The 72,089-nt window shown below is 41.8% G+C and overlaps 1 long non-coding RNA gene across 1 annotated transcript; it reads right to left on the bottom strand.

Moving 5' to 3' along the window:
- Positions 1-22,170: 22,170 nt before the first annotated feature.
- LOC309366864 lies at positions 22,171-56,169 on the bottom strand. Its single transcript, XR_014166895.1, has 3 exons — positions 55,840-56,169; positions 55,056-55,132; positions 22,171-22,420 (listed from the first exon to the last, which is right to left on the bottom strand). It is a non-coding gene; the product is annotated as an uncharacterized lncRNA (long non-coding RNA).
- Positions 56,170-72,089: the final 15,920 nt, after the last annotated feature.

Here is a 72,089-nt window from a genome sequence, read left to right as displayed (position 1 = left end):
AAAACTAGGTGCGTCTTGTGGTCTGGTGCGTCCTATAGAGCGAAAAATACGGTAAATAATCAGGCAGTCTATAAGGTATCCTAGACCCAAGTTGTTAAGAACTTTGAACCTGGCTTGATAATAATATACGAGTCTGGTAACATATGTAGTGGTACCTCGGGTTATATACGCTTCAGGTTACATATGCTTTAGGTTACAGACTCTGCTAATCCAGAAATAGAACCTCAGGTTAAGAACTTTGCTTCAGGATGAGAACAGAAATCGTGCTTCGGCGGCGTGGCAGCAGCAGGAGGCCCCATTAGGTATAATAATAATAATAATAGTAATAATAATAATTTATTTATACCCCGCCCATCTGGCTGAGTTTCCCCAGCCACTCTGGGCGGCTCCCAATCAAGTGCTAAAAACAGTACAGCGTTACATATTAAAAACTTCCCTGAACAGGGCTGCCTTAAGATGTCTTCTGAATGTCAGGTAGTTGTTTATCTCTTTGACATCTGATGGGAGGGCGGGTGCCACTACCGAGAAGGTCCTCTGTCTGGTTCCCTGTAGCCTCACTTCTCGCAATGAGGGAACTGCCAGAAGGCCCTCGGCGCTGGATCTCTGTCCGGGCTGAACGATGGGGGTGGAGACGCTCCTTCAGGTATACAGGACCGAGGCCGTTTAGGGCTTTAAAGGTGAGCACCAACACTTTGAATCGTGCTCGGAAACGTACTGGGAGCGAATGCAGATCTCTCAGAGCCGGTGTTATGTGGTCCCAGCGGCCACTCCAAGTCACCAGTCTAGCTGCCGCATTCTCGATTAATTGCAGTTTCCAGGTCACCTTCAAAGGTAGCCCCACATAGAGCGCGTTGCAGTAGTCCAAGCGGGAGATAACGAGAGCATGCACCACTCTGGCGAGACAGTCCGCGGGGAGGTAGGATATTAGCTAAAGTGGTACTTCAGGCTAAGAACAGTTTCAGGTTAAGAACGGACCTCTGGAATGAATTAAGTACTTAACCTGAGGTACCACTGTACTGTGTAACACTTTATTTTTTCTAAGAGGGGTACAATGAGGTTGCAAGCTTGTTTTTCAACCTCTGGTTTTATTGATATTTTTAATGTATACTTTATATTGTTTTATGTAAACCACTTAGAGGCCTTGATGATTAAGTTGTATAAAAATCCTGCTAAATAAATAAAGAAAAGATATACAAAAGATAAAAATCGGTTAGAGTTAAACATAAAGTCACATGCACATTAATCAGTTACAGCTCTGTTGGCTGCACTCTTGGCCCTTGTTACAGCTTTTCAAGAGTATGGCATGATGAGAAACAATGCTTAAGTCCACGTATTCAGCCATGGTGGTGTTGTACTGTTATGTACTAAGCTTGGATCAATAGGCAAGTAGGATCCTAGAATGCAACAACTGATTGGCCTGCAGGAAAAGACCAATCAGGCTCCAGGAGGGAAGCAGAATCAGCCAATCAGACAGAACTCATTGTGAAAATAATGTATATAAAAGCCTGAGGTTGGGGGGCAATTAAATCACTGTTTTGCAAGCTGCAATAAAGAGCATGAAATCACTACAGGACTCCGAGTATATTTCATGTACGATGGTTGAAGCTAAAGTCCTCCCCTTCACCAGGCAGCCACCATTGAAAGCCAGGCTCTCCACATGAGTTCTTGGTTATGTAGAATTCCATCCATCACATGATGAATTATCTCTCAAGAAATTGGGAGAAGAGGGGCCACAGTTCAGTGGTAGAGCACATGCTGTGCATCCAGAAGTACACAGGTTCTGTCCCCAACCTCTCCAGATAGCTGGCAGTAGAAAATATCTCTGCCTTTCACCATGCTTCCCCCATATCACCATGTTCTGCCTCCACAGTTGGATAAAGCATGCCTCTGAATGTCAGTTGCTGTACTCAGGTCCAGTTTGCTTTCTTATCACTACCCGAAGGAGTCTCAAAGCGGCTAACATTCTCCTTTCCCTTCCTCCCCCACAACAAACACTCTGTGAGGTGAGTGGGGCTGAGAGACTTCAGAGAAGTGTGACTAGCCCAAGGTCACCCAGCAGCTGCATCTGGAGGAGCAGAGACGCGAACCCAGTTCACCAGATTACGAGTCTACAGCTCTTAACCACTACACCACACTGGCTCTCCAGTCTTGAAGGTAAGGGTCTCTGACAACTGGGTGAGGTTCTACCCAGTTTGGGGCAATCCCTTCCTTCCCAAGCAGCCTTCCACACCTGATCCCATCTTGTTCATGGGGCCCCCCTTAACCTGCTAGAAGAGCTTTTGGGGAGACATAGGAGGGTGCAGGGAGGGGAGGAGGGTGAAACCATTGATCCATGTATTCCCTTCTGTTCTCTTAGGATCCAGCTGTTGTCTGTAACAGCTTAACATTTAGGGTGCTGCATGGAAGTGTGCAGTTGTCGCTTTTATTGACCTTGAACTGAACTGAAACTGGAAAATGAGCCGATATAATGTTTGCATTCTCGTTAAAAGCACAAATTTAATTAGCACTGCAACTAAAAGACAAAGGAAGAGGATCCAAAAAAGATCCTTAGCCAAGTTGTTTTGGTTCTTCACGGCACTCACTAGGGTTATTAACAAAGTTGCAACATTCATTGGCCCTGTAGAATGACAGATGATTCCCTTGTCCTTTGCAACATTTAGCCCATCTGCTAATTATTCGGGCAGTGTGCGTGTCAGATTAAAATCAAGTTGCTTATTTCACATAATAAGAACATACGAAAATTCATCCATGGAAATCACTGAGCCATTCAGTGGTACAAAGTAAGATAGCAATTTCGGATGCCATTTACATTCCAGAATATTGAGGACAGCCACAACAAAGGACAGAGGGTTGAATCCAAATAAGTCATACTCTGAGTAGACCCATTGAAATAAGCAGATATAATTAACTGAAGTCTATTGATTTCAGTGGGTCTCCTCTAAGTATGGCTTATTTGAATTCAACCCAGAAAATGATTGAAATGAAAGTTATGAATCAGTTGGACAAAACCCATAAAACAAGGAAATAACTGTGAATAAACAAACCAGAAACTTGGATATAAAATAAATTACTAATCTAATAGCAAGCTCCCCTGTTCACTAATAAGGTTTTAAATCTCTGGGATGGTACTTGTCAAGTGAGTATATCCTATGTTATTGATCCCTTGCAATATGATTGCTGTGTTTACACATGTATGCTTACCCACAAGTCCGATATTATCAAGTAGAAACTGCTCCCAGGATCTGCTTGGCATGGAGGTAAAGAGATCCTTAATATACCATACTCAGAATGAAAGTGGGAAGAAAGGGTTGCCCTGATATAAGCCAACTTTTACTAGTAAATGATGGTTTTAAAGGCAAAAATTGGTATTTTGGCTACCCAGAATGTGGACACTCTTAGATTATGGCCATTCTTCTGTGCACAGGCACTGTGAACATGCATGAAGAAGGTTTGTGCCCTTGCTATTTCTTGTGATGTAAAGGTAAAATAGCAGAAATCTTTCTGCTAAATTAGGTGGACTTGCTTCAGACAGACTTGGGACTTGTCCAAGCCAAAGCAGAATCTCTCCTACGTACCCTGAAGCAAGGCACTTCCAAGATTTGGAGATTTTGCTGGTAAAAAAACCCCCAAAAACCCTCTGCAAACAGGGTGTCTGCAAGAAATAAAACCTTTCTCCTTACATTTGCCATATAAGAAAATGCCTGGGGGAGGAGAGAGGGGGAGGAAGAGTTCTTTTGTGACTGACAGTCTAGTTTCTAATCAAAGAGAATGATTTTTCCCCAGGCTCTCCAATCGCAGTGCTTTGGGGAAGAGATACTGAAGGAATGTATCGGCTTGTTCTTGTCTTTGCTGCGCTCTTTGCTGGTTCCATTAGTGCTGCTTGTTCCAGTCCTTCTGCCTCTGTGCCACATGCCCACCCAGCCTCACCTGTCAAATCAGTTTTGCACATAGTTTCTGTGACTTTTCATGCCAACTGAGCAGAACACAAGCCTGAAGCTGGTTCTTTTTTTTAAACAACAACAACAAATCACCATAACTCTTCATTCCCAGCCCCCAAGCTTCTAAAAACCTGCAGTTTACTTTCTTAAGAAAACCTCTACAATGTCATTTTCATTTTTTAAAAAGTCATTTCCCACAAAACCACAGAGAGGGAAGCAATTTCCATTTACTTGTCGCACCCCAAAATTAACTAACACAAAAAACTCAAACTGATTTGTCTGTAATTTGGCAAGTTTCTTTGTCCAGGGGCACCTCGCTCATGTATGGTATATCATACAGATTGCCCACAAAATAACAGGAAATGGTAAGTGAATACTTCTTTAACCACCTCAAAACTGAAAAGACTGCCCTTGCAGGAGAACTTCTATAGCTTTCCTTCTGGCATTTGGCAGGATTCATCCTCTCAGAAGGGGAAAAACATTAGGTCCTTCAGGAAAAACGTTTAATGTGCTCAGCACAAAAAGACCTAGACATATTAGTCTATGAGTCATAATGACCGCTCCCCGCTTAAAACGGGGGACGCCCTTTGCATGCAGCCCCTAGATCTGGAGCGGCTCCGACAGCATAGGCTTGGCTTTGCCTTCCCTCAGGTGGGATACCTGGAGGTCTCCGCCTACCTCAGTCAGTTGTCCAATCCCACCTGGGGGAAGCGTTGTCAAGGAGATCAGGCCAGGTAGGGGAGGGATTACCTGCCCACACAATAGAGGGAGGATCTTACCTGGGAATCCTCACTTGGCTCCAGAGCTTCTCCTGGAAGGACGTCGCAGGGAGCTACTACACCTGCAAATTTCATCCACTTCTTTGAATTAGCTTCTTAAAATGCATATCCTCATAATAGGAAATGGGAATGGTATGAGGCTTCATCTTTCTAAATCAAGAATTAGGCCTGAAGCAAATTGGCTGAAATTGGGTTGTTTTCTGGATCTGAACTGAATATTGTGTTTGGTCCACACCGCAAAGAAGTATGATCATTTACTGGTAAAATGGTGCAAATGAGTTGTGCCCATTTAATGCAGGCATTTAATTGGCCTTGAGATAACTAGCATGTCAGAAAATGTCCATTACATTCCCAAAATGAAATTGTGTTAATAGTAGATTATGGTCATTAGTGGAGGGGAGAGGAAGTGGGCAAGGGGGAATTGTGGTGCACATGCACCAGCAGGAGCACCAGACTGGCTCAACTGGTGCATTTGCACTGCACCAACCTTATTGCCACCTTGCCCAATAAGGTTGGTGCAGTGCAGAATTATATCTATTTAAATAAGTTTGTATACAGATGGATATCATAGTACGTAAGAGGTGTACAGGAGCGATTCAGAATGCACCATAAAATCAGTTACAAAGAAGAGAAAAACCTCACTTAAAATGTCTCTGAAATTACAAAAAGTCTTCACCAAGACACCAGAACATCATCAGGCCTGATATCAGCTGGGAGGGAAGTCCAAAGACGGAGTTTTGTATGTACAAGGTTTTGAAAAGAATGGAGTGTTTGTGCTTGATACAGGTCAAGAAAGAGCGAATGTGGTCAAGAAGAATTCAAGTGCAACCTGTGTTTATCTGTGGCACAAAAGGCTTGGACAGAGAGACTTCAGGGTTATAGCAGACCTGCCAAAGAAAGGTTTGGTGAGAGGAACAGAAATTAAACCTTGTAAAGTTGACCTGTTTAGTGAAATATGTGAAAGTTGGGGCCCCAGGTGGGGCTTGCTAGCTTGGGGAGTAGGTGTGTGATTCCTCAGCTGGAGTAAACTCAGGTGAGGGTCAGATGCCTCATCAAGCCCAGACGGTATAACAGGCCTGCGACTTGGCCAGGCCTCCAGTGTTGCATGTCTGCTGATCGTCCCACCATAAAGGAAAGGAACAAAGGCAAGCGGATAGGCTGGGTGGTCTATGGCTGGGATTGATGGCGGGATATGGAGTTATTGTGGTGGCTGGGATTGGTTATGACTTTTGAACAATGGTAATGGATTAGTGCAGGTAATTAATTGAAATAGAATTGATTTTGGATCTGCATAGGGAATTAACTAAGTAAAAATTAATTAAAAAGAACTGCTTATCTGGAGTGATTTGGTGGTCTGATAAAATTAAGAGAAAATCATTGGGGGGAATTATTTGGATGGGAAGTTAATTGGCCTTCCATTTTTAAATAAATTCTAGTCAGTATTTTTAAATCTTCAAGTATAGATAGAAATTGGCATATGCAAATGTGTGCCAACTTTCATCCATTTTTTTTGGGTGGAGGGTAGTTTCTTTTTTGGCAATGAATACATGTCACCCACATAAAGGACAAGTTGGATCATTAGAGTGTCACACAATTTGTATGGAGCTGACTGAAATGAAATTTACTCTGGTGAAAATGGAAATACTGTATTGCTGCCTCTTTGAGAGTTTCTTTTCCAATGTTTTGGAACCTACTGATTTCCTTCTCTCTTTTTTGCCCTGGAAATGCCAATTCTTGACATCCTGTGCTCAGTAATACCCATGTTATTACCTGGGGAAATGTGGAATTGAGGTTTAAGCACATACCTTTGGCTTGGCTCACATGTGAGTTCACATACCACATTCATCCCAAAGGTAAGGGTTGTTTTCCTTAACTATTCCTGTTAGTCCCTTCATAGGTTTCTATAATGATTTCCCCGGGCGATTAAAAACCACAAGGATGAATATAAACAACAACTGCCATTTTTGGTTCCACTTTTCACTTTGTTTGCCTTTGTTACTGGAGTTAAAATGAAATGCAATTCACCACTACTCACTTCAGTCATGGCATGTAGTTCTTTCTCACTTCCCTCTTCAGAGTTCATTTGTCAGTTACCCCAACAGCTTTTACTTCAATAAAATTTTCCCCTGGCTTCTCCTGGGGCCCAGCTTTTAGTTTTCCAGGAGCACCATAATCCTTACAGCCATTGTGAAGACTTAGGCACCAATTGCTCCTCACTTCAAGAGACAAGGACTATGACCATAAGCGATGGTGGCACAGCCACAGTCTATGGAAACTATTCTATTGTTGCACGCAATCCGAATCTCTAAGTGGTGCGAGATTCCAGGAATTCCAGGCAGTTACCCATTGTTTGGTTTCCTTGAATGAGGGACAGCAGAGACTGTGGTGTCTTTATGATATATGGTTTATTTACACATATATACAATCTGAGCCTACGATGGAGGGGCTCACATCATTAACACTCCAAGAAGATCTTGCTTCTCCCACAGCCTTGGATTCAGGCAGAAATCAAGCATGGCTTTGTCTCTCTGGCATCTGCCTGCTTCTAGCTCACACATTCCCTGATCAAATCTGATTTCCCACTGGTACACTTGGAGTCCCCTTCATCTTCTTTCGTCTTTCTGCCCCTGGACCAGTCCACTCCACCCCCTGCCCCAAATTGCAAAACAAAATTATGCCACAAGTCTTTATCAAGGGGCACCTTCTTCTAGATAAGTTAACCCAGTCCACCCAAAATAGTGGCCCTCTCTGCTTACTCTCAAACAATTTAATGGGCCCAAACAAAGGCAAGTAACCTTTCCAGTGGTTTTTGTCCCCAAAGCTCATGGGACTGTGGGTGACCCTGGCTGCTGGGGACTACTTAAGGGCAGCACCCTGTACAATGATTGGTCCCCACCCTGCAAAGCCATCTTGGAGCACCCAAGGGGTAAAGTCATTGGAGAGTTTTATCTCACTCAATTCAGCAGGTGCTGCTGGTCCATGCACACAGGTCTCCAACTTTTCCTGCATGTTTTCTTCCACTGTCATTTCCTCAGGTGCTGGCTCCTCCTCCTGCACATTCACACACACCTCCAATTCCTATGTGTGCACCACTGGCACACATAGAGTGAAGAGATCTATAAGGAACGGCTCTTCACCTCCATCTCTGAGTTCACTCTCCTCTGAGGTACTTTCTTGCTGCATCCTCTCTTCTACAACAGGCTCCCAGGGAGTGCAGAAATACAAAAATGACTATTTTGGAAAACAAAAGTAATTCCTTTCTGGCATTAGTGTGCAACACACACAAGCAGCAAAAGCATACCAATTTGTTCTTGGACAACTGAGGGGAAAATTATTTTCCTTATGCCATGCAACAGGAACAAGTATTTGTTTGTTTTTAAATCAATTTATTTCTTATGAAATAAAATGGCGAATCTTCCAATTGTTCAGAAACCATATAAGACCACCTCTTGAAAAGCCAGAAAAAAATAAGCAGGTAATAAACCAGGTAGAAGGAGCTCTTAAAGGGGTGGAAGAACAGGGAAACTTTTATCCTAAGTTGTGGAACTTACTCTGCATTGGGGTATGTGTGGAATCTTCATTAAATGCCTTTCTGCAAATGCTGAAGATATATCCTTTTACCTTGGCTTTTGACACTTGAGCTGTATTTTTAGGGTCCACTTTATTTCTGTGCTTATTAGTTGTTTTTACCTGTTTTTACTATTGTGTTGTAACCTGTCCTGGGACTTTAGGGTGTAGGCTGGGTAATAAATAAATTAAGTGGTGACAGGACTGCAAAAAATGAAACTGAGAGCCAATGTGGTCTTTGGACCACAGATTGTCCACCTGTAACCAGCCCAATACTAGCAATATCTCAGCAGGGGAACTCCTATTCCTTGAAATCCTTTGTTGAGACTGAAGCTGGGTTTTTTTTCCCTTCCACATAAAAGGCATGTGTGTTACTATCTATGTCTGGTCCCTTCTAAATTTTAAGGAAACATTTCTGTTTTGACAGGAACTTAGGGGTTAAGTCTGATATCTGATGCTGTGTATATGGTGATTAGGGGACTAATGGCAGGCCTTGTGGTTTTAATATTAGACTTGTTGCCTAGTTGCTTCTGTCTCATTTGTTTGATGATAGATTTTATTGCTGCTGGTTTGTTTTTAATGACTGTGCATCACTTTCTTTGCCTGCTTATGGAAGAGCAGTATATTAGGGTAGTTGAGCTTTGTTTTAGGCAGACCCCAAAATTGTTGAACCTTTTTAAAGGAAACCACCAAAATTGTTGACAACCCTCCCCCCCAAAAAAAAAAACGTACAGGAAAATCGAAAGTCAGGCACCCCCAAACTCAGCCCTCCAGATAGCTTTGGGACTACAGTTCCCATCATCCCTGACCACTGGTCCTGTTAGCTAGGGATGATGGGAGTTGTAGTCCCCAAACATCTGGAGGGCTGAGTTTGGGGGTGCCTGTCTTAAGTATATGTATATTAAAAATATAGGTGCTGACCCGTAGCCTCCTCTCACAACAAAACAGAGCTGGGCCTCAAAGCCACAGGAGCTGCTAAGGAAGGGAAATGGGGTCACTTTGCATGCACAAGGTCCCAGGTTCAATTCCAGACATGCACAAGTAGGATTGGAAAGATTTCCTGCCTAAAACCCTGAAGAGCTGCTGCTGGTTGATGTTGACAATAGTGGTCCCCACTCTGCCTGGTGCCTGCTCAAATAAATGCTGCAGTGAGGCAGCAGTGATGCCAGAGTATGTCAAGTCACCAGAGCACTGCATGGTGCATGTATGGTGCCTGCTGGAATGCATAACCTGGCCTGACTGCCTCTCTGACTGCTTGTTCCAGCAGAGACCCTTCCAAGCTGTCCTGCTGTGAGGAGAAGGCACCGGGAGGAACAGTCTAAGCCCGAAGAAGGAAGCACCACTGCCTCTGAGTCACCAGCTCAGGAGAATACAAATAGCTAGTAGGCTCAAGACAACCACTCATGGTTGGCATCGTGGGGTTGGTATCTCAGGTGTAGCACTAGCATGAGGTTCACTGCCAACCTTCAGATCAGATGGCCCTGCTGTTCTCACTTCCTGTTTACCTGCAGGAGTTGCAGGAGCAAGGAAAAAGAGGAGGAGCTTCCATTAGGCTTTTCTTCTGAACAGAGAAGAAGAAGGTGAATGGGCATAGTTACTAGGGTGGCCAGAAGCCCTATCTTAGACTGGGTAGTCCTCTTTTGAGGGACCAGCCCCATGTCTTTACTTGTCCTCTACAAATTTGTTATTCTGGGTGCTGTGTGGTTTTGATTTTTCCCCTTAAGCCCCTTGTTCGGTTCTGCTAAGCTGCTGGGCCATGGCAGTGTGGCCAGCTTTGTTCCTGGTGGCAGCAGCTGGAGGGGAGGAAGAAGAGAAATGGGTGTAGGAAGAGTGAGCCAGTGGGTACTTCTTGGCACACACAGCAAGCTTCGAAAGAGCAAGAGAATAGGGCATTGTCTCGGAGTGAGATGTGGCTGCTTTAGCCAACATTTATTCTCTCTGGCGCACACAACACAGCAGCAGCCCCTTCCCTTGCCAGGCTTTCTTGCTTCTGTGCTACAAGATCCAAATCGGCACAAAGAAAGGCACCAGTTGGTGTGACTGCTGAAAGTGAGCCCTAATTAGTCTGCCAGTGGCATGGGGGAATCTTAAGAGCAAAGGATGGCTCCTTGACTGAATACACCCTCCCTTGGTTGCTTCTGCTGCCGCCCTGTTTGTATTTCTCACTGGAAAGCCACAGAGGGCAGCTGTGGCACATGACACTGAGGGTCATCATTATTCAGGATGGCTGGATTTGTCCATTACACCTCCTGTCAGTTTTTCCCTTTTTCCAATCTCAAGTTCAGTTTTCACTTCACATTTGCACATCAGTTTTTAAAAGAAGTCTTCATGAAAATTCATAGGCATGCAGGTCATGTAGTCACAGCCTTCCCCACAACCGCGAGTTGTATTGTGCAATTTTATTTACTATAGTTTCATACTGTATTGTGCTATTTTAATTATAGTAATTATTCCTAACTTTGCATCTATAAATATAAATTAACAAGCAAGTTTTATGCAAATTGGCATCCTCGTGGGTTCTCTCTTTTTGCGAGGCATATCCTATCAGTTTGTTTTTGGCAACATATAAACGGCTACCCTACCAGCAACAGGAGTGAAGAGAAAGGGGTCTCACTAGAGCCTGGCCTCAGTACTTTAGGTAACATTGTTGTTATTTAGTCATGTCTGACTCTTCATGACCCCATGGACCAGAGCACGCCAGACACTCCTGTCTTCCACTGCCTCCTGCAGTTTCGTCAAACTCATGTTGATAGCTTCGAGAACATTGTCCAACCATCTCATCCTCTGTTGTCCTCTTCTCCTTGTGCCCTCCATCTTTCCCAACATCAGGGTCTTTTCCAGGGAGTCTTCTCTTCTCATGAGGTGGCCAGTATTGGAGCCTCAGCTTCAGGATCTGTCCTTCCAGTGAGCACTCAGGGCTGGTTTCCTTAAGAATGGATAGGTTTGATCTTCTTGCAGTCCATGGGACTCTCAAGAGTCTCCTCCAGCACCAAACCCTAGTTTGCCCCTAAATGTTCACTCAGTAGAGATCGACACCAAAGCTCAGTATCTTGCCAAGGCTCTTCATACAATCAGGTGTGTTGTGTACAAATGGCATATTAGAGAAGGAAGGGCTTGGCAGTGTATTCCTACTTCTGCTCACATTTTTCTTTACCTGAAAGGAGACTGAATGCCTATTGTTTATGTGTATATGTAAAGTACCTGAATAAAGCTGTTAGGGGTTTGATAAAGTCCTCACTGGGTCCACCAATCCTCACAACTCCCCTGTGGACAGGTGGAGGTTGAGTCGTTCTATGGGATAACGCCTGTATCATGTATGGACAGCAGGGATTAAGTGTGTCCTAATGCAGCTACTCCCCCAGAATAAGTCAAGCACAGACATGCCATTAGGATACATAGAAACAGTAACAATAATGCATTCTGAATGGTTAGCTGCTGCAAGAACCAGAGCATCTGCTTGGGGCCTGATTATCCCCCACGCAGGACAAACTTTATACAAACACTTCTGCGGATCTAATTGTAAAGTAAATTTTGAAATACTTTTTCACGGAACTCTCCACCCCCGTTCTGTCCACACCAAACCATAGGGGGAAAGCAAAATGGTGAAGAAATCACTTTTGTGTGTGCAATGTTTATTGAACTAAGAGAGGCAAGTTGTCCAGTGTGATGAGAAACAAATGTAAAAATCCCTGGCTTCGTAGCACACAGAGGGTTTAACTAGCAAGCAGCGCTTTCTATTTCCAAAGAAGCGAAACTTTGGTGGGTTGCTAGCACTTCCTAGAACAAAGGCCTGCAAATAATTAAAAAGAGGAAATGCAAGGGAGAGAAGGACTCTAAGAGTTGCCTACAGAGGCAGCTTTGGGGTTGAAGAGTTGCTTGTTTGTTGTTTGTATCTTTGCTTAGTGATTTGCGCTTAATTGTCTGAAGGAGCTGAAAATAAGGAAAACGAAACATGAAAGGCATTTGGGAGTGATCCTGGCATGCCCTCCAACAGTTCTCTGATGAAAATAGGGATGTCTTATTCCATAATAATAAAAATAATTTTATTATTTATACCCCGCTCATCTGACTGGGCTGATAAAAACACACTAAAACATTAAACATAAAAAACTTCTGTATGCAGGGCTGCCTTCAGATGTCTTCTTAAGGTTGTACAGTTACTTGTCTCTTTGGCTCAGGGGTTGTATAACTCCCTATCCTCCAACATTTCTCTGATGAAAATAGGAACATCCTACCACATGCTCCAATGCAGAACATTCCGGGACCAAAGCAGAAACTGGTGTGGCTTTTGTAAATCTGGGACATCCCTGGAAAATAGGGACACTTGATAGGTCTGTCCTGGATTGATATAATTTTGAGAAACATCATGCAAATAACCAATGCAATGTTAGTCATGCTCAGATGTTGAAATTAGTGGCTGTAGGGTTGCCATATGTTCGGAATTTCCCAGACATATATGGAAAATCCGGATGTATGACAAGCCATATTGATAGTGTCATTTTTGCTAAATTTTATATAAAAATAGCTCTAATTAGCTCTAAAGCAACAAATTTGTCTGGTGGTTTTGCAGAAAACGTTCAACTTTGGTCAAAAAGTGTGTGGGGGGGAACCATCTCAACAACTTTTGTGTCTAGATTTTCACTTTTTGAAATATGGCAACCCTATACTAAATTAGGTCCATAAGTTTCAATGAGTCTATTCTAAGTAGCACTAAGTTGTATGTAGCCCAAAGAGTGAGATCCCAATTTCCTCATCTCATGGCAACTCTAAAATATGTTCCTGGCAAAACTGGTATTTTCACTGGAGAAAGGGTGACAATTTTGTCATCACTTTCCTTCTTCTTTTTAAATGGGAAAATATTATTATTTCATTGTTTTAAAAAATGCAAGGAAACCAGTACAGTGGTACCTCAGGTTACATACACTTCAGGTTACATACACTTCAGGTTACAGACTCCGCTAACCCAGAAATAGTGCTTCAGGTTAAAAACTTTGAACCTGGCTTGATAACAATATACGAGTCTGGTAACATATACAGTGGTACCTCAGGTTACATACGCTTCAGGTTACAGACTCTGCTAACCCAGAAATAGAACCTCAGGTGCTTCAGGATGAGAACAGAAATCGTGCTCTGGCGGCGCAGCGGCAGCAGGAGGCCCCCATTAGCTAAAGTGGTGCTTCATGTTAAGAACAGTTTCAGGTTAAGAATGGACTTCCGGAACAAATTAAGTACTTAACCTGAGGTACCACTGTAATTACAGTCACTCCATGCTGCAGGAACGGCAACTGACACTTGGGCAATTAAAGGTGCTGGTGGTGAGAGGGGATTCATTCATTACTTGTCCCCCAGCTGTAATCAACAGGTAGTAATAAAATAGGCAAGGCATGCAAACAGGAAACTCTTAATTAACATAGGAGAAGAACTTTGATGAACTGAACCTACTTGTTAGAAACACAGTAAAAGTATATTGGCTTTGGAGAAGGCATCCCTTTCTTATATTGCACTATATTAAATATGTTGTGTGAAATCTGTTTTAATACGACTTCCTGCTATTATGGAAAAGCAATGCATCAGCGGCGCAAAGGCTCTGGTGTGGAAGCAATGACTGTGTTTATGCAAAGAGTGCCTACGATGTTACCACTGTGCTTCTGGATCCAATCATGAAGAAATCAGAAACTGTACCACATATGCAATGCATCAATTAATCCCAACATCCGCTTATCAGCCATTCTTCTGTCTGAATAAATATCATCTTATCTTTGAGCAAAAATAATGGTGGCTTGAGTATGCTCAAGTGTTAGCAGATACAGATCCATCTGTTTTAATGACTTATATCTGCTCATGCAGCAAATGGGCTTGAATTTCCTATCCCGATTCAAATCCAAGTTTAATCATAATGATGTAATAATTGCTATGTGATCACTGCAATCACACTTTCCATTCTAAAACACTCCACCCTTTCCGCTCAAAATGCAGGTTTCAATGCAAAAAGGTGCAAACAAAAACACCTCCTTTCTTTTTCTTTTCTCTTTTCCGCTATTCTGATGTGCGCACAAAGTCTGCAGCCTCATTGATGCCACACTGCTGCACAAAAATGCTCTTGGTCACAAGCCAGCGCTCAGCGTGGAATCACATCATGCTTTTAGAATCAATTGTTGCTTGACTGTGTTTTCAGTGTGGGAAAGGAACATTTTCAAAGTTATCTTTTATTTACAACAAATGACATCTTAGAAATGCTTTTAGAGTCCCGAAAATAAAAACAAAGCACTTTTTTCAAGCGACATTTCACTGTGGCTGCAGTTATTTTTCAAATCCAATTTCCTTTGTCTACACATTTCAGTGCGGATGACATGCCGCTCACATCAACGTGAACATATCCTGCTATGAAATCTTCTTTTATTTATTGTGGTGTAACACTTATCCAAGTAATACAATGATTTCCATTCATAGGGGAGTTGTGTGCAGATCACTCCCGTCATAAAATTGAGAATGTGGGAAGAATTTATGCCTATCTTCCACTTCCAAGTCAGACATGGATATTGCAAGCCACTCCCAGTTTTGGCATTCCTGTCTATAGTGGCCCCAGCCAACGTTATCTTTAATCACATGGGAGCTATTTCTGGGATGAGTCCAGAGAACACCACTCAGTAATGGCAGAAGTTTGAAATAACATGGAACAAACTCACAAGAAAGCTTCTTTCTCTGCTATTACAATGTGCCTCAAATCACACTTCTCTCCCACACTTCCAGGGGAAGGGATTTTCTGCTCAAGTCTTCAGGCTATATTCAGCCCACCCTTTACGAAAGCAGTATCGGCATGCCTATTAAAGGCAGATGTGCCTTCCTTTAGTGGATTACTGTAGCAACCCACCCTCCCATCTATATTTTAAGCAGCAAAGGTTTGTCCAGTGGCCCTAGGGATCCACTAGAAATAGTTGGACTCCTATTCCTATCAGAATGGATGGGCGCTTTCCCCACTTACTCTGTGTTGTGAGATTGTCAGGTTTGTTGTTGTTTAGTCGTTTAGTCGTGTCTGACTCTTTGTGACCCCTGGACCAGAGCACGCCAGGCACTCCTGTCTTCCACTGCCTCCCGCAGTTTGGTCAGACTCATGTTGGTAGCTTCGAGAACACTATCCAACCATCTCATCCTCTGTTGTCCCCTTCTCCTTGTGTCCTCCATCTTTCCCAACATCAGGGTCTTTTCCAGGGAGTCTTCTCTTCTCATGAGGTGGCCAAAGTATTGGAGCCTCAGTTTCAGGAACTGTCCTTCCAGTGAGCACTCAGGGCTGATTTCCTGAAGAATGGATAGGTTTAATCTTCTTGCAGTCCATGGGACTCTCAAGAGTCTCCTCCAGCACCATAATTCAAAAGCATCAATTCTTCGGCGATCAGCCTTCTTTATGGTCCAGCTCTCAAGTTTAATTGGCCAAGGCTGGAGAGAAGGAGGGACATGAGGGGCAGTGGCTGTCCTTCCAGGGTTCCCTACCCTTGCATTAGAACAACCAGAGCTGTTTCAGTCCCAAATATAGGCTGGGAACCAGCATGGAATGTAGGGGTAGCCAACAAGAACCATGTACACCACCTTGAACTCAGTGGAAGATAAAGGTGGTATATAAATTTAATAAATAAAATGAAATAAACAACCTGCCCTCAAAATGTTTTGAACTACAGTTCCCATCATCCCCAGACTGCAGGACCAAGAATAAGGGAGTTATAGTCCATAACAACTGGAGGACACCATGTTGTTCACCCCTGGACTAGATAATCGATGCCATACAAAAGTGATAGCACAGATTGAACTACCAAATACCAAATTCAGATTGAAAAGCAGCCCATGTCTTCAGCGATACAAAACAGCAAACAGGGTTCTGGCTGCTCAGGCAGCAATTCCTCCCATGCACATGCCATGGCCGTCATCATTAAAAGCCTGGTTAATAGCTTCATTTCCTTCATTCCTGTAATTTTTGTATTTTTTCATGTTGTAAGCTGCCTTGAGCACAATTTTAACTATAGAAAGGCAGCATACAATAAAATTATGTCTGTCTGCCTGTCTGTCTGTCTGGACTCACTGGTCCCTGGATATAGTCTGAAGGCATATGAGGGCACTGCCTTGCTTAAGCTGAAGCAGCTCTGGGCCTGGGAATCACATGTACATTGCTTGGGATCCATGATGGAAGAAAGGTGGAGAAAATAAATAAGAAAATAAATAAATAAATCTGAGAAATGTATCTCATATGATTTCCCTGTGTTACATAACGGAGGCAGTAAAACCTTGTGAATCAGGCTCTTTCTGATTTGGAGTTAAAATGATTCTGTTGCCATTGTTCATTGGCATTCAAGCAAATGCCACAACATGATATTCAAATCTCCATGTGTTTATTTCACTCAGCACTAATTGCCTTGCTGACAGCCGCAACACTACCTCTGCAAAGAGCAGTGTGCATTGTTGTGGACACCCTGCATACTCAGCACTCCTGCCTGCTCTGGGTACTCTAACCTTCCCGGCAGAACAACAAATCTTTTGATTTTCTTTTTTTCCTTTTTAACCAGCTTTGCTTGAATATAAAAAACAATTCACTCAACACTTCCCTACATGATTAAAAGAACACAATTTAGTCCTTTCAACAGAATGTGGTGTGTGGAGTCCCCCGAATGCTTCAAAGTCCCTTGACGCATGACTCACCACATCCTGATTCAGCCCAAGATACACGTCAAACCATTCACAATATCATTTAAAAGCACACCAGCTTAATAAAGAAGGCAGTTTGTGTTTGTTTCACTGCATGGCTCTTTGAATTGGCACCAACGTTGCCCCTTCAACGTTGGTGTTATGTACTGAAGTTCTCACCCTGGGCCAGCAGGGGGATACTGTAGTTTTCACTCAGGTCCACATATGCAAATAAGGGATTGAAAGTGATGTTCAGTGATTGGATAGTTACAGAAAATAGTTACTGTTGCGTTCTAGTGGAGCTCTATATAAGCAGGCTGGCTGAACCCTTCAGTTCAGTTCTTTTCTGGCCTGTGAATAAACAAGAGCTGTTTGAAGAATCACTGTGTCGTCTGATATGTTCACCCACAACCTAACAGTTGGTGCCCCAACTGCACCCATTTGGAGGAAGATCAGAACTTGCCGTGGTGACACAAGTCTTGAGTGCATTAAGATGGGCTAATGCAATGAGCTCTACATGGCGCTGCCTTTGAAGAGTCTCCAGAAAATCCACTTGGTTCAGAATCTAGCAATGGTGCTCTCAGGAACATTGATACATAGCATATTATGCCAGGTTTAGAACAGCTGCATTGTTTACCAATATGTTTCCAGGCCCAATACAAGGTACTGGTTATACAGTAAAGCCCTAAGAGGCTTGACTTCTGGGTTCCTAAAGAGCTGTGTCCTCTCATACCATCCTGCCCACAACCTAATATCTGGTGGAGAGACGCATCTCTACTTCCTAACACAGGCTATGGCAATCCTGGTCAGGCAGCATGAGGGGTTCATTGGCTGCACCACAGGTGTGGAATTCTCTTCATGCATCATTTCCTTTGTGATTACTACTGCCTGGTTCAGATGGGTTTGCTTAGCTTAATGTGGCTGGTCTTTCATACTTTCTACATTCTCTGTTAGCTTATACAGTGGTACCTCGGGTTACATACACTTCAGGTTACATATGCTTCAGGTTACAGACTCCGCTAACCCAGAAATAGTGCTTCAGGTTAAGAACTTTGCTTCAGGATGAGAACAGAAATTGTGCTCCAGCAGCGCAACAGCAGCAGGAGGCCCCATTAGCTAAAGTGGTGCTTCAGGTTAAGAACAGTTTCAGGCTAAGAACGGACCTCTGGAACGAATTAAGTACTTAACCTGAGGTACCACTGTATAGAGAATCTGGTTTTCAACATGTAGCACTGTCTCTTTTATAGCTTTCCTGATTTTATGTTGCTCTTTGTATTTTTAATTGTGTGGTTTTTTTCTAGGAATGGAACTGTTAGCCATCTTTGTATCTCTATCTCTCCATACTAAAATGTGGTGCGCACTGTATCTTAAATGACTGGATTGTATCTGAGCATTTCTGGCGAAAGCACTTTGCCTTTGGCTCTTGGCCCTCTTGTGTGTATTTATGAGTCTGCACCCTGATGACTTGTGTGTGCCCCATAGGTACCCCATAGCAGGCAGTATACTGCCACTGGCAAAGGCAGAGAAAGCACACAGCACCATAACTTCACAATTCAACAGTGCTTTCCCCCCTAAAATAAATATGTTTAGGGGTACTATCATCCTCAGTGTTGTTTTCATGGGATTGTTCCATTCTGCATTTTAATTTTGGGTGTTTTTAGTTAAATGTTTCTGTAACTGGTTTCTACACCTTGTAAACCTATTTTGGCAATAAGTAGTATATAAAGTCAACTAAAGACATCTTACCATGCCCTGCCCCACAACCTCTCTCACGGCCAAGGAAAAGCAATAAATGAATAGAAGAAGAAGAAGAAGAAGAAGAAGAAGAAGAAGAAGAAGAAGAAGAAGAAGAAGAAGAAGAAGAAGAGGAGTTTGGATTTGATATCCCGCCTTTCACTCCCTTTAAGGAGTCTCAAAGCGGCTAACAATCTCCTTTCCCTTCCTCCCCCACAACAAACACTCTGTGAGGTGAGTGGGGCTGAGAGACTTCAAAGAAGTGTGACTGGCCCAAGGTCACCCAGCAGCTGCATGTGGAGGAGTGGAGACGCGAACCCGGTTCCCCAGATTACAAGACTACCGCTCTTAACCACTACACCACACTGGCTCTCTTGTGATGAATAGAAAGGTAACCTACCCAAGTGATGCTGACACAAAACCCCTACACATACACTATGTAAAAGAATTTTATCACCCCCACCCCTTGCCCTTCCCTTCCCTTCCCTTCCAACCTTATACTGTATACAATATAAATGTCTCACACTAAACGTAACAGATCAGTAGAAATGATTCTATGACCTGAAAAAGAGATAACGCACGTACTTTTGTAATCCCCCCAAAATCCTTAATAATTATTATTTTTAAAAGAATCTCCCATGTGATTATTTGTCAAAAAAGGAAAGGAAGGAAGAAGTTTGTTCCATTTTCCAAGAACAGCTATCAGAGCTGTACCCCACTCTCCATATTGGTCCTGAATGATATTACATTTTATATCCCAACCTTCTTCTACAAAGGATTTCAAGACACTATACCCACAGGGCTATACCTAGGAATTTTCCCTTCCAAGCACCGACAATGTACAGACACAGTTGTGGCTTCAAGTTCTTCTAGACAATGCATGCACGAACGCTTCTACTAGTAAGATTGAGATCAATTGAAGAAAATCACTCCAATTGGTCAAAAGGGCAGTGACTGTACAAGATAGGACTGTACACCTGTACAATTCCTCCTACCAATAGCGCCTTGAATGTATTTCAGCAGAACCTGATGCTACACTGGTAGTGGTTCACAGGGCAGTAGCTTCAAATGTAAACGACAGCCTGAGACTATGGATGTCCCATTTCCTGCTTTGTATCTCATAAACCTGCCTGGGTGATTTAGTGAAGCTTTGCTGGTATAAATGGTTATTAATAACCCATGCACAACAGTGACAGCTGGTTGTAGTTGCCAAACCAGACAAAAGCAAGCAAGATTTGTGGTCAGCATTCCTCAAACATTTAATGAGAGACAGCTTCCATCCCATAGAGTTTGGCTGCAAGCTGACTCACCCAAAGCTGACTCTCGAGTTTCATCTCTTTCCAAGGGACTCCAATCCCAGTCCCTTAATTTATGATGGGCTTCAGTCTAAGAGCAAAAGTGGTGGCAATATGTAAAAGGAGACAGGAAAGGGGGGGGAGTATTTTTACTCTCCATACTCCATGGTTGTTGTTTTTTTTTAAAATGAATTTCCTGTTGCTCCATGTGGGTCCATTAACATTTCAGTTAGGAAGCAATGGAATGGCTTATTTGAAAAAGATGTATTTATTTTCCTTCACCACCTGGGGATTTCCAATGTGGAAATGCAGTGCAATTCATGACAGCTGTCATTCCGTTTCACTTCCACTTTTCCTTTTGCTCATTTTGCTTATGTGAGCTACAAATAAAAGGTTTTAAAAACAAAACAACTAGTTGCCTGTAAATGTCTGGGGTGTGTGTGTGTGTGTGTGTGTGTGTGTCTGTGTGGAGGAAATTCCAGACTTGCTTGGACATAGTTTCTCACAGAAATTTCCTTGAAATGCAAAATTTTCTAATACTGAGGCCCATCAGCAAGACGCAGTCCCAGAGCCAACTCTACAAGAAGGAAGAGCAACCACAACACTGTGGCACTTTAAAAGCTTAAGGTTGTTGGCTGTGACATTTCAGAGATTGTCACAAATGGTTACTAAGGATCTATTTTACTCTAAAAGTGTCATGTCTGAATATTGTGAATGAAACATCCGAATGGAGAGGTGGGGCATCTATTTTGAAATTGATTGTACATTTTTTATAAATGTGGCTTTTGCATTTGAACCCAACATCACTTGTGTCACTGGTGTTAGCATCTCGCTTGTGATGAACAGCCTTCAATGCTTAAGGGTGGCTGACTGAAATGTATCAGTGAAAATGCAAGAAGAGCCCTGCTGGATCAGGCCAATGGCTCATCTACTGCAGCATCCTGTTCTCACAGTGGCCAACCAGATGCCTATGTGATACCTGCAAGCAGGACCCAAGCCCAAGGGAAAACCATCCAGAGCAAGGTGCGCTGGAGAGATGTAAGCATGGCCAAAGAGAACTGCCTGAGCATCAAGTTAGGCCGTAGCCATAATGTGTTTTCTACAAAGTCAGAGAGTTAATCCATCTAGCTCAGTATTGGCTACACTGACAGGTAGCAGTTCTTTAGACAGGAGACTTTTCCAGGTCTTCACGGTAAGGGGCGGAGCAGTAAAATTCTGGACTGTACCATTCAGATTGCAGGTGAATTCTCTCCATGCAAAAAGCTCCTTTCATATGGTTAGCTAGCTGTATATGTGGGGTGGTGGTGGGGGTTTCCTATATGGTTAACTATCACATCATAGAAAAAGGCTTAGCCTTCTCCATAATATGTTTGTGTAACTGCATGAAATGTGCATTTTAGGTAGATAAATCTTACAAAATAAGAGGCCCTTAGCCTCATAGTCTAATGTGGCACAGTCAAGAATTCAATTGCTTCAGTCCAACCTATTTTGTATAAAATATAGATCAACTCTGAGTGTTATGGTCCCCACAGGGTGGGCTCTGCAGCTGATTGCAACCCCCCCACCCCCCACCTTTCCTCTTGCCCGAACTCCATTCATATCCATATAGATCATTTCAAAGTATGGCCATTTCAAGTCCTATAAAAACTCAGTGTGAATGCGAATGCACCGTTTGACAGCAAATTGAGTGGTCATCAGAACTTTCCCGCAATGTCTTAAATATTCATAGAGCATGAGGAAGTGCTGTGCAGTCATAAACTCCTTTTGATGTTTACATAAGAGATTGTGAAAGAACTATATATCTCACAGTCACATAGCAAATACCACAGTGCCCAAAGGGCTTCAGGCAAGCTGCTTTTCCTTGAATCTAAAGAAAAGTCTGCTAGGACCCAAGAGAAGCAAAAACCCTCACAAATGCTTGCACAGGAAGTTCATCCTAACTTGTACAGAGAGACCCCCAGCAAACTCTTCACAAAGGAGCATGAAAACATTCCCACAGACTAAGTAGCAGTGCAACTCTATACATGACTACTCAGAGGGACGTCCCGCTGAGTTCAATGGTGCATGCTTCCGGGTCAGTGTGTTTCTGGGATGTGCATATAGGATGTCAGTCTTAGTCAAAGGCTCTGCCTTTCCATATACATAGCCTGAGATTTCTATTATGAACAATGAAGACAGATAACAGCATTTAGAACAGTCACAGTAGATTTTTTCAGCCTCTTCTGCCTTCATGAGTTAGGAAGGCTATTTCATGGTACACATATGTTCATTTATGTAAATGTTTGTTCATCACTTTAACAATATGTGGGTGTGTGTCGCACACACACACATATATAACTGTTCCAGGCATTGTAGAAGAGGAGTTGGTAATGTCACAGACACTAGCCAGTCCGCACCTGCCACAGCTGGATTTGCTTCATTCAAACTGTATCTAAATCTGTGGGAGACAGAGAGAGAGAGAGAGAGAGAGAGAGAGAGAGAGAGAGAATGGATAATGTAGTGAGAGATGTTAGGTAAATGAGGAAAGAAGAGTACTTGCATACAATCACTTTAACTCCCAATTTGCTGCAGCTCCCTCCTGTGGTTGGCCTGCTTTGGGTGTCCTGCATGGCAAGAACCCAGGAGGCAGTGGCTATCTGCCTTGCTGGCCTGGCCTCAAAAGATTCCCTGGGCATTCCCCAACTATAAAAGGTGGTCCTGGCAGCAAGGCCAGGCTTGCTTGGAACATGGCTTCCCCACCCACCCTTTCTCAAGATGAGGTCCTCTGTTGAGAACATGGGTTGCTGTTGCCTGACAGAGCCAGAAACAATTTTAGCTCACACCTAATTGGCCCTTGTTGGTGAGGATTTTGCCTTCCACCCAAGAAAAGCTGTTTGCATTGTTAGGCATATTTACCGGTAATACATATTTCTGTCACAGCTCCAGTGGGAAAAGGCACTAGGCAAGATCTGGACCTTAAGTGAGAGCCTCACATGGGGTCTTGGGGACAATGTGTTAGTCCTTGGTCTTTGCCCTGGTTTGGGTGGGGGGCTTTTGCCTCACAGCCCACATTTCCAGCTGGAACCATGATGCATGGCCTGCACCACAGTAGGGTTAGGCTGGCAACACCCAGCAAACAGGTTGAGGGTAGGATCAGACAGTAGGCTGCACAACCATTGAGCCTTGCCCCATGCTGAGCTAACCCCATGTACTTCTGAAATCAATGCAACCGTGGCCTATTTTTGTCTATATTTGGTCTGATTTACTCTCATTCTGCTCCTGGAGGCAAGGCATCCGTGCATATGGTGCACAGTAGTAAGTATTCACAACATACTATTCAAGAACTGGATATGATTTCCTATTTACTATGGGTGCACTCAAAGAGCCCCTGAATATTATGGTCCTGTTCACTGGCTGCAAATTTGGGGGCCCATTTCTCTGACTTGCAGGAGGGTGGAATGTGCTCTTGCCTTTAGCAATGATGGCATGTGTGGCTTCTTCTACTTTTATCTTAACTTTATTTCGCTATCAGGACCTTCAGGTACCCATTGGCTCATGCCATGTTTGTGCTGCTGTGTCCTGGATGACAGGCAGGCGATGGGAGAGGAAGAAGAGCTCTCTCTATAAAGTGCTTCTACCACTGCTGAAGTTTTCAAACAAGGAAATAAATTCTGTCTTCGCTTACCTGACCTGACTATTTCTCTTTTCAGCTTCATGGCAAGCTACAGAAGAATCATGGTGGCACGATAAGACTGGACCATGATCCTCACTTGCACATTTTTCTGTAATTCTCCCCTCACCATGGTGGCTATTGCTCATTGGGAGTGGTAGAATAGAAGGGAGAGGAGCCAACAATACGTGGAGACAGAGTCAATGCCAAGTGGAGCCAATTTATTTTAGTTTTGCTCCCTTTGTCCTCCTTGTTGAGTCCTACCAAGGCAATGCTGAGATGGAGGAGGAATAAGCTGACAACTAGCCCCAGTGCCTGGAGTGGACATAAGTAAGGAGACAGGTGGGTGGGGACTCTGAAGACATACTGAGGTTGGTGGAACAGTGCTCCATTTGCCGTACTGGACCAGCCTCCACTATCCCCGCAGGGGTTGGATGCTGGAGGAAGAAGGCCAACATTTGCCGAGTGATGCTCTGAATGCTCTGAAGAACTGGCCAAGCTGTTCCATCTTGGCTGGCTACTCAAGTGTATTATTAAAGGATACTGGGATATGTTCTCTGGCACACACTTTCAATTTTCTAGGGGAGCTGGCCAAGGGAGGAGTGGATTTGCCAGTCCCCTGAGCACATTGATATTGTAGCATTAACAACATCTAGTTTGAGAAAGGAGGAGTGGAAGAAGGATAAGTCTCTCAAATCTTGTTTCACCCCAGGGGCTTTTGGTCACTGATTGTTTCATTTTATAACTGAATAAAATAAAAAGTGAAACTTCCTTCCATAGTAGAGAGAACCTGGCTTGCTTCAATCTATAACAAAAGTAAATAAAATGCATTACAAGAGGTTGGTATGCTAATACTTTATTGACGGGCATGCCAGTTAGTTTGAGCTAAAAAAAACCCCCACCCCTGTTCCTAATAAGAAGTTACAGCAGTTTCCCCCACTGGGTTAAAACAGCTAAAACCTTCAGGATTTCCCTTGTGTTTTGAAGCAATTTACTTCTTGAAAACAAATCCCTCACTTCCTCTTCTAGCAAGGGAAAAATGTTTTATTGCTGCACTGCTTGGTTTTGCAATGGCATGCTGCCACACACACACACACACACACACACACACACACACACAAAGTTTCAATAAACACAAAACAAACTGTCAGCATGGTCATATCTGTAAAGTTAAAATGAAAAGCAGAACTTTAGCAGTGACCATTAGCTTTCACCAAGACAGTTTTTTCAAGATCTTTGATCATGTTGAGACCACCACTGGTTCTTCACACTAGTCTTTATGGTGAATCTTCACCCATTTAGATTTTCAATTAAACAACAAACCGTTTGGGGGCAAAATATTGCCTGGAGTATTTGTGGAATGCCTTAGTGGGTCATCTTTCCCCACTCTCTCCACTACTGTGTGTTTGCAGTGCTTCCTCCTCCTTTTTTCTGGTTAGGGTTTCTTTCTCCTTCCCTAGAGTAATCCTTGCCATTCTGAGTCTACACAGTGAAGTGGCGACATCAGGTTTGGCCATATGATGATGTCACTAAGGGGGACTGATGCAAATTTAAATGGAAAGCAATGTTTCCAGAACCGGTCACAAAGATGTTTCCAGACAACTGGATTGCAGATTTTCTTCATTTTGAATAAATGAACAAATTTGTTTTCTTTCACTGTAGTCTCTGAAAAATCCCTGAAAGGTGGTTGTCTGAAAATATCCCCATTCAGCAAGCAGCAGTGATTCACCTGCCAGGCAGTCAGGTAAACACCTCTGCCCCAACATGATGTCTACAACTATCTTTTAGTCTGTAATTCTCTGTTAAACTTTTGTTCTTATTTGTTTATTTTTATTTTTATTTATACAATTTATACACTTACTTAGTTATATCTAAGCCGTGTACAAAAAACTCAACACAATGAAAAGAAAAACCAGTTAAAATTATAAAATTAGAATTCAGTTAAAATCCCTGCTAGAATAATAATAATAATAATAAAGCCTTCAGTAGATGCCTGTTGTTAAATGAAAGGGGGGCTTTTTGAGCTCAGCTGGAAGAGAGTTCCATAAAACTGGGCCACATGGCTCCTGGTGGATACAAACCATACATCTGAGCTATGGGGGACCAGTGACAGTCACACTGCCCCCAGATACCTCCGTGATCAAGCAGGGGATGGATGGTATTCTGGACCAAGTCGTTATAACGGTAAAGGGACCCCTGACCATTAGCCTTATGAGGAATGGCTAAGGGAGCTGGGCATGTTTAGCCTGGAGAAGAGGGGTGATATGATAGCCATGTTCAAATATATAAAAGGATGTCACATAGAGGAGGGAGAAAGGTTGTTTTCTGCTGCTCCAGAGAAGCGGACACGGAGCAATGGATCCAAACTACAAGAAAGAAGATTCCACCTAAACATTAGGAAGAACTTCCTGACAGTAAGAGCTGTTCGACAGTGGAATTTGCTGCCAAGAAGTATGGTGGAGTCTCCTTCTTTGGAGGTCTTTAAGCAGAGGCTTGACAACCATATGTCAGGAGTGCTCTGATGGTGTTTCCTGCTTGGCAGGGGGTTGGACTCGATGGCCCTTGTGGTCTCTTCCAACTCTATGATTCTATGATTCTAGGTCCAGTCATGGCTGACTCTGGGGTTGCGGGACACTCATCTCACTTTATTGGCCGAGGGAGCTGGCGTACAGCTTCTGGGTTATGTGGCCAGCATGACTAAGCCACTTCTGGCAAACCAGAACAGTGCACGGAAATGCCGTTTACCTTCCCACTGGAGTGGTACCTATTTATCTACTTGCACTTTGAGGTGCTTTCGAACTGCTAGGTTGGCAGGAGCAGGGACCGAGCAACAGGAGCTCACCCCATCGCGGGGATTCGAACCGCCAACCTTCTGATCGGTGAGTCCTAGGCTCTGTGGTTTAACCCACAAGAACCTATGCTGTTATCCACTTCAAGAATTACTTTCCAAACTGAAAAGTGGGCTCAAATATATCTTAAGGAAATTAATAACCACATCCAGGAAGGCTTAGCTCATATAAAAGATGAAACGGGAAATTACGTATTTAAAAAAACAAAATACAGGTCTGCTGATGAAACTTAGTCCCATTTTTTGTGGCAACCCTGTGTTTTTCGTAATATTCTATATGCATGGATTTTGCTACTTTATTTTTTCCTTTAAGAACATACTGTATGTTACCGAAGCCTCTAAACGTCAAAGCCAACTTCACCAAATTACTGTGCAAAAATATTAGAGATTAATAGAGCTGATGTCTTAAATTTCCACCAAATTGTTTTTGCTCAAATGACATAATTTAACATTATATTTTCAAAACTGCATATTACATAAAAGTTCGAGATATACCTCTGAGAGTAGTTCAGAGATGCCCAGCTCTAACTGAGGTGGGATCTAATGCATTGTGTTTTCAGTTCAGAGTGGGGCTAGTTCTTTTACCATTCTAGTTTGTCTGCTCCTAAAAATCACCAGTGAAGAGTTTCACTAACCAAATATTTGTTTGCAGAAAAAAGCTATTTGCTGGCGTTCGCATAATTGACCACAGTAATTATAGAGAAAGCTATTTGTGTGTTATTTATAATTCTGCTGGATAGCTTGTTTTGGCAATATATAAAATCTAAGTCTTTAATCCACAAGAAACATGTTTTCCAAAGCCTATTTTGAAAATTATGGGGGGTTTTTGGGGGGGAGGGGAGGAACTTGCAGTTCCTCATATATTCCATAAACTATACAGTTCTTACTTAGTACTTTGAATTTTAAGGAACTAGATAGCTGTGGGTGTTGAATGGCAGTTTATTGAGGCAGCCTCTACACAGGTAATGTGAGCTACCATCACTGCCCAATCAATGTGCCTTAGCAATGACCTGGATGGGCTATATCCAAAGGTGAGAAGGTCATTCAAAATGTCAACAAGGCCAGCTGGAAAGCTTGGATGTAGACAACATCAACTCATTAATAGACTTAAGGCTATATTCAACAGTCATATGGTAAGAATTTTGGTTACCATACCAACCTAGACCAAATTCAAACCAGTGACCTAGGGCTGAAAGACTCCATATCATATTGCCACCCCCCTGGGCCATTCAGACTTTGCAATTGTAGCTTTTAATGCTTGGTTAGGAATTCATGCAAGAGACTAAGAAAATTAAAGCTGTCTACTTCCCTGGTAGCAAGGAAGCAGACCCCCTCCCAAAAGTAGACTCATTTAGAAAGACATATGGAACTTGTCAAGTTTTTGATATTGCTTTTGGATTTTGCTATTGAAGATACCTTAAACTCCACAGATCAGAGAGAAGAATAGTATACTCTCTGTACACCAGTCATTTTGGGAACGGATTTCTTTCTTTCTTTCTGAATTAAAATGAATTACTAATGTTTTAGTAGCCGTGTTGGTCCCGTAAATTAAGACACATAAACCAAAAAGTGCACTCTTATTGAGTAAGTTCCATTGTGTTAAAAGATGCTTACTCCAAGGGAAGGGTGCATAGTTTCAGAAGTCCAAATATGGCAGCTAAGATTCCAAAACACATGGTCCTTTCTTCATAATGTAGTTTGCAGCAGGTTTACTCAGATGTCCCATTAACTTCAATGAGCCTCACTCACTAGTAAGTGTGCATAGGAATGCAGCCATAGTCTCTCAGTGGAATCAATATCTTATTTTAATTCCTTCCTGCTCCATGTAGATGCCATTTTATAGCATTTGACAGATGTAAAAGATAGAATATATATATGCTAGGCTTCCTCACTATTTTTATTGTTGTTCTTGTCATTTCCAATTTTTACTTGGGACCGTTGGTCTGAATGGACTTTTATTCTGTTATTATTGTTGTTTATTGAATTTATATACCTCCCTATACCCAGAAGTCTCAGGGCAGTTCACGGCATAAAATCAAAATATAAAACCACCAAATACATAATCAAATTTAAATGTAAAAACGTGAGCAAATCCTGAATTAAGCTCGGGTTGGCTGATTTATCACAATCCACTAACCCACCTTTGAGAAGTGACAGTGTCCCACCATTTCTTCTGAAAGCCACCACCACCATTCCCCTCTGTTGCAGGATGTTCCTCTTTGTTGAAACCCCCTAAGCTTGCTGGCTATCCACATGTGAGGTGGAGAACACCAGGTAGTCTCCAGTGTAGGATTTCTGCTTGTGCAATGGAATGTTCTCCCATTCTCCTTCTCCTGTGCACCCCCAAAATCATCTCTAGGGGTTCCCCCAACCCTCTAGAGCAGATTTGGAGAGTGTGCAGGGTGCAGAGAAGTGGAGAAATTCTTGTTGCACAAGTGAAAATCCTTGTACTGTCGGGATGCATTCATCGCATATTGCCCACTGTCCCATTACCAGCATTGAAGTATGGTCCAACTTCTAGTATGTTTGGCTTCTGAACATGGAATGAGTGGGTGCTGTCTTTTCCTTCATCTCAAGCAGCAAAATGTCTTGGAACAACCCTGGGTCTCTGGGAATGTGATGCCTATGAATAGTTGGATTAAGCTGTGAAAATTAAATTTGGGCCACCGGGAAATCCGGGGAGAATCCTGTGTGTTGTATTTTGCCTGTTGCACCAATTCCATCCCCACAGTTCTGCAAGGTGAAGATGGAAAATCGGCATAGCTCATGCAAGTCACCTTGTTCACAGGCCATCATGAGGCTAAGGCTTCAGAAACATTATGTGTGTACAAGGTCACAACAAACACCTCAGTAGTTCCAATGTGAGATAAACTGCAGAACTTTCCATTTCTTTGTAGGACAGAAAGGCTTGGCTTCAGGTTGTTTGTTTTAATTTGTTTGTCAGTTAATCTAATTTGCTGATTATTTAAACAGGAATTTAATTCTTACTGATGCATGGGAGCTTGTCTGTTGCAAGAGAAAGTATTTGCAGCTGTCATGCCTGCCAGCTTCTGTTTGGACACTAAAGCAGACTTAACTAATTAGGAGAGCTTTCCATCTGGTAAACTCTGTGTGAGCACAGCTCAGAGCCAAGTTCTGAACCACGGCTGCTACTGGTCAACTGACATAGGCCAAAAAGAGGTAGAATGGAAGCTCCTGTCATTTCTTTCTGATATAAGACCACATGAAGAAATGCGGGAGTTAGATATTGTAAACAGCATACATCCGCAGGATAATAAGTGCTATATCACTTTCACCATATGCAAATCATGCAAAGGATCACATCCAGGTTCATTTGCCATTACATGAATCACTATTCTCTCCCACTAATAAAAAGCCCATGTGCTGTTGACAGGATTGTAGCCAAAGCAGGACCATTGAGGAACAAGGGAGAGATAACAGTGTTCTTGGGTGAACTCCATTTTGGAAGTACTTTTTAAAAAGACACCCAATAGAACAAAGAAGATAAAACAACAGCAGCCCAGTGAGGTCTGAGGATACTCAATAGTCACAGACTATCAGTTGGAAAAGAAACAGCTCCCTGTTTGTGGAATGCTCTCCTCAGTGAGGTTTGCCTGGCGCCTTCATTATACACCTTTAGGCGCCAGGCAAAATGTTCTTCTTTCTCAAATTTCCAAATGGGGTTGAAGCTAAGTGATAATGATGTATACAAGACCACGTAGTGCTCAGAGAAAGCACAGGTAGAACTGCACTGAGCCAGGGCTACATTAGCAGTCCAGGTTAGTGCCTGCATGGTTGATTATTCCTGCATATACAAAAATAAAAGAAAAATCTTTGCTGTAGAAATGTAGCATGTGGGATGGAGAGCAATCTATTCTAGATGTCTTCCTGACATACTAGATTTCCACATACAAGGAATTTCCTACAGGGGAAGCATTTCTTTAAACAAACAAACCTTCTTTGCATGCTGAAGCAGTTTAGTCTCAGGGTGGGGATTTTACCGGTAGTATAGATCAACTCAAATGCTATAATAGTGGACTTCCAGTTTGAAATCTATTTATAAAGCAAACATTAATATGCATTGCCTTCTGTGTTTAGAAAACCATTATGTCAACGCCAAAACATTTTATTTTAGAATCAGAAGATAAAAGTGCTGATAAACAGTATGCTAATCATATTTGTGGAGAAGTAAACAAGTCAGCTAAAGGGTGACCTCACTCAAAGGGATGTGGTTTGGATACTATATGTAAAACCCTACACTGAGTAAATAAAATAGCCCTAATAGCAGGAGTAAGAAATGCCTAACCACAATTTGCATGTTACCAACAAACTTGATTACACTTGCTGCTTGATCCCATTCGGAAGAAAGTCCTGATGTGATCAGTTGGATTTAAGGGCAAATAAGAGTAATTAGAAAATAAATAAACTAGTATATAAATAAATCAAAAGACAAGAGGCTTAAAGCTAGAGTTTATAGAAGGTCCCCAGTTCTCCAAATTCAACATCTAATTTCAAATGCATTTTGCTTTAACTGAAAAGTTTCAAGTCACAACTGAAGGTTTGTCAGGTGAATAATAAGCCATGATGTAGTCATAGAACAGTGGTATCTCTTAGGGACAGGCATTTGTGGCCTTAGTATCAAGACAAATCAAAGTCAAAGTGTGATGTCAAACTTAGCGCCCCTAAAAAGCCACAGTGTTATGTTGTTCTGTTTCTGTGACCCATATGTTAACATAGCTGTATGCCTTCCTATATCTCTTGACTTTAACCAACTAAGTTTTACTCAAAGTTGGTTCACTGAAATTAATCGACCTAAATTAGTCATCTCCATTCATTTCATTGAGTGTATTCTGAGTATGATTAACAACAGATAGAACACACACTGTTTCCCTAGATCACATCTTATTAGACAACCAGTGGACATCTTTTAAGTGACTGTCATTAACAGCAGAACAGACTATGCTGTGTGTTGTATTATTTTCTATTCTTATCTCTCATTCATGGGATACAGTTAATCTATTTTCTGTGCAATATTTTAATCTGCCTCTGGCTACCCATAAAACCATTGTTTAAAAAACCCAATAGGCTTCATTTCCTTGCAAAAATTTATTGTAGGAAGAGGAAGACTAATTTATTTTACTAGTGGAAATGGTCACCCTTGTGTCTCCAAAACAACAAAAATCTCATAGAAGCATTCCCCTTAAGTAAACAAATAAGGCTGCAATCCTACCCACTCTTTCCCAGGAGTAAGTCCCATTGAATTCATTGGTCTTACTTCTGAGTAGACATACACACATAGGATTGTGCTGTTAAAGTATTAGTGATGATGTGCCACTTAATGGTGATATTTTATCCCACTTCAGTGTAATTCCCCAAGGCAACTTTGATATATCTCATCATTCATGGCAATTTGTAAGTGGGAGCTCATTCTCAAGATGAAGGATTTCTCCCTCTAGTTTATTCATGGTTGTCTTCATTTTTCCGGTATTCTAATTTTTCCATTGATTAATTAAAATCATTCTCGCTCCACAAACTTAGCTAAAAGAGAGAAAGGGAAAGGAAAGGAAGGGTAAGCATAAATGCCAAAACATATTTTTTTCCCAGGGTTTTCACACAGCTCTAATTCACACTGCAGTCACACACCAGGATGTGTCTGAAAGAAGTTTGGCATTTCCTGCTTATGAGTGCTTGGAATGCCTAACCTCTGAGATGTCAAGAAGTCAAGTGGGTCATGGGTACAAGGCCTGATCCACAGGTTATGTTTTTGTGGTTTGCAGATATGAAGCACGTAAACAGCCCTTTGATGGTTTAGGTTTGATAGATTACGCAGTTTAAGGAAACCACCAGATTAGCTTGTGGGTGTTTCTGAAAACGAATGGCGTATTTTGCGTTCCTGACTTCAAGGGAATATTGTAGTTCATAATGAAAACAAAACAAAAGGCATAAAATAAAAAGGGAGGCATATTGGAGCAGGCATTAGATAACGGAGCAATACCTCATCACAACTACAGTTGAAGAATGGGGTTCTGTTAATCCTTTCACATTTTTATGTGTATATTTGAATTCCCCTCTTGTAAAGGTGGCCATCAAAACAGATTCAACATTGCAATGAGACATGTCTCAGATATTGTTACACTCAACTGAGACTTTAGGAGCACCCCAGGTGCCTGTGTGTAACTAGCTCTCAATTCATTTCCCTGGGGAAGGAATCAAGCTTGCACATATGAAGGCAAAACAAGAAAGGAGATGCGCACAGGACTGCACCTTCCATTGAAATAAATGAAGAAGCCTCGTTTTGGGGGATTTCATATGCACATTGGAGTTTCTGCACTCTCAAGAGATTGCTGAATCTGAATAGAGATGTTTGATGCAACCATGTGGTTGCATTCTATGGTTTTGGAATTTTTTTTGCCTTAAAACGGTGCTCATACATAAAACACCGTGGGAATGAATCTTCAGGGCACTGCCTTTGCTGGATACACACCCACTTCAAGCACTTCTGTCCCATGTCAGTCAGATGATATTTTTCTCATACATCAACTACTGAGAAGTTTGCTTTTTTAAAAAAATATTCCATAAAAGAACACTGGGCTGCAGATTACCAGCCTCTATCAAATGCCCATTGCTATTTGTGTGCCATGCACAGTTCTTTCACATACAGACTAAGGGCACATACCATGGGTTGAAGTTGTAAGGACTTTATTGTACTCAATATAACTATCTAATCACAACAAGCAATATATTGATTTGACTGCCCCTGTATTGATCTCCTTTAGGTTATAGATGGAGGAAGGAAAGAGAGGGAGACTGCATACACACTCCCTTTTATGCTTCATCCAGCACATTCCCACCATGGTTTGGGAAATGGTGAACATACTGTTATCCACAATTAATATCTATTTTGTCATTTCTTGTGCTATATGTGTTTTGATGCATTTTTATTTTGAGGATTAACTAAGAGGGATAACCATGAGGTGTTGTTGGTGTTGTTGTTTGGAGAAAAGGTGGGATATAAACGCAATAAAAATGATAAATAGAGAGTAAATAAGTCCCAATGAAAATCATGCACAAGGCTGGAATGTGAAGGTCTTAGGAGGCCAATGCGTCTTCTGGTTCAGTAATCAGCACTGGTAGGAGCGAAAAGTATTCACTCCAGCCTAGAAATTGTCCATCCTTTACCTCATGCTAAATAGGCCTTATCTCATACCAAAAAACCATGGGAACAAGATGGAGCTCTGACAAAAACATCCATGATAGATGACAAATTTATGAGCCTCTTCTAAAATTACCCCATTACCTGGCCTGTGTTCTGGCTTGCCAAGAAAGGAAAAGCAGCTCTAGCTTTGTGCTCTGAGGTAAGTTCAGCCAGACAACTCATTTCTTGCCTTTTCTGTCAGTTATTGAAGGCCATTCTATACCAGCAGATATCTAAAGCTTTCACTTTAGATAGGGGCATGTTGAGGGCTGGGTTTTTCTTATTCTGAAACACCTGCCTAACTTTATGCTATGAATTTAGTTTATTGTGATTTTCATTTATGTCAGCCACACTGAGTAGGGCATAAGCCTCAGAAAAACAGGGTAGAAATCTTGGGAGCAAATAAATAAAATTTACTTCAAGGCTTCAAATACACTCAAGAGCCTCCTGTTTTCTCCCCCAGAAGAGCATAATCAAGTGTCGTTCTTGTTGTTTTTCACATGACTTTTCATGACCTTCTTCACTCTTTCCTGGAACTTGAATAATACTTCTAAATGTTACTTCCCAACATGGTAATTATGATGTCTTATTTGCCTTTGCCTTCGTTTTAATAATACCAATGCTTCATCTTTGTGGGAAGTGCCTTCACATAGCAAAATCTTCACCACTCCTTCAACATACAGAAATCTAATAAGCCTATATAATTTTTTTTACCATTGAGAACCGAGCTACTCATGATGCTAATCAAAGGGAGCTGGTAGAAATGTGCAGGATGTGTATTTTGTTCCCCGGGGAGTTAAAAAAACAAACAAACCCTCCATCTTCATCCTGTCACAGAGATCTTCCAGCTGAAGTCAATGGGAGTTTCATCACTTTATCACTTGACCAATAATAGGATTAGACCCCTGGGCAGTATGTGGCATAAAAAGTTTTGGTCATAGAACTCAAAGTTAGAATAGCATTAGAAACTGTCCTACTGTGTTAGCATCCATCACATCAATACTACACACAAGTCTTTAGTTCCTAAGTAAACATTACTTTTTATCCAGTCAGGTCATATAGATCGTTCCTTTATTTATAGGAGAGCACAGAAGTGTTATTATAGGTATTTATAAATATTTTAATTATTTATCTTTCATTTTAAAAATTGAAATTTCAAATACAGTGGAATCTTGGTTCTTGAACACCTTGGTACTTGAACATTTCAGCTCCTGAATGCCAAAATCCAGAAGTAAGTGTTCCAGTTTTTGAACATTTTTCAGAAGCCAAATGTCTGATGTAGTTGTCGGCTATTGTTTCCAGGGCGCCTGCGCCAATCAGAATCTGCGCCTTGGTTTTCAAACATTTTGGAAGTCAAATGGACTTCCGGAACAGATTATGTTTGAGAACCAAGGTGCATACAATATACTGCATACAATATACTATGGCAGTCACACTATATGGTCAGTTAGAAAGCAGTGGCTTGCTTTGTACACATTAGAAGTGGATTATTGAACATATTTTTATGGGGGGATGTCACTGCAAGGTGAAGTCCCCCTCTTTCTTTATTCATGATTATAAATGTATAAATGTCACACAGTGGGAAATGGTATATGTGCACTGAACACTGGTATATGTGCCCCTGGATGCAATAATGCTATTTTATTGCAATACACACAAAAGGGAAACAGAAAGGTCCATGGCTATTACTAGCTCAACTCTTTTCCATATCAGCATTTTATATAATAATGACTTGCAGCCTGAAAATCCCACAGAAGATAAAAATAACACATGGGTTTGGATCCTAAGCCTTGATTCAATAAATGAAAGGGCTCCTTACATTCAAGGAAGGCTTTCATTCCATGGTGGATCCAACTGGCAGAAGGATAGAGATAATTTCCACTCATTCCCCTCTTCCTCTGAAGCATCTCTCCTCCGTTGTTGGTAGAGAGTTACCCCCACTGGTGGAAAGAAATCTGAACTCCAAGTGTCATATTCAACTAAGTTGAGTAGACCCATTGAAAATAGCAGACTTAACTTCATCATTTATCATTAATTAAAATGGGACTACTCTGAGTTAAACTTAGTGGAACCTTCCATGTACTTTAGGAGAAAGCTCCCAAGAGGCATCACCCTAAACATCAGTGCCTTTGTGAAATCAAATACTAATTTTCACTCTTATAATTACATGCCCAGCATTTTTCATGCCTCGTGCTACAAAAATGGTGAACACGACCATTCTTGACAGCCTCGGAAGCAAAGGATCAAGAAGCAATATGGACACGAAGAGGTGAGCAACAGCCAGCACAGCCATTTCAATTCAATGTATGTATCACTTCACACTGCTGTAAATAGCCCTGAAGCTATTTACAGGGACAACAGCACACAATAATCAATGAAAGTCCACTTACAGTGAAACAAATATACTAAAAGTATTTGTCTGCAAAAATCACCCAACAACATAAATAATCGCCCCATCCACATAAGGATGAAAATAACAAAATACGTAATGAAAAGATTGATCATTGACACTGTCCAAATGATTGGGAGAATAGAAATATCTTTGCCTGGTGCTGGAAGGATGACAAAGTCAACCTTTGAAATATAATTTTCTTTCAATGGTCTTATATCCTTCTCTTCCTCCTCCTATTATTGTTAGTAATAGTATATTAAACAAGTTATTGGTTTATTATACAAAAAGTTCTTCAAGTGATTTACAACATATTTAAATACAAAAGCATAAGTAACAGTATGTTATGATATGAACACATTTACACAAAAGCATGTGCAATTCAGTAAAAGCAATAATAACCCCCTCGCCCCATTGCAGGAGCAGAAAGCTTTAGCAGCACACAAGCTAGGAATGTCATCATTGTCTATCAAAAACCTGAGGGGAAATGTTAAGTTTTTACCTGATGAATATCAGTGGGAGCAGTGAACGGCTATCAATATAAATGAATAAGATGATCATAAATTACAATTAAAATAAATAAAAACATCATTCACACAACCAGAGGAGCCAACTCTTAGGGGCTGTGGGGGCTTTCACCACCACAATAAAATATTTGATGGGGCTAGCCCCCCACAAAGTTGATGGGAGTCTCCATCAAATGGTTTTTGTGCACTGCATCATGTGATCGATTATGCAGGGCGGGGCTTACCTGGGCCCCCACAATATTTTATTCAAGTTGGCACCACTGCACAAAATTGTAACAAAACTGCCACTGAGGTGGAAGATTTAGGGTTCATCTATATGTCCACTTGTCTCATACCTAGAAAGCACGGTTTTATACTTGACCTCCCCCCTGATTCTTTCCCAAGGAAAACCTGCTCTTTAGTTCTAAATTGGAGCAAACATCAATCCAGAGAAAACCCAGAGCGATTTTCCCCAGGAGAAAGCAGCTGGACAAAAGGAAGTATGGATGAGCCCTTAATAATTACATTCCAAAGGCCTGGAAAGGTTTTTTAACTGTGCCTATGTATTGCTAACATGTGGGGTAGCCAAACTTGCAATTCCACACCCACAGCGCCTAGTGCAAAGGGTGCCACCGCCACGTTGACCAAAAAGGTTATTTGGGCAACTTCTATTTGTAATGGGAAATCAAATTATTTAGTTACAGATAGGTAGCCGTGTTGGTCTGCCATAGTCAAAACAAAAAAAAATCCTTCCAGTAGCACCTTAAAGGCCAACTAATTTAGTTCTTGGTATGAGCTTTCGTGTGCATGCACACTTGAAGAAGTGTGTATCTGAAGAAGTGTGCATGCACATGAAAGCTCATACCATGAACTAACTTAGTTGGTCTTTAAGGTGCTACTGGAAGAAATTTTTTTTTTGTTCAAATTATTTAGTTTGTTTGTGAGATATACAACTGGCTGGATATTGTTTTTCATTCAGGCTGATGGGAAAGTTTGTGTCACAAAATTAAATTGCAAGAGGCACATGAGGCTTTGGCCTTGAAAAATGTGCTGTCTCCCCAATTGCTTTCCTGAATGTGGCCAAGTATCAAAGAGCAACATCTGCCCTCATTTTAGCTTTAACAGCAAGATGTTGCTTTAGGGTGGTTCTTTAAGATGATCGCTGCCTTCAGGCTTAGTTAAGGCTTTGAACTATGTAGATGCTTGCTGTTCAAAGCCTTTCTTCTCTGCTTCCCCACCCCCTCAGAAAAAGCAGAAGCTAACAGTTGCCATATTTTTCACTTTTACATCCAGATGCACTGCCCCACCTTTCATATCCTCTCTCTCTTCTCTCCTCTTCTCTCTCACCTACCCACCCGGCTTCTGCAACCAGTCTCGTAAAACTATCAACCAAACACAACTGAATGTCACATACACACACACTTAAAAATAACATTGTCACCTTGGCTTCTTTCTTGTTATCTGGTTGATAGGAAGCAGTTAATAGAAACAATGTGCTCTGCCACTTAAAAAGAATTGGGAATTTTTTAAAAAAGAAATCTATCAGACGCAAAAACATTTCGTGCTTAACAGAGACATGCATCACACACAGAGAAAGACACACACACAGAGAGAGAGAGAGAGAGAGAGAGAGAGAGAGAGAGAGAGAGAGAGAGAGAGAGAGAGAGAGAGAGACATAAAGAGTTTAGATCTGAGTTTTAAGTAGGTGGAAAAGTATATGACATTGTTGCAATAATTTTGCTCCATGCCAGCAGCAGGGGAATGTGATCCACCACTAGGTATGTTTTCACAAAGGGCTTGGAAAATATTTGAGCAGGGCCTCTTGTACAGTATGCCATTTTTACAATCTAAGTTTTTCTTGGAGGCTACTTTCCATGTTGGTGCTACTTAAAATGTTGAGATGTGAAGGTTGGATACAGGAAGTGGGGGTGGTGGGGGCTCTATATTTTCCAAGGCTCAAGAGAGAGAGAGAGAGAGAGAGAGAGAGAGAGAGAGAGAGAGAGAGAGAGAGAGAAGGAAGGAAGGGGAGACTTATTTTTTAATGGTAGAAAAATTGCAATGATTCTTTTGCAGGCAGGGAAATACAGAAGTAAAATAATTTTAAAGACTATATAAAATAATGCTCCTTCCCCTAATAATATGGTTCAGGCTCCCATTCCTGCCAGAACACAGTTGAGTGGGGCCCTGTCAGTGTGCCATCCAACCTGCAAACTCTTCTACACTCCAAGCCTACTTCTCTCATCCCTAGGTATGGACTGGATGGATCTTGATGCTCACCACCCCCCAGTTACATGCCATATTTGGACTTCCCCTGAAGACACGGGTGTAAACACAGGGCCTAGGTACATTGTCTGCTTTTCAGATCTTTGCATGATTAGTGTCAAGGTCTGGAAAGAGTTTTTTGGGAATTTGGTTGAATAAAATTAGAAACTCCATGACTGAGAATTCTGAAAGAGGTTTTCAAGTGTGTTCTCCTGAAGGTGCTTTAAAACCTTATTCAGAGCTTTTCCTAATTACACACAGGTCTCAAAAGCAGTCAATAAGCCAAGGGATGTTGTGGGGGGGGGGCTTGCATGCTTGCTTCCACCACCTCATCTATTTCTTTTACACGTTGTGCATTCTGCTGAATGCCTCAACATGGCTCCTTTCCATGCTTCCTTTAAGTTTTGAGATGAGGTCTTTGCAAGGTGTCCTCAGTGGGACCCAGTCCACACCACCTTTCAGGGGGAGAGGACAAAGTGGGCAAAGAGTGGTGCTCCATAAGTTTTGATTTCACTTTGGAAACCAAAGTGAGTGCTGCTGTTGAGTGCAGACCATTTTCCTTCCCCTCTGCTTTTGCCTTGTCTTACCCTCCACTGCATAGGAATCAGGTGTGATAGGTGAGGAACAGCTGGTTTGCACTGCAGACATGCCAGGCTTGCCCATTGCTTTTCATGAAAAAGAACAGATGCTCATTAAGGTGTGGAAAGGCAACCACTGCTCTTCTTTCCTATGGAAGACACCATTGCCTTCTGATGTCAGCTATAGATACACAGTTTCCCCAGTGCTTCCATTTACAGAACTATTTGAAAGCATTTAAAAAACAAACAAACATATGAGTGTCTCTAGATCCCCTGCACTCTTTACAAGCTGTAAGTTACATTAGTATGAGAATCGGTCATGCTGGGAATTTATGTAGAAAACACAAATCTTGGGCCATACTGACCTGCCAAGTTAAACCTTCATTTGTTTGCAATAACCATGTTGTGTAATTCCAGAAGCATGGAAGAAATATTACCCAGCCTCCAAACCATCTCATTAGCAAATGTGCTAACAGGAAGACTTTTCCACTGGGTTTAACACCTTGCTCCCAACAGCTTTAAACAAGGAAAGTGAGAAGGTGACACACAAAATGACTTACTGGACAAAGGTTACGATTTGAATGTTCTAGGTTTTGATTACTGAAAGACTATTTCAGCACCTTATCCTTTCACCTAGCCATCTTCAAATATCTAATGGGCTGTAACATGGCAGACGAAGCAGGCTTGTTTTCTCCTGCTCCGGAAGGTAGGACCCAAACCAATGGATTCAAGTTACAAGAAAGAAAATTCCAACTAACCATCAGGAAGAGCTTTCTGACAGTAAGAGCTGTTCAACAGTGGAACAGATTCCCACAAGAGGTGGTAGAATCTCCTTCCTTGGAGGTTTTTAAGCAGAGGTTGGATGGCCATCGGTCATGTGTGATCTAGTTGACATTCCTTCATTGCAGGAGGCTGGACTCGATGACCCTTGGGGTCCCTTCCAACTGTATAATGCTGTGATTCTATGATGATTGACCTATTCTAAAATCCAGTTCCCACACAGAATTAGAATATCATGGGAATGGCTGGCCCTCCCCGTCCAACATGCCCTTTCAGCCAACCTGCTTTCCTCCCCACATTAGAGAGCAAACATCTGCTCTGGACAGCCTGGTTTACTTTTGGAGGTTTCTCGTAATTTTAAACTCTGCTCATGTAGTATAGTTATGGACAATGGGGATGGGTGGTTGGAGCAAGGTGGCTGGATAAATAGACAACTACTTGATCCTCTGCTTGTCCTGTTCTAGAATATACTAGAAGAGTCTATCCATGGCTTCATGGATAGATTGGAGGGAATAAGGTCTACTTCCAATGTAATATATTCTTCCTCAGGTATTCTTCTGACACACAAAAAATGGCCCTCGGTTTTCTGTTTATGGTTATAGTTGGCTCACTATACCTAGCTCACTATACCTGCATACAATTTCAGACTGACTTTTGTGAGAAAGAATGTTGAATGCCATTTTATTATTCCTCAATAATACTTATACCCTACTTAATATGCAAAACCTTAATCTGTCTTGAGGAAAACAAAATAAGATCACTTTTTAAAAATCTATAAGCAATACAAAGAAATACATCAATAAAAAGTTCAATAAACATTCAGCAAAGCATCAAAAAATAATAAAACAGAGCAGTTTGATGAACCTTTAGAAGACACATTTTATAGGTAAATCTAGAGTGGGCCACAAAGAAGCAAAAGAATAGCCAATAATTTATTGGTGGCTTTTTGAAGAAAAGAGAGCAAATATGGCATTCCCATGACTGCAACGGTCCTTGTAAACAGGAACAAGATTTTCATACACTATCTCAGGGAACATATAAATCCATTCCTTTAGAGAACATTAACACGTAAATCACAGTCACGCTCATTTGAGGGTGGAGGTTACTATTTAACCAGAACTCTGTGTGCATCATCATGAACAAGACAGAACGCTGTTTTGGCAAGGAGAAACGCTGCACATGTTGTTTTGAGTCCACAGTGGCTTCCAACGTGAAGCACAATTCTTTCAATTTTCTGTGGTGGCCGAGACTGTATTACTAACAGGAGGGCTCATGAAAGGGAGAGGAAACGAAAAGAACAGAAAGAGCTTAACATGACCCAGGCTGGAATTTTAACAGGATGGCCAAACGGTGGGTCTTGTTAGTCAGTGCACAATGTGTTCTATTAATAATGATACACAAACTATCATTTTGGAATGGTGTTAAGTTAGTACTAATAGAGTGAAATGGATACCTGTCCTGGAATCATAGAATCACAGAATTGAAGAGTTGGAAGTGACCCTTAGGGTCTCTTGTGGACATCCAAGGAAGCAGAAGATTCAGGAGCTGAAAGAAAATACTTATTCACACAGCAGATACTTAAACTTTTGAATTTGCTCCAGCAGGCAGTGATGGCCACCAACCTGGATAGCCATAAAATACATATTCACTAGCCATGATTGTTACGCTTCTCCTCCGCACATGGGTGGCAATTGGCTTCTTAATACCATTGGTGGAAATCATAGGAAGCCACAATCAGGTCCTGCTTGGAGGCTTTCTATAAGCATCTGGTTGATCACCACAAGAACAAGTTGCTAGACTAAATGGGCCATTGGTCTGATCCGGCATGATCTTATTTTGAAGCCTTAGAACTTATCATCATCATCACCATCATCATAAATATAAGATATTTTCTTCTGATGTTTGAAATGTGAGTCCACATTTTTATAAAGCCTTCAGTGAACAGCCAGGAAAGTGGTTCTTCCCAAGAGATATATAGAAGAAAACAAGGGAAAGAAATTGATTGCAACTCACTAACACCTAACACAATGCTGTTTATTTTTATACATTGTTTTTTCATACAAAAGTCTCACAAAATGGTTCAAGTTAATCTATACCCATGCCTGTAGACTATAAGCAAACTATTTCATATGCAGGAAGCATCTGTCGATGCTGGAGGGCAGGGGGTGAAGTGAGAAACAATGGTGCAGTTTAAGGGGGAATGATTGACTGCAGGGAAATCAGGAAGTTCAGGCTGGAGGTGAGATCCACAAGTCCCACTTTAAACATTAATTGCAGGGAATCAGAAGTGTAAGGTACTAGTGCTAATGCAAACTCTACAATTCAAGTAATGTATGAAAAGGCTTTGATTATTTTTTTAAGAAAAACGAAGAAGCCATGTCTTATTCAATAGTGCTTGCCGTCAGATGGAATTAAGCTCGGTTAGAAAAGCAGGCTGAAGAGGGTATTTCAGCACTGATGAGAGCAGAGAATAAGCATCAGTCTTGGATCATTACACCAGGCAACCCACTGGTGGTGCAACGGCCAAACTACATGCGATGCTTATCTGCACGTACTTAGAGAACAAACTTTTTCTTTCACACAATGTCAGGTCAGGATGCAGGAGTGGGGGGTGAGATCTATGTGAAGACCCTGGAATGGGGTGGGAGGGATTCACTCCTTCCTGCAATGCAAACTGCATGTGGAGGGACTGTTGCAGATTGGTACTATAGCTGGGGACAAGGGTTAAAGCCCCCCACAATCCCCCCCATACCAGTTTCCCAGTCTGGATCCGGGTCCCCATGCTGCCAATTTGTGATAAACGTGACGTGCAGCTTGGCCCTTAGCAATAGAAGTAGCAGCAGCAGTACAATATTTGCAGAGCTAAAATATTATGTGATTTGACTGCTACTTTGAGAGCCAACAGGCATTTGCATTAATAAGCAACCATGTGCGTTCTACAGCTAAGAATTTAGCTATCATTCCTTTCTGCCTGGATTAAAAGTTATGTGAAACCTGACAGGCTGCAGAGGCTTTACTGTAATTTAAAATAGTTCAGTAAAGGACCATATTATTCCACAAATCTGAATTTTTGCTATACAAAAGCATCGCTAAGGGTTTTCACCAGTGAGGCCTAATGAAGTGTGATGTCACAACAGCAGCCTTACTAAAACTTAGGATGAGACATAGTCTCATGCTTTTTGTTCATGAAAACCTCCTATCTCTTCTCAAAACTATTTTAAGAGAAGAAGAAGAAGCAGAAAAAGCCAGCGAACGCAGAGCCTGTAGGGCTCCAAAGGGTGGGGGGCATGGCTTACTGACATGGCCCATTTCCTTGGAGATAGCTGTGAAGAGTTATTTTATTTTGGCAAGTCAGAAGGGCGAGGGCTCTCTGTCAACATGGGACAGGCAATGAGGCAATTTACCGCCTTGTGAAGCCTGTGTAGAATAATGCACTGAAGTCAGAGTCAGTTTTTTTATGGAATGTATGACTGGAACAAGAGGCCAGACTATATACGACCCATTAATTTCCCCACCATCAGTGATATGATGCAATTAGGAATACACCCACAGCACCTGCGTGCATTGTAGCACAGCAGGGCACCTCTGTCAATGACCTTTTCATAGCTCTACACTGTATTTACACAGTCACTAACCAGATTAGGGTTGCTGTGCAGCTGTTTTCGTTCTATTGTTCATGGGTGGCTTTCAAATACTAGCTTTGCCAGGATCCTTGAAACAACAACAGGATGAATCTCCTTCAGGGATACTTCCAGCCACATTCTTTCAGTGAAAGGAAGCGGTGTTTTCTGTCTTGCCGTCCTTGAACTCTCAGGCTTTTTATGTCCCCGACTTACTGTAAAATGAAACAGATCAATATAATATTATAATAATATAATATAATATAATATAATATAATATAATATAATATAATATAATATAATATAATATATTGATCTGCCCCCCCCTTTAATGTACCCACCTTAAGATACAACAAAGACATTTCAGATCACCAAGAAAACTGGCAAATCTAGAAACAAGTAAAGCCTCTTTTACTTAAAAGCTGAAAGTTTGGGCCAGTGTAATGTCTGCATTCTCTTGGGAACAAAAAATGGTTGTGCCCCGAATGGAAAACGAAAGTTTTGCCCATGCAGTTTCCTAACAAAGAGGGGAAACTGTGCAGGTGTCATCAGTCATGAACCCGTCTGAGAATGACTGCTGCTGAAGCAACATCTGAGGTTGGATCTCACAAGGTATGCAATCTGGGCCCTACATGGCCCTGTCCAGGGTACCCTGGCCTTGCCTCTGCTGAAGTCAGTGATCACAACAGAACACACAGAGAGACCTTCATCCTCCATCTAGGCAAGCAAGAGGCATGGCCTCATACAAGGACACATTCCAGCCAGGTGAAGGTACTCAAGGAGAGTGCAGAGCAGGGCCAGTGAGGAATGCCACCTGGAGGGTTGGACAAAGAGAACTGAAAGGCTACATTTGGACCCTAGAACTGAGGGTCTGTACCTCTGCTGTATATGTTTCCCACTGTGTTCAATGGTGCTGACTCAAAGGTAAGTGCCATAGGATTTTGGCCTTGATAAATCAATAGGTTTGATTAATTGATTAATCCTGCCTATCAAAATGCTGCCCTCACATTTCCTGGCTGGCGTGGCTAATTTACTTCTATTCTTCCTTGCCTTCATAGTTTTTCTTACAGTATCTGACTTTTCTGACATAGGAAATAAAACTGCACAGAAGACATATACTGTATATTATTTCAAGATGTCAGTTCTGCTCCTTGCGAATGATCCAACATTCCAGGCCACACAATGGCTGACATTGTTATGACTTCATATTCATATTGTTGGGGTGTTAATGCATTGTTGTACGTTTGGCCATCTTGATTACAAGGCCAGAGGGGGAAACATGGCAGAGCAGATCCCTGACAGCCAAAAGTTTTACATCAAATAATTTACTAAGAAGCCATGTACCTTTTACAAATTATTCTGAATAATATAAAAAAACTGTAAGACTGGGTTTTAATTTTTGGTAAAAAGAAAAAGAAAGAAAGAAAGAAAGAAAGAAAGAAAGAAAGAAAGAAAGAAAGAAAGAAAGAAAGAAAGAAAGAAAGAAATGATTTTTACCTCTGAAATGATTAGAGGCACTCTCTAATGACTGTACTTAAAAACATGCAACACAATACTTTTTTTTTTAAAAAAAGATTCCCCTGCAATAGGATCTCTGAGCCAGAAAATCTTGGGCTAGATTCCCATGCTGAGTGTACACATTTCCTCTTTGGCAACAGGCAGTGCATCTTAACCTGTCTTGATTGCTTTAATGTCCTGAGGGAGCGCTTCTTATTTAATTAAGAATTAATTTCCTCTATTTAGCCATTTTGGGGCCAGTTCATATGCAATCAAATAGCATAAGATCTACAGTCTGATAAATCATAGCTCTCAGGTAAGGCCCCAAGAGTTCAGATGTTTATCAATGCATTGCAACCCTGTAAAATATGACTGGAAACCAGGCCAAAATCAGACTTGCTGATGAAATTTCCAGTGTTTCCTATTTTGGTTAAGAATCTTAAATGTCATTCAGACTGTTCCCTATTCTTCCAAGGACATGGCAATTTGTTTTTTCAACTGACACCCTGATTGTAACACTTGATTGAAAACAAAGACTCATTGACTTCTATGAAACATATTGCCAGTTTGCCATATAGGCAAATGGAGGACTACATATGGAGAAGTGAAAGCGGATTATCAGGTATTGATGTCTCAGGGAGATCAAATTTTTCTTCAAATTTTATCTTAGTCATCAATTACTTGGTGGTAGCAGGTTATGTGTACAGAAAGTTGCTGACTTTCCAACTCAGTGTGCGCAAATGAAGGGTTTTATCTAAAGTAGATCAGCAGTGCAGAGCTGGTTGAAGATAATTGGTATATCTGGTATAATAATCAGAAAAGACTTTGAAGCAATGTGCAAGGCAAAAGTAACATGCCTTAGGCATGGGGTGAATGAATCCATACTGTAGGAGTTCATAAAACGTTTATCGGGCAACTTCAAGGCAGTGGCGGAGCTTCATGCTCTGGCACCAGTGGCAGAGAGCAGGCAGGGGAGGGACTGGTGTGCGTACCAGGGGCTGGGCACGCTGCCCGCAGGGGTGTAGCACGCATCCTGGGGATGAGGGGAGGCGCCGCCTGCAGGGGTGGGGCAGCTGCGATGGCACCCTGGGGATCGCACTGCTGGGGGTGGGGCGCTCCCCCACACTCCTCTTCCTCTGCCAGTGCTTCAAGGTAACTCCAGCTCAAAATTCAACCTCCATTTCACACACCAGTGCCACACCAGTGCCTCTCCTTTCCTGAGCTTGTGGAATAGGAGCCGCTGTAATGCTTTGAACCCCTCCATTGTAGGCTGAGGTATAAATGTGTAAATAACCATATATCGTAAAGACACCACAGTCTCCACTGTGCCTCATTTCCAAGGGAAACACAAACCCTGGTTAAGCGCCTGGAACCCCTGGAATCTTGTACTGCTCAGAGATTGGGATAGTGTGCAACAATATGTTGTGCTCCAAACTCCCATGAGCCCCAGCCAGCATGGCAAATGGTCAGAAGTGATGGGAGTCAAAGTCCAACACCATCCAGAGACCTCCGTGTTGGCTATGAATGATTTTAAAAGACTCACAAAAAGAAAGGGCACTCAACTGTTAAACCACACTCAACTGATTTTATGAAGAGACTAACTCAGAGGACGTATTCTCAGCTGAAATAAGTGCCTGCTGTACAAAGGGGGAGATTTTACCTTCCCATTGGCTCATCTTCTCCATTCCCAGCATTGTGCTGACCTCCGCACTGTGTCACAAATCCGTCCCACAAGGCACAACACAGCTGCAACAGCAGCAACAGCTTAAAGGTTTGCAAGGCAGGAGGCAAACATCTAATTGAGTTTTCTAAAGCTTTGGAGTGAAGCTCCCACTGTACACATCCAATGGTCATTGTTATCCAGGTGTTATTCTTATAACCAAAACCATTCCAAGTATTGATTTCGAAAAGACTCAGTATGCCAATGAAGGGCGGGAAGAGGAATCACATCATGATCAACCTAAATTCAATAATATTCCATATTTATGTTGAAAGTCATAATTAGGCCCCTTTTCTCCATCCTTATTTGTTCAGCTGTCACAGGGGTCAAGAGGCATTTGATGCCATCAGGAAAATAACAGAAAGAGGAATCTTGGAGTTACAGATGTAATGCAGCCCCTAGCTACTAAAGAAAATAAATGAAGGCTGGAATTTAACATCCTCTTTGTTGGCTTGAAGTAATTGTAGAAGGTTCTTGGAAAGGTCATTTCACTTAAAGGGAAAAAAACCCATTTCAGAACCATTTTTCCCTCCAGAAATTCCAGTTATCTTTGTAAACACCATCAGTCTTCTCCCACAAAGGGTTCATTCCCAGTTTTGGCTTATCTCTGCAATCCACCACTCAGGTGAAGTGTGTATACTCTACAGGCACTCAGGAGTAATTGATTCTTGCGCCTTTTCAATCCAGACATCTTAAATGGGAGTAAAACTCAACCGTTACAAGAACCCATGTTTTTTGTAGTATGGCTATAAAAATGCTGCTGATTGCTTTTGCTCCCCCTGTATTTTAAAGATCAAGCTGAAAGTGTGATTTTTGTACACCTAGGCTATAAAACCTTATCACATCAGAGACAAAGGTTCAGCATAGTCCTCTCCTTGCTATTTTAGTTGCTACCTGGAGAGAATTCTCCATGCATAGGAGCATTCAAAATTGTTTTCAAAGTGGTACATTTAATTTTAGTAACTCCAAACACTTCCACCTCAATCTGATGCATGTGTAAATTCAGCTGAACTGTTGAAAAGGCTACTCTGATAAAGATCAGCAAAATGCATTGGGAAATAGTAAATAAATATGGAACCTTATTAGTTTTGCTATTGCATTTTTATTTTCTGGTTTTCTTTTGGAGGGTGGTTCATTCCCCTCTTTGTCTGGTCACTTGTATGCAATCCCAGCACATTATTGCTCATGCTGTGATATTACACATCCTTAAATTGTCTCTTGAAACATGTCATGAAGGAGTAACTTTGATCCAATGCCGTGGCAACAACCTAAATCATTAAACTTGGCCAGATCACAAAATCTAGACCTGTTTGACTACTTGGCCTACAAAGTGGAATTTTTATTCAAAGGCCACTTTGATGAAGTGAGCTCCATCAGCAATGTTCCCATGACACGGAATGTCTGATATAATGAAATACAGTTCAGTTGAGCCTGCCTCTAGCATCCCATGGTTTGGCTTTGTGGAAAGCAGTAAGTGGGTGGCATTCCACTAAGCTTTACTCAGAGTAGCCTAAGGTTAATTAATTTCAGTAGGTCTACCTTAAGTCAAACTTAGCTTAGTACAACCCAGAATGTCTGGTAGCCTGGAAAGCTCAGTTCTGCTGCCTCTGGAAACCCCTCTCTTTGCCTGCTTGGCACCAAGATGTTCAAAATGCAGGGAAAGGAGGATAATTCACTCACCTTCCTAGCAGTTCTGCTAGGAAGAAAGGGTAGAGTGCAAGGACACACTCTAAAACGTATATACCCAAGCACAGTGCACACATCAAAACACTGCCATTCCCAAGCTTTTTTTATGCCTGTATGGTTTGTGGTGAAGTTTTACAGCTGCAAATGCAGTACAGTGTAGATGGTCTGTTCCTCTTTGTAATGTGGGTTTTCATCTCACCTTCCAGCCCACCTGGGTCCTCCTGATGACTAACAGCATAAGAACGTAAAAGATGACAGTCACATTGAAAAAAATAACACCAAATAAAATAGTATGAAACTTTTTTAAAAGAATACTAATATACATATAAAACTCTCTAAATCCCAATGATAAAAGACATTTTGAAAAATGAAGCTACAATGAGAAGTTATCTGAAGAAAACTTCAGCGCTCACTGAAACACATTGCCAGCCCAAGAGATGCAAAGCAAATCAAGTTATCAAGAGCACTAAATAAAACCTGACAATCCATCAAGGGACTGGGAAGTAAACCTTCAGCTGACATATTTCCTCTGCTTTTCTGCTTTGAGGGAGACCAAATGAAGTTCCTTCCAGTCCATTAAACTCTGCTTGCTAAAAACATTGTCTTGGTTGGTTTGTTGAATCTATTGATTGGCTTCCTACAACTCATCAGGAAAAAAACAACTCTCTGACCTAAAATAACTTTGCATTTTAGGATCTTCTTTGCTAGAGACACTGCTAGCTGTAGCTCTATCACCAGTGTCATCTTCCTTCTGGTAGCAGTGCTGGACCTCAAAGGAAAGGGTGTTGCGGAACACCAAAGACTCACATGAAAAGTGACTGAGGACAGCCAGAAAGAAAAGAAGCCCGAAAGTGGCCATAGTTGTCATGCAGTAATTTTGACATAGTGTTTCTAAGGTGGTTCCCCCATACTCTCAGAAGGCTTGAGGGGGATTTTGAGGCTCCATACATTGGCCTTGCTGGAATTACCTGCAGTTCAGCTCTTCCCCTTACAGACCAGACTCCACACGACTTGCTTTTCCAACTTGCAGCTGTCAGAAGATGGAGACAGACAGCAAGGCTCTCACTCCTTCTCTGACCAGCCTGCATGCCTATATGCTGACATACATTTCATGTTTCATCATCTTTATTCTAATTTATGCAATGTGATGATGGAAATGTTTCTCTCCTTCCTTTTGTTTTCACAGCTTTTGTTCAAATTGGAAGACATTCTGACAGGGATATAGTTTATCCTTTGTATGGTTTTAGGCAATTAATAGGATGGCCATATGTCCTACTTTACAGTGCATATAAGTGTAAAATAAACCATATATATTAAAACACTGCAGTCTCTGACATGCCTGAATTCTCAACAGAAACATGCCTGGAAACCCCTGGAATCTTGCTACCACTCGGCAGAGATTTGGGGTGGTGCACAACCACTGTTGCAATACTTACACCAACTGCTTTTCTTCCATGCAGCCTGAAAATGCATGCAGGGCTCTCTGGCTCAGGCCTAGATCAGTTCATAATTCAGGAAGGGGGGGTGACATGGTGCCATCTAAATATTTTGGACTACAAATCCCACCAGCTCTTGTCAGCATGGACAATGGTCAGGGATGATGGGCGCTGTAGTCCAGCAACATTCAGCTGTAGGCACCACACTAGCTACTCTTGTACATAAGTGACCACATCAAAACATATAATCAACTTAAAATTTCTCACAGAATGTACCTTTTCTTCTTCTTAGAAACACTCTGCAAATGAGATCACGCATGGTGTGGAATGCTTTAAATTAACTCTTTCATTAACTGGCCTAAAATCTATAAGGCTTTCCTGCGCTTCTGAATATCACATGAGAAAGAGCTTTCCCTTTTTGTTTTGTTTGAGTAGGAGAATGTTCTTTGCGTACCTTTCCAACAGTGTCCCTGTAGCTTATTCTTCTTGCATGCCAAGAAGCTTTTGGTTTTTTACATTTAACAACAGCCCAAGAAGCAGCAGCACAAATTGCTTCTGAAACTCTCCTGAGTTTTATTTTTTAAGTTTGCCATGTAGCATGGGGAGCTGCCTTTCAACAACACAAGGGAAAACTCCTTTTGGAAGCATAGAATTACTTTCACAGTTTTTTGGTTCTGGACAATGGAGGAGGTCACTGTTCCCCACCCCTGGCGTCTTAAGAAGAATATTTTGGTAGAAAGCTATCAAAATACCATTGCATATGGCCATCCACATTCAGTGCCAGCAGGCCCTGCTCCAGATGTTGGGGTGTGGGGTCCTGCCAGGGTGCATTTACCCCAGCAAATGTCCCAGGATGCCAGGGGCTTATGCTAGACTTAGGTGCCAGCTTCCCTGCAATGAATGTAAGAGCACTGCACCGATATTAATCTAACTGATTTGCAAGATTTTCTATGCTACCAACATAAGAAAAAAATATAATGTTGGTAAATAGCAACCGTGAAATCACATTTATAAAACAAGTACAAATGAGTACACCATGAACCAGTGAAGACATCATCATAGCTGGATCATCCCTCAAGGAAAGCCTCGTCAGTCAGCAAAGACTTTAAAAGGAAATGAAAGAGATTTTCAATTCTGTACAAAGCTTATCTGTAGTTTTGAAGCCTCCACAAAGTTGCCTGGGCTTATGCAATGGCAAAGGGAGAGAGGGAGATGTTTGTACTGTTGCTTCTGGAAGAGGCAGTGGAGTTGTCAGTTCTGCTGTGATTAAAACTCACAGGGGGCACCGCTGAAGGCTAGGAAGAGGTTTTTAGGAGATGGGGAATTTCCTTTTCCCCACTCCCTGCACTACAATGCAATAGACCAGGGGTGTTCAACTTCCAAGAGACTGCGATCTACTCCCACTATAAATAAACTGGCAGTGATCTACCCATTGGATTGACCAGAAATGTTGAGCTTGGGGGGGGTTAGGTCACTGGAGATCACACGATCAACTGGGATCGACCAAGGACAGCCCACAATTGACCGGTAGAGCTCAATCGACTGGCAAATCTAAAAAAATGCAGTATAAGGATGTAAAATTGGGAAACACTGGCCTGCGAATGCTCCAATTGGAGAACAGCCTTTGCCAAAGGTGCCCTGAACTTTCAGAAACGAGTGAAGAGGAAAGCACGTTTGGCAAATCCTCACCATGATCCAACTCCTGCCCAAAAACCTATGTCCCCACTATGGAAAGATGTGTGGATCCAGAATTGGCTTCCACAGTCACTTACGGACACACCATTAAGACTGTGTTCATGGAAGACAATCTTACTCAGCCACAAGTGATCACCAAAGAAGAAGATTATCAGCAATTGGAAGACTGAATTGTAAGTCTTGCACAGTTCTCCAGGGGTGTTTGTCTGCCTTTTTTAAATTAAAAATGTCATGTGGCTATTTAGGATTGTATCCAATGTCATCATATCATTAGCAGATATTACTGCAGGCTTCCAACTGCACAACATCAGCTCCTAAGAAGAGCCTGCACAATCAGTGGCCCATCTCGTCTAGCATCCTATTCTCACAGTAGTCAATGAGATGCAGTAAGACTTATCCTCCCTCTCTCTCCACACACCTCTCCAGTCAGTGCTTTTTCCCCTGGGGGTTTGCAGGGGTACGCATACCCCTAAACATTTTGTGAATCTAAGTTTGGCCTCATTGAGGGGTAGTATTTCAATACGAGTAGGAAAATAAGAGTACCCCAAAACATTGTTTTTAGGGAAAAAAGCACCGCCTATAGCACCCACTAAAATATGCTCCAGAAAGTTGGGGAAACCTCCAGAGCAGATCTGAGTGGGACACATGCTGGGGAATGCCAGGCAGAAGTCCTGCAAAGTCATGGGCATGTTGCCTCCTTACAAAACTTTTGAAAGTGAGTTTTAAAAGATTTTGAGGTGACTGAAAAGATGTTGAGGGAAAAGAGAGGTGGTGGAGAAGTTGCTCAGAACAAAGTGTGGCTAAAGTGAGTGGGCCAAAATCATCAGTAATTTGAAAAACAGGAACACGAGGTAACAATCGTGGCCGGAAAAGTGTAGAGTAAGGATGAGCAAAAGCAATGCATAGAACCTGAAGACAGAAACTATTGCGTGCTTGGCAGAAAAGGAGGCAACAGGTAAGGAAGGGTTAGAACAGAGTCTGACTGCAGAATCCTGCCAACTGCTGCACAGCAAGCCAAAAAGATTAAGCCAGAGCAATAAAGATGACTGGACTTCACATATTAATTTGAATTACCAACTACATAACCAATCTGGCTGCAAACTTCTAGCACTCATTGTTGTCATTAGCATATCTTTGCATGACAAATAATATTAATAACTTTAACTTTTTTCTTTATGCTTTCTTCTATAGTTTATCTTTTCAAATGTAAAGTGTGTTGTTGATGTTGTGATAACAAATGAATAATTGAGCAGTTCAATTAATAGTAAAATCCCAATTGTACAATGGATGTCTAGAGTTGTTTTGCTCTGTAAATTCACACAAGAAAATTGATATATGTTTAAGTTGCCAAGGCTACAAATATGATTTAAAATATCATTATAATTCTCCAGTTTCTGAATTTGAAGCTCCCAAAACCCAGTGAAAATGGAATATACCCAGTTTTGCACATTGGACTGTTTTCATGTTTACCAGTATAGATTCTATACATTGCTTAGGGAAACACAATGTATAGCGGTGTTTGGTCTCATTTCATGTCAGAATTGTCAACAATCTTGAAAATATGGGTAGTAAAGCTAATAAATAATTAGAATGAATTTGCTACTATGAAAGCACAAAATATGTTGTTTATATGCTTGTGAAAAACTAGAAATGTGTTTTTATTGACAGAATGAATTATATCAATATTAGAACTTCCAAAGCTTCTGCTGTACCACATGCTTGTTTGTGCTTGGTAGAAAGAGAAAAATAATTTGCTAGTTATCACACTGTTAAATACATGAGCATAGTTAGCAGCTCATGATGTACATTGCAACATTCAGTAAAACAGTAGGGTTGTGTTGGCATATTTTTTATATAAAAATATGTGCAGCTTGAGGATACTGTATGGGCAAGATTTCTGGAGATGTGTGGCCCACCACATGCATTCTCAATTCTTGCCCTTTCTGGCTTATTTTGTCAGTTAGATCTAAACTGAGGTGCTTGGTCACTAAGGTAATAAGGAAAGGTGAAGTCTTGGCAACTTTGAAACAGATCACAGCAAAACCTCTTCTTTAATAAACCCTGGTGTCATACTTCATTTGTGTGCTGGAGCCTACAATGTCTAGCTTTTAAAAACAGGGGATATAGAAGTGCAGCAGGTATATAGAACACAGCCAGTCTTGGCTCATTAGAGAGACTGGAGAGGCCCTCTTTAGATGGCAACAGCAATTATTGTAATTATAGTGGTACCTCAGGTTACATATGCTTCAGGTTACATACACTTCAGGTTACAGACTCCGCTAACCTAGAAATAGTACCTTGGGTTAAGAACTCTGCTTCAGGATGAGAACAGAAATTGTGCAGCGGTGGCGCAGTGGCAGCAGGAGGCCCCATCAGCTAAAGTGGTGCTTCAGGTTAAGAACAGTTTCAGGTTAAGAATGGACCCCTGGAACGAATTAAGTACTTAACCCGAGGTACCACTGTACTTCAAAATATGGTAGGCCATATTTTGGTGCCTGTATGGCACCACTTGATAAAAGGTGAAATTACGGAAGGCTATGGGCCTGTTCTGGCATTCAAACCTCTTGCATTGTGAATTTTGTGAGGAGAAAAGTGGGGCCATACTGATTGCAGCCCACCTGCATCTGTGTGCCACAGCTGAGTAGGAGATCTGAAGCAAGGTGCCTTCTCCACTTGTGTGCAGAACTCTAAACCAGGCAGTGAGCGTCAGACCTTTCCTCACCAGGCATGCGGATTGTGCAGCATGTGGGGGGGGGGAGCAGAACCATCAGGGATATGTCTGTGGGGATGAAGGCAGTGAGCCTGGCCCCTCTGCTCCCTTCATAGGGATTGTAACTTATTGCTATAAAATATTAGCACATGATTGTGCTTTAAAAAAGCTATCGAGGCAGCTGTCTACATTCTATTGTTTTCAACACCTCCTGAAACAAACCAACCCAGACTTGAATGCAAGTTTGTTCATATTTTCCAAACAGTTGATTTCATCTATATTTAGATAATTTGATTGTCTGCCCTTTTATCATCGTTGTGAACGACTGTTTTGCACTATTATGTAAACTGCTTAGATATTGTTTTGTTAAATGATATATAAATCTTGCTGAATAAATCTGTATGACACATTGTGGTGGTGATGTTCTTGCCAGCAATTTAAAAATACAATATTAAATCAATTTAAAACAAACAATAGTATTCTTTACATACAGCAACTCACCTTGATTTACGTCACCAACACCTAGTCTTGAAAGGCTTTCCTCCATAATTTTCTGTACAATGTTTCAATGCCTGATTCTAAGAAATGAGGGGTAAAATTTGGGATCAAAGCTAAATTGGATTTGTGACATTAGTTCACTTTTACTGGTAAATAGGCATCATTATGGAGATTTTGCCCTGCAGACTTTCAGCAACTAATTTCTGCTTCTTTTCTTTTTTCTTTTAGGGCAGCTGGCAAATAATATGCCGAAAAAGAGCAGCGTTCCCAAGACTTCAGAAAGGGAATTTCCATCCCGTGGTAAAAAAAAGTGATGTAAACTGCAGTTCTTAAGAAATATATTAAGACTAATGCTTTCAAAAATGGGGACACGTCATTTTTAATCATTTGGGCATTATTGCAGTTCAGCTTTCTATCTTGACTTATGGGCAAGTTCTCAGGGTGAAAAGCCTCATAGTATGCAATTCCATTGGAATCCTGTTTAATGAAAGCTTCAGTGTTCATTCAAACAGAGGAACACTGATACAGTCATCATGACACCATTTTTAGCAAAGCCCTTCATTTACTAAAAGAGGTTATTTTTAAGAAAATGTACCAAATGTACCAAAATGCTTATAGGAAGAGAGAGCAGTTTGTTGTTTGAAACTGACTTAGAAATACAATGTTTAAAAAAATGGTGTCTAAAAGCAATAAAATCCAGTAGCAATAAAAGAAAAGAAAACAGTAAAAATAAATAATCAATGTGCAGTCAAAAATCTATCCCAACATCTTGCTGGAAAAGGGCTACCTTGGCCAGGCACCTGAAGGTCATCAAGAAATGAACAAGGGCATCCCTTGGGAGGACATTCCATTGCTATGGTACCATCACAGAGGAAGAAGCCTTTTCCTGCTTCACTTAACATTGTGACTTCAAATGCAGAGTGGGCACGATTTACTTCAGCAAGGAAAGAGCTAAGCATGAGCGTAGCTCTGCCACCGAAATAGATTGGACTGAAAATTACTTCACTTGGGATAGATGGATCATGCATGGCTATACTTTGTATTGCCTTGAAACTGGTTATATTACAAAACAAGAGAATGAGGAATTGTTACAGTATGGCCTCCTACAAAAAAAAAAGGCTAGCGGTTCTGTTCTTTAGAAGTCAGGAATTTCCCCTTCTCCCCCTCTTGTTTTCTAGGAATCATAAGACTTTGGGTTGTGGTTTTTAGGAGGAGGAAGCAATCCTAGCAAGACTGTTTCATGACTCTGATGCACGGCGCTAGATCATGTGCTGCTTGAACCTATTTCTACAGTGCCCCACATTAAAATTTTAATATCCTGTGCCAAAAATTAAAAATGCTTGAAAATGAATAGTATTTAGGCCAATTAGAAACAACTTTTCCCCAAAACCAAACAAACCACAAACAAAGTAACAGTGTACACTGTACTCCAAATGCATTGATGTGAATTCATTTTCCTCGGCCAACCACATATTAGAGCCTGCTGAATAAGCAGTAGACTTTTATCATTGCTTTCTATGGATGGAACTAAGCATTACACTTAAATGCATAGAACTAAATCTGCATGGCAACTTTTGTTCAAGAAAAGGAGGCTGGGGAAGGTACCTCACTTTGAGGGACCTTTCAATTGAAAGGTGGGCTGGAAGTGACCTAAGTAAAGAAATAAGATTTGGAACTGGAAAAGTGTGTACAGTGGTACCTCGGGTTAAGTACTTAATTCGTTCCGGAGGTCCGTTCTTAACCTGAAACTGTTCTTAACCTGGAGCACCACTTTAGCTAATGGGGCCTCCTGTTGCCGCTGCACTGTCGGAACACAATTTCTGTTCTCATCCTGAAGCAGAGTTCTTAACCTGAAGCACTATTTCTGGGTTAGCGGAGTCTGTAACCTGAAGCGTATGTAACCTGAAGCGTATGTAACCTGAGGTACCACTGTATATGTTTCTCCATCTGCTACTTCCTTCTGTCTTCCCCACCCCATGCTATATCAACAAACAGGTCACAGCCAGAAGTTTGTGAGCTGAAACATTTCTCTAGAACTCTATGGGAAGAAGCATCTGGGGGAGCAGGTTGGAGAAGACTTGATGGGTGGGGAAGGGTTAAGTACCCCTCCACACACATTCACACTTATTTTCTCCAAAATTAAGGAGGAGGGAGAAAGCAGCCTTTTTCTAATAAAAGCGGTGATTCAAGTTTTGATACCTACCTTTGCAAGTAATGTTTAGTTCTGACTCAAGCAAGGCTCAAAAAACTGTTACTGCTTTTTGCCTAGAATGAGCAACTGTTTACATTCTGGAGCATGCTGAAGAGAAGGAAGCAGAGTCCATGAGACCAGAAGCCTTAGAGCCAACTCATATATTTCTAATTATACCCTCCGAGATGAATTTAATAATGAGGAAGGCTGGCGGTCGTTTTGGCTACAAAGTACTCAGAGTTAGACGTACTTAAGCTCATTGAACTCAGAGTAGGGCATGCTTAACTATGTGAAGGATGGTGGCCATGACATTGTTTTCGCAGTTTTGGATGATTTCCACAAATGACAAACTGCCTGCCTCCAGAGAATGTGTCTTGTGTAGAATGTACAAATACGAAGACGAAGCAGAAGCAGAAGAAGCAGTTCCTGAGACTGAAGGCCACCACCTCCCCACAGCTGCCTAAATCATTCCTCTCCAGGGTCCCCCCCCCAAAAAAAAAATCAACCAATCTCTTCTCAAGCCTCTTATGGATCTGGGAGACAAGCAGGAGGAGAGCTTGTCACCAAAGGAGGGGGAGCCACCCATGACTCTTCACCAGCCTCATCCCATTCTCCTGCCTCAGCTTCTGCCTCTGATTCTGAACTTCTCTCTGCCACAAGATCTCCCTCCACCTCCCAGTCTGCTCCCTCTTCTCCCTCTTCATTGTCCCACCACCAATCTGTGGGGTCTGAGCCTTCTTCCCTTGGGGGCTCCCCACCTGGTTCTTCCTTCCATTCCATGGTGCAGTCTTATCCTTTTCCCTTTTCCACATCAAACATACAATTCCTTCCCTTTAAAACTCTCCATGTCCTTGTCCCTCTTAGACTTTCTGCTTCCAATAGATTCATTTCTGTGATTTTGATATCCTTCAGCATTAACTGTCCTCAGACCCACTGCTCTCAAAATTCCCCCTGCTGTTCTCTAGTCACAACCCAACTTCAGATTGTAAGGTCCCTGCCCCAAAGTGCTTACAAAGTGCAAACACTTTGGAACCAGGGGTCTTTAAGACAGAAACATTTCCATAATGGACTGCTAGTGGATTGATGGTACTATTTAAATAAACAGTGCTATCGTATGCCATAATAATTGCTCCAACAGGGCATCCTGGTGTAATCTGTCCCTATGGTGCAGGACACATTTAAATGGATGTTACAGAAGAGCAAAGCTGGGCAGATTTGAAGGCTAAAGCTGGGAACTGCATTAATTACATACTGTCTCTGCTTGAGTTAAATCAGTGCCTTTGCTAGCCTATCATCAGGCACTTTTTACATCTAGAAGGCGAGACTTATTCCTGCAGATGCTCTGAATGTGCACTGATCCTCTTCTGCTACAGCTTTTGTTTTCAACCCCCCCTTTTCTTTTTCAATGGTTGCCATAGAATCTCTCAATTATCATATGAAAGGCACGCGCACGCACACACACACACACAATCCCACAAAAGCCTGTTGCCAAAGCCTCGGACAATTTTATTGTATTATTTTCATGTAGAAAGAGGAGGGGAAATAATTGGTGAGGCCGATGCTAATTCTCCACCTAACTTAGAAGATTGTGATGATGTTGGTTACTATTATTTATTCTTTTAAATGTGTGAATTCAATTCTTGCTTGATTCCTCCTGATCAGCTGTGTCATAGCTATTATGGGAAATTAATTCACTGAAATACATTTTAATTGCTCTGTGAGTCATGGGACAGACATGCATTTTTCTCACGTTAATGCATTATGCACACAGCTCCAGTTAGAGCTTGCCTGATTTTCACTGAATGTTTCAATTATCAGTTCCCATACCCTCTTGGCGATTGGGGTGGGGGTGGGAGCACACAGCCAGGAAATGGTTAATAAAAGTCCTCTTTGGTATTATTGTTTCAGGACAACTGGCTGCTATTATTTAGGAGTAGTGACTGTACAATAATGGGGGGGGGGGAGAATATTCAGAGAGTCCAAAAAGCAACTGAACTTTCTTTTTCCTATATATGTAAGAGGAGTTCCCGTGCCCAATAAGTTGTGTTTCTTTTTTAACGGATTGGCTCTTGATGTTGCTTTTGAAATAACACATAATCATCAACATCATCATTGCTGGTCAAGGTCCAACTTAAGCACTTTTAAGTTGAATCTATCCATCCATTTTAAAGGCTACCTTTCAGGGTGATGCTGTAAGAAAATCAAACTATTGTAAAGCCACTATAAAACAGCAACCGGAACTTTTCCATCGAAGTTCACATGAAACATTTTCAAACAGCTCTGAAAACTGAAAACAAAAAGTCAAGCAAAAGCCTCACTAGCTGCATGAGCCCAAGGAAAGGTCCAGAAAGGCGAGTTCTAAGACTCACTTAAAAGCCTGTATCATAGAGGCCATTTGTCATTGGGTTTGAAGGGTGCTTCTTAACTGGGAGGCCACCTCGTTATTTTAATAATATCCTTTTATATTGTCACTACTGAGACCTGCAATAGGAGAAGATTCTAACCATGCAAAGGTTTACAGAGGAGCCTGTGCTTCTGGGGACATTGGACTTGTAGACATGCCCTTGCCCTCATCCTCAACTTAATTCCACACGTGCTCAGGCAAACACCTTAACAGGGCTATACTTGTTGCATGTTTGTTGTGCAGAAAGCACCTCATCACATTGTGGGTCTTTCCAGCTATCCCCACCCCCAGCCCTTGCCCTTGAAAACCTTATAAGAAGCAGCTGCAGGAGAGAAACTGTGAGCAACATGGGACAGCTGTTTCTAGGACTAAGAGTGGCTGGGGTAACTCAGCCAGATGGGCGGGCTATGCCTGCCTGTCTGTCTGTCTGTCTGTCTGTCTAAATAAATAAATAAATAAATAAATAATAGGTGAAACAGTGAGGCTCCCTTGTTATTTTTGCTGCCTGATGTGGCATGTTGTTTAAGTAATATTGTTATCTTTATAGTATTGAAATGTGATGTTTTGTATGTTATTATATTTTTGTTTTACTACATTATTGTTGTTTTGTAGTGCTTGCTTTGAATGCATCCCTATTTTTTTGTCATAAGCTGCTTACAGCATGCTTTTTTGTGCAAAAGCCACTTACAAAATAAATGAATGAATGAATGCTAGGGGTATCTCATTTTCTCAATAACTCATTCTTCAGGTATTCCAGCTCCCATGTGCAGCACCAAGGGAGTGGCAGCACCACGCCTGATATTTAATGTATTCCTTCCTCCAACATCCACACATCCAGCCCTGATCCCATGTTGCTCTATATGGGAGTTAGAAGTCTTAGTAGAATATTCATTGAGATTCAGGGTGACAGTCTATTGATTGGATCTAACGGACTCTCACTCATTGTAGCGCCAAATCTGAAGCCAGTGAATTAACCTGAATATTTTCCCTCTCCTGCAAATGGTGACAACAGCCATCGTGTACACTTGAAGCTTTCATTGTCTATCTAGCGTAACCCTGTATGAACCGTCTCAGCACATGCAAACGTAAACATCACTTGAGAACTTCTTTATGAAGATATGTACAAGAGTGAGTGATACATGGCAAATGTCCAGGGTATGGACATTTCTTTTGTTGCCCTGATTGTGTGCACCCATAGGCAATCTGACTGGGTACTGTGGATACAAAATGCTGTACTACATGGGCCTGGCAGCAAGGCAAAAATGTATGTGTTTATGAACCAAATGAAGACTGGAGAGGCTGAAAGCTCTTAATTGCTGGAATTGCAAGCAGCCCTTAAAGCAGCTATGCCTAGTGGCATTTATGACCTAGGCTACAAAAGCAAGAAAGGAGTTGCATTCTTTGATAAATGAGTGGACTGTCAAAGTTAAGCATTCATAGGTTCCATTGGTTTGAATAGCGAACTTATGCAGGCTGAAAATGCTCAACTTTGGCTGGATTGTGTTTCTGTAATCACTATATTCCATTTTTACTGCGATGTTAGGAATTATCTATATAGGAAAGAAAGCATGCCTTGAATTTTCCATGGAGATAGGGAGACAAAAACATGGACAGGCAGAGTGACTTCAGATAAGAAATCTTTACCAGACCAAGGCTGTTAAATGGTTTCTGTCATAAACATGGCCATCAAAGAAACGAAACCAGCTGAATTATTCATTCCAAGTGCCTCATCTATGGTCCACCCTTACAGAATATGTACATTTTTCCATATATTGTGAAATATCTTGGCTGCTTCTTAAGCATGACACTTATGCTAGCAATGCAGCTGGCGAATCACATCAAGTGATTGTGTTTGAGAGTTAATCCTATGCATCTCTACTCAGAGTCTTTTTTTAGTTTTAAATTGTTTCCCAATCTTCTTCGTTATGTGAAGGAAACATTTGTTTTTACTGAGCCTGAAGTGTTCTACTTTTCTTCCCTCTGTGTATCATCCTACCTTATCTGAACACAAATGACAAACAATGGCATGGAGGAGAGGAAATATTACACTCTCCCCACCAGTGTGGACTTCAAGCCAGGTGTGCTGAAATGTACTCATCCATTCCAAGCAGGCTGAGGCACTTCTGCACCCCACGCCTCAGGTGTGCATGCTATTCCTAGCAGAGCAAAGGTGATGCACAAGGAGGTTCAGAGAACAATGGACTTCAGGGTGAATATGAATGTGTCGTTGGCATATCTAGAATGGCTAGACCAGAGGTAGCCAAAATGGGACCCTCTAGATGTTTTGGGTTTCAACTCTTATCACCCCTGGATATTAGCAATGCTGGCCAGGTCTGATGAGAGCAGTAATCTACAGTGTCTGGAGGACACCAGGTTGGCTAAAATTGAGAAAAAATGCCCACTTGAAACATTCAAGAAGCCAGACAACTAACTATATCAACATTCAGATTATTTTGTCCATCTGTCAAATGCAAATGAAGGCAGGGAATACAAATCTAATCTGAGTCCTCTTTAAAGATATATCTTCCCTATCTCCCAGGACTTCTTTCAAGTCTTCTGTAGTGATAATGGAAAATTTTGGACTGGAAGGGGGAATCAGGAACAATCTCCTGCAGTTGAGAATTCCCGGGCTGCGTCTAAATTGCTTCCAAAGTTCCATATTAGCCCATAAGGGATTCATCACCAGTGCTCCTCTTTAGCAGCCCTCCCTTTTCCCAAGGAAATGTATCATTGCAAAGGGAAACCGCCCCCCAGCAAAAAGTGTCAACTAAGGAATAAAGAAGACTTGTAGGGGCAACATCCCTAAGGCCCAGATACACCATAGCCTGTTCATCAGTGTTTCATGCTATGTGGATGCATGAGAATTGTAGTTTCCAGTGTTAACAGGGCTGGGAGAGAAATCCATTCAGTTCACATTTTAATGTAAGTCTACCTAGTTAGCAATTCCAGAACCAGTATGTGAACTGAAACACAGCTACCAGCTGAAATTTTCACTTCTCTGAATTTAGTGATGCATTTCTCCAACCGAAAAGCATAACTGTGGGAAAGTGTGCACAAAAATTCATATATTAAAATGCAGTACTTTAGGGGACGTTGTTTGCAAAAAGGTGTATATTAGGAGAAACTCACATAAAATGCTGAATTTTCATGTTGATTTTAAAAAACATTTGCAAACTGATGAGGAAGTGGGGTTAATTGAATTTAAGATTGGGGGAAAATCAGAAATGAATTAAACTGAGATTGACATATTGATTCATCCCTACCTCCAACTTTAATAAATTGAGCCAGGAGGCATTTAAAATTCCTATGCATCACAGCAGCATAGGATGCTCCTGAGAATGCCAGGCCTTAAAATGACATTCATGAAACCTCTGCTGCCTCCGTCCAGCACTCCTTAGTCACAATTGCCCCCCCATACACACTTTGTGAGCATAAGGACATAGGAAGAGCCTGTTGGATCAGACCAAAGGCCAACCAGATGAGTATGTGAAACCCTCAAGCAGACCTGAGCACAACAGTGCTTTCCCCAGCAATTAGCATTCAGAGGCATACTGCCTCCAACAGCAGAGGCAGAACATAGTCATAGCGGTTATTATGAGCTTGCTTGGCTAACAAAAATAAACTTTGTGGCTAGTGAGAATAAGCTTGCTTGGAATGGGGGTGGGGGAAATCACTTGGATTCTTGATCTTTCAAAGCTTTTCAGAGAACCCACAGAAAGACCCTGAGTATTTTCCAGGAATTTTCTGTGACATCTCAGAAATACCAAGCTAATTATGAAGAGAGCTAGAGGGAGCTTTCCCATCCACTGTGTGAGGTTTTAACCCTAGCCAAACCAACGAAAATTTCCCCTTCCTTTGCAGAAGCTGGTCTGCAAACTTCTTTGTTCCCAGAGTAACTGAACATTCCAAGCCATTACACTGGTTCAGCCAGTCAACCAATACAATACAGATGTCATCTTTTGGGCACATCAGTCAGCAGTATTTTTGTAAAGCCTGGAGTTTCTGTGATTGAGGAAGACAAGCATTTCATTGTGTCTTTGTGAGACATTTTTATTTTAAAAAAGGTCTTACCCATTGCCTGCCATTTGAGCATAACAGAAAGATGCTTGAAATTAAGCCTGTTTGCCAAGATTGTTTTTAACCACACAGAAACATTTTGCAGCCTCCCAGAGTTTGAGGTTGTTCTTCCTGTGATGTGCAGCTGGAAATCAGAGTTTGCATGAAGGTGGCAAATCACATTGGAAATTCAACGCTGCAGAGAGGAATGCTTAAAGATCAGGGAAATGGACGTGAAAACTGGTGATCTGTATCCCACGATCTTAGAACCAGCACTTCTGTGAGGTGAATGTGATACAATGCAATAATGTTAGTTGCTTGCCTCACCTGTCACAGAATACCAAGCAACAGTGCTCTTAAAAAGCACTGTCCAAGTGACAGGGCCAGCCCAAGACATTTTGGCAACTGAGGCGAACCACAGAATGGTGCCCCCTTCCCTGCTAGGGAAGAAGGGGTGAGTGAAGATCTACATCAGGGACAAGTGGGACATCAGGAACTAGCACACATGCATAAGATTGCACCCTTACTTTTGAGTAAGTGTTTGTAGAATTTCAGACTAAGACTTGGCTAACTGAACTTCCACAGGGAACACCCATTGCTTCCATATGGCCACCAGAGAGCAAATGCATCCCTTGGGTCAAAAAAAGATTACCCGCCCAATCCCCAGTCTAAAAAGGTCAAGCACTGAACAGAGCACATAGTTCTAGGAGGAAAGGTGGGATAAGAATGTAACAGAACAAAAAGCCCTGAGTAACTAGACCTTCACTAAGTTGTCTAAAATATTTTAGTTGACTTCTGAGTCTCTTGGGCTTGCCAATCAAAAAGTCGGTGGTTTGAATCAGCACAGTGGGGTGAGCTCCTGTTGCTCTGTCCCAGCTTCTTCAGTTTGAAAGCATACCAGTGCAAGTAGATTAATAGGTACTGCTGTGGCAGGAAGGTAAACAAGTGTTTCTGTGCGCTCTGGTTTCCATAAGGGTGTTCTGTTGCTCCAGAAGCAGTTTAGTCATGCTGGCCACATGACCTGGAAAGCTGTGTATGGACAAATGCTGGCTCCCTTGGCCTGAAAGCAAGATGATTGCTACAACCCCATAGTCGCCTTGACTGGACTTAACTGTCCAGGAGTCCCTTACCTAACCTTTGCCTTCATTACTCCTAGAACATAACATTTCCCCCTTCCCAAAAGCCAAAGACGACTTAACACAAAGTGGACTAAACTGGCCCATGTTTAAAAGGCCATCTGCTGAAGCTGTGTGATTGCAGCAAGCACAACTCCACATTTACTATATAATACTAGAAGCATACAAAATTTGGAACATTCTAGACTGCACGTGTGGGTTCAAATTCAGACATTGTGTGTGTTTTCATAGTCATAGGGAAGCTAACTGGTCTCTCCTAAGTTTTCATTTTGCACTCTCATGGATTTTACACTCTCCAGGGTATGTTGCCCAGATTTGTAACCCTATTTCATTTCTGCACTCATCGCCATTTAGAAGAGATGGACATTAATTCAGCCCATTTGGTGAGGGAGGGTGGTCAGCTGACCCTGCTCCCCCCTTTTCTACTGCCACTCCTCTTCAGGCACTAGTTTCCCATTTTGTCCCCATTAACATTTTGCAGTTTCCTGTCATTTATTTTTTTTAATGGCAATAAATTTTAGACATTTCAGTGCCAAATCTTGGCTCATTACAGGTGATCGATCTGCATTAAGTGAGTGTGAAAAGAGAAATGAATCCTAAATACATGTGAAACTGCTATCGAGGGAAGGGACTTTTGTCATCAGTTAGGCAATGAGCACAGAAACACTTTGAGGCCTCTGAGTGTGTACATGCATCCACTTTGTAAGCAGGTTGTCTGCTTCACCCTGCCAAAAGGCAATGAGGATTTGATGCAAGAATTTGTTGTAATGAGTAGCCATTAATTTGTCCTACAGTGCACTGCTTTTGCAGGTATTTGGAGATGAAACATTTTATCTCACTGCCAGCATGTGAGGTTAATTCTGATTATGGTAGGTGGGCATGAAATTACAGTAAAATTACAGTGGTACCTGGGGTTACAGACACTTCAGGTTACAGACGCTTCAGGTTACAGACTCCACTAACCAAGAAATAGTACCTCGGGTTAAGAACTTTGCTTCAGGATGAGAACAGAAAGCATGCAGGGGCAGCACAGCAGCAGCAGGAGGCCCCATCAGCTAAAGTGGTACCTCGGGTTAAGAACAGTTTCAGGTTAAGAACAGACCTCCGGAACGAATTAAGTTCTTAACCCGAGGTACCACTGTACTTTCATCACTTGCAGGATGAATAGTTTTCCATGTGTCTGGTTACATCTACACCATAATAAGTGGCCACTTGGTCATTTGTTGCCTGTATCTACCCACTGTCAAGAGCCCGTGTGGTGTAGCAGTTAGAGTCTTGGACTAGGTCCTGGGAGCCCAGGGTTCAAATCCCCACTCAGCCATGAAGCTCACTGGGTGACCTTGGGCCAGGTACCACCTCTCCACCCAACCCACCTCAAGGGGCTGTTGTGAGGAGAAAATAGGGAGAATGATAATAATCTATGCCACCTTGAGCTCCTGGGAGGAAAGATGAGATATAATAATATTCATAATGCAGAAAAACATCAATTGTCTAGTCACCGAAGCTAGTTCAGAAGATATTTTTAGGTCAATTGCAAGCATGTCCAATGGCCAGGTATTGTGGGAGCTGTAGTTCAGAAATATCTGCTACAGGGTCCCTGAACCTGGTTTAAATGATAGTAATTATTTCTAAATTTGCATCCACCTACAATTTAGCATGTACTAATTTTAAGAAAACTTGTGTCCTCTGATTTGGCAATGCATTCCCCTTTTTGGGCCATGCCGGAGTAGCCACTCTACCACAAACACCACATCAAAAAATGGAATCTCAAAGACAGACATATGACAATAATAATACTGAGGCGGGTTTGTTCAGGAGAATGCAGTTCTGGAAGCACTCTAATCTCAAGCCATTCAGGGCTTTTAAGGTAAGGACCAACACCTTAGATAGTGCTCTTAAAGAGATGGTAGCCAATGAAGCTTTTAAAGACTGCCCTGATGTGATCCATTTGAGCAGTACGAGTTAGGCTGATCAGGTGCAAAAGCAAGCAGGGCTCCTGCGCCTTTAAGGTTGCACAGAAGGGGGAAATTTCAGTGAGCACTGTTTGCATGATAAGCTACATCTGCAGAAATAACCTCCTCTACATTACTATGAAAGGTTCAATAGCCCTGCCCCACATTCTCCTAACGCCACTGTACTTTCTCCTAATTGAAGTTTATGAACAATCTTCAAGGGCAGCCCTGTACAGCAACATATTACAGTAGTCCACAGTTGCCACAGCATACCATCTGATGCCTTGATGTAGCTTGAGCTTTCATAGACAAGATGCTTGAAGTCGATACTGACTGCGATAAAGATATGGACACACTTGCAAGATATGTGTCATTTGGGAGTGGGAATCTGTTCGATGAGATGACATTAAAAGAAAGGGACACGTCCAGAAAGCAAAGCCCGTGTGGCATTTGTCCTTAGAGAGAACTGGACTCAGAATTGCTTCCTCCTGTTTCTAATCCTCCTCCACCACCCTTCTGTTATAGTGTAACAGAGACAGACTGTAGCTAATGTGTGAAGGCAGAAATGATTTTCCATCTGAGCGCCTCCCCTCACATGTGATGGGGAAAGCAGCGATCGACGCGTTGTAATGTATATTTATGAAGTTGTGTTGAGTTGACGAGGGAAGTGGAGATGAGGGGGCTGGCAGAAGGAAAACCAATTGTCAAATTTACCAAAGCCGATGTGCAAAAAGGATTTTTTATATAGATATATAAAGAAAGAGCAAACACAGAAACATTGATTTAAAGGTACATTTGTACACCTGGGCTAAATATATTCCCGACTTCCGCATCTATTAGATAGTGTCATGTCTGCTCTGAATGTCTGCTAAGTATATTGCAGAGAGGGGGGAGGGCTTCCTATAAAAAGCAGCAAGTGTGCTTAATCTTGGAATCCTCTAGGAGTGCTTCTTCTTGGGCTCTGGTACAGCAAATCAGGTTGCCATGGTAAAATGGGTCAGCACAGCGAGCAAGTCAGTATGAGCAACTGAAATCAGGCTCACAATGCTGAGATAGCAGCGCAGGCCCGAGCAGACAGTAATCTAGTGGAGAATCTAGGTCACTGGGATTCTTTGAAGCTGCAGCTGTCCGTGTCGGACCACTCGCTCTCAGTCAGGGCTCACAAAAGAGTCACGGCGGCTGGGCTTCTGATTAACGGTTACAATGCACGGGTTACAACGCACGGCCCCGGTTGCACGCTTTGTCTTCGGCGGGAACAATTCGCTATTTTAGATTTCGTTTTACGATTGCGTATGTGTGGCGTGTGTGCGCGCACATACACATCCAGAAAGGGTATGCAGAGGTGACACATCTCCGTTCCCACAGATACACACCTCTTTATTATGCATTTGCATAACAGTACAAATTAAAGCTTTATTTTCTTAAGGATAATAGATTGAATTGTTTACTTCACTCCAAAGCAGAGACAAACATTCATCTGCAAACAAGATGCCACGTTCTTTCATCCTTCCCTTTCCAGACTGCATGCAGCCACATTGCTAAGCCAAACACTTATCAAAATGGAGGCAGGGGGAATTAAGTCGCTTCACAAAATTGACAGACCTCTGTATGTTGCCACACTTCTTCATTTCCATCCCTAACTTCTCCATCACCATCTCCAGTACTACACACACACCAATTCACTGGCATCTAATCAGAGGTGTAGAACCTTTTTCTTAAAAACCTGTTCAATAATTACACTGGATAAATTGTGGACTAATTTGGACTTAAGTTTACTCCAAATATGCCCAAATTAGTAGGCCTAACTTAGTCATATTCATTCATTCCAGTAGGTCTACACTGGGTGAAACTTGGTTGAATACCACCAATCATCGGTGGGGGGGGGGGTAATCAAACTCTGGTCTGTTCAGCAAACCCCTTTACACATTTTGAGAGTGTTTCCCATGCATAGCTGACTTTTATGTTTACTTGTTATTATTTATGCATCATATCCTATTATTTAGAAATGGCCCCTTTTAAGCAACAGCTTCACAGAAGTATGCCGGAAACTGCTTGTGAAGTAAGAATCATCTTGGTTGCTTCTCTGGATGGTGGCCAATGTGGAGAAGACCCATGTATTAGCAGGTGAACAGCCCGCCTTGTAACATCGTCATTACACAATAAGATACATATGGATGTTAGCAAGGATGAAATTGTGGGAAGGATTTAATGAAGTTTCTCAAGCATCAATAACACAAAGGAAACAGTTATTGTTTTTAAAAAAATCATTGCTATATCAATATATGCATACACAGAGATTGAACACAATTTTGGCACTCTTTCAAAGCTCCAAACTTGGTTCCAAACTATTCAAACAACTACATTTTAAACTTAGGATTAAGGAATGCATTAATTGCACTAATCAAACAATTAACATTTTGTGGTTCAAGTGCTATGGAATATTTATGAGAGACCAAAAATGGGCTAGAGCACAGAACGTTAGTGGGTAAAAGCAAGCAAGCAAGCAAACAAACAAACAAACAAACAAAGCTGGGCACTGCCCTTTTCCCCAGCTTGCCTCCTGGCATTCGGTGCCATTTCCAGGTGCATCTGAGCCAGGCCAGGTAGATGGGTGAGTGGGCAAGAGGCTGGTAGCAGGCAGCAGTTGGAGGCAGGGGCAGGAAGTGCGTGAGTGGGCAGAAACTTCTCATGCACGGGGGCAGGGGTGAGAGGCGAGGGATAAAGGTGCACTCTGCAGAAGTGCAGGGAGGAGGGAGAAGTGTGGGGAGGGGCAAGAAGGGCAGGCAGGTATATGCCTACCTCTCACCTGCTTACTTTGAAAGATGACTAAGGACTTACCTGGATTACTTTGTAAGAGATACCCCAACAGTAATTCTGTCTCAAGTCTAGCTTCACAGAAATTAGCACCCTAACAACCCCGTCCATAATGTCCTATGCCACTAGCCATGTCCCAAACACCTGTCTGTTGACCACAGGCATCTGAAAAAGAATCCCATGTGCCTTCAGCTCTCTCTCTCTCTCTCTCTCTCTCTCTCTCTCTCTCTCTCTCTCTCTCTCTGTGTGTGTGTGTGTGTGTGTGTGTGTGTGTGTAGGCTTCCACGCAATTTGAGGAATCCTAATCTTGCAATGCTCCCAGTTACACGGAAGCCTATACTCATACAGTTAGGCTTCCCTTTTTTGGTTGTTTGTGTTCAATGTGTGGCTCAGTGTTGAGGTGGGCCAAGTGGTTGTAATGTCCTTCTCTGCTTCCACTCATTTTGCCTTCATGTAGAGGCTTGTTGCCTCAGAGTGCTCTGAATTCCCTGCTCAGCTAGCATCATGAGAAAGTAAATCAAAGTGGAAAGACATACAGAGGAACCCCAAAGCATGCTTCTCAGAAGTAGGTATCAGTGTGTTCAATAGGATTTACACCCTTTAAGACTAGTTTAGGATCACAGCCTAAAGATTACTACTTTATAAATCAAGTTCTATGTAAATTGCAGCACTGCTGTGGGTAATTCACCTTCCATAAACACATATAACAAGTTTCAGTCCACATGCCTAATGAGAACCTGCAGTGAATGGTTCCAACTTACTGTTACCATTCTACAGAAAGCATGATTATCATTATATACAATTAAATGCACCAGTATTTTAGGTAATCGTGCCAAAGGCACAAATCCGTTCCCTTAAAAATAAAGGGTGATGGCTTGACTTGTATAAATAACATTGCTGTTGTTAGTGACCTGAATTAACTGTAGTTTAACAAACCAAAAAGTCATCTGGTTGCACAAAGTGTATATGGAAGTATATATACAAATATAAGACCGGAATATTTCGGCTGGTCTTGTGTGCACATTTGAATGTACATGTGCACATATACAGATATAGATATAGATATAGATATATTTGATTCTCATCATTCTTGTGTTTCAACAATGAGAAAAATACAAGAGTATTCCTTTCTGTAGACTTTATCTTCAACATGTTTTCGTAAGATAAGATCCATATACTTTGGGCTTAAGTCCCTCAATTATTTTGTCATTCTAAATGGCCTTTAGAATCAATATGAAGCAACACAAATGACTGAAATATTTGCTCAGGCAGGCTTCTTCTTGCAAAATCAACAAACTCCGCTTGGTTCAAAAGAGTCTGCAATTGAGGTCAACAGCCTATTGGTACAGAGCATAGCTCAACACGGGCTTGTAGCTCAGAGGAGCACACACCTCCTTAGGTATCTGTAGATGTGTGTTAAAAGATCTCCTGTGATGCTGATAAAATTCTTTCCATTCTTTAAATGCCTAGATAAACAACACTGAAGCATCACAGATACGGCTTGCCTTCCAGACCATCCTACCTGTGGCTGGTATTCTGGCATGACATTCCATTTGTATTTTTGATGAGGCAATATTGCAAGGCAAGCGTGGTACATTTTGTGGTACCAGTGTACATTTTGAAGGAAATGCCAAGCCCCTCTGTCTGTGGGATTCCCATACATCATTCAAATGAGAGCTGCCCCCATCACTGAAATGAATGAATGAAGAACCTATTGCCCTGAATGTACATATCGCTGATCATTGGATAGGCAGTAGAATCAGCAATGCATTGAGCAAGACATCAGTGTGAAAACCGTGGATAGCTCAGTCATTAGTGTGTGAGACTCTTACTCTTAGAGTCCTGGGTTGGAGCCCCACGTTGGGCAAAGGATTTCCTGTATTGCGGGGGTTGTACTAGATGACCGCCTGAACACCTCCCAACTCTACAATTCTAATATTCGTTTTACTCTTTTAAGATAAACTGGAAAGACAAAATGGGAGACATAACATATGGCAACCCAAAAGAAGAGTAAGAGAAAAATAAGTAATAAATGTAAACAAGAGAGGGAGAATGAACATATAACTCACATATATTGCTAATTTGTGTTCAGCTTTATTGCCCAGAAATGGTAATCTGGGGATTGCATGCCATTTGATGAAGAAACCTCTATGACAAAATTCCAGGGAGAGCCGTGTTAATCCATGGAAGGAAAATTGCTAGATAAATTCAGGGTTAGGTCACATTCCATTATTAAAGAGCTAAGAGTTTAAGATGTCATATCTTCCTCTCTGGTGAAACACCTCTTGGAAAAAAATGACACAAAGGAGCAATTCATTCTTTATTTGCAATTTTGTGACAATTCTGTATTATCAGGATGCAGCAGATGTTTAATATAAGGGGAATGATTTTTCTCAGATGCAAAATATCGCACAGGATACTTGCTGAGTTTTCACTCTCTTTCTTTCTTGATCTCTCCAGGGAACTACCAAGAGGTCAACTTCT

This window comes from Podarcis melisellensis, assembly GCF_964234715.1.
Source record: "Podarcis melisellensis genome assembly, chromosome: 3".
Classification (NCBI taxonomy): Eukaryota; Metazoa; Chordata; class Lepidosauria; order Squamata; family Lacertidae; genus Podarcis; species Podarcis melisellensis.
This window is presented reverse-complemented; position numbering and strand designations above follow the sequence as displayed.